The 71,351-nt window shown below is 53.4% G+C and overlaps 1 protein-coding gene across 1 annotated transcript; it reads right to left on the bottom strand.

Annotated features, from left to right (window-relative positions):
- Positions 1–19,334: 19,334 nt before the first annotated feature.
- Positions 19,335–71,151, bottom strand: Tfeb (transcription factor EB). Its single transcript, XM_052745559.1, is given in 11 exon segments — positions 19,335–20,211; positions 20,213–20,404; positions 20,755–20,902; positions 21,371–21,446; positions 22,592–22,648; positions 22,745–22,865; positions 24,366–24,446; positions 24,854–25,087; positions 25,089–25,109; positions 25,188–25,425; positions 70,518–71,151. Coding segments are annotated over 10 exon segments (1,434 nt in total). The 5' UTR covers positions 25,404–25,425; positions 70,518–71,151; the 3' UTR covers positions 19,335–19,923.
- Between the last annotated feature and the right edge of the window lie 200 nt (positions 71,152–71,351).

The following is a 71,351-nucleotide window of genomic DNA, read 5'->3' as shown; positions in this document are numbered from 1 at the left end:
CTCACAAACCAAATGTCATACTATTCACCAAAGTCCCCAAATGGGAAACCCGACTGTCTCCTGCTGGCAGAGCAGACATACGGACCCGTGTACTGAATTCTATCCAGCAGGGAGAAGACAGGACTCGAACTGCCTACAACAACATGGAGAAACCTCTCGAACACAGAGCTGAGCTAAAGGGGCCAGAGCGCGCTGTGTGCCTCTGCTCACACAAGCTGAGGCCAAGGGACTCCCACCCCCAGTGTCAAAGTCAGAATCACTGTCACCCACTGCTGCCCTGAGGGTGGGGCTGGAAGGGAAGTGCAGTGCTCCCGGGAAGCTGGCAAACGTTTGGATTCTTTCTCTTAGATACCTCCCTGTTGCTATGGTAAAACACCATGGTCGAGGCAGATTGTTGAAAAAAAGAGTTGATTTGGGCTTATGGCTCCAGAGACGTGAGGTCCGTCCTGTCAAGGAAGTCTGGAAGCACGGGGCAGGCATGGTGGCTGCAGCAGGATGCTGACAGCCCACATCTTGAACCACAAGCATAGAGCAGAGAGCAAACTGGAAATGGCATGGGTCTCTCAACTCTCAACGCCACCGCCAGAGACATGCTTTCCCACAACGGTGCACTTCCTGGACCTCCAAACAGCGCCACCAACTGGGGACGAGATGTTCAAATGCCCAAGACTATGAGGGACGTTCTCTCTAACCAGGTCCTCATTTCCTTCCCTTCCCTTTCTTTTACCTGCCCTCCTTCTCCTCTATCCCCTGAACTGCATCCTCAACCCCTGTCTCATCTTCTTCTACACGGTACCCTATGACAGCTGGGACAGGATGGGGATGCTCCTGGGAGAAGCCTCATCTCTGGGTTCTCACTGCTTCTGCAGTAGCAGTGTGAGCAGGCAGCCGCCTCCTGTACCTCACAGCTGCATTCCTGGGACACGGGATCACAGGGCAGGGGCGGGAGAAGGCACTGCAGAGGGAAACGTCTTGCCAGAAAGAAGATGGAACTCATAGCTAACGAACATGTGTTGCCTCTTACCACTGCTGCGTAACAAATAAACCCAACAGTTTGTACCACAAGGAACAGCCGTGGCTTCACGCGGGAACGCGATGCTGGAATTTGCATACAGTAGAGCGGTGTGGGTCTGGCTCAGGGTCTCTCAGGAAGATTCAGTCAAGATGGCAACCAGGGGTTCTGGGGATGTAGCTAAGTTGATGGAATACTTGCCTAGCATTCATGAAGTGATTGGTTTGTTCCACAGCACTGCCTAATCTGAGCACAGTATCATACATCTATCATATCACCACTTGGGAGTTAGTGATCAGAAGTTCAAGGTCATCCTGGACTACAAAGTAAGCTCAGACCAGCCTGAGCTATCTGAGACCCTGTCTCAAATGATAATGATCAGTTACTTATGTATTGCTATAATAAGATACCATGATCAAGGCAACTTATAAAAGAAAGCATTTAATTTGGAGCTCATGGTCCCAGGTTAGTCCATGACTGTCACGTGGGGAGCACGGCAGGACAGAGGCAGGCGTGGTGCTGGAGCTTACATCTTGACCAACACCCACAAGGCACAGGGAGCTAACTGGGAATGGCTTGGACTTCTGAAACTTCAAAGTCCTCCCTAGTGACACACCTCCTCACACGGCCACACCTCCTAATCCTTCCCAAACAGTGTTTGGGGTGTTTGTTTTGTTGTTGCTGTTTGGTTTTGAGACAAGATTTTTCTGTGTAGCCCTGGCTGTCCTGTGCTGTGGGATGGTCTGTATGTCAAATTGCTCTGATTGGTCAATAAATAAAATACTGATTGGCCAGTGGCTAGGCAGGAAGTGTAGGCGGGACTAACAGAGAGGAGAAAAGAAAGAACAGGAAGGCAGAAAGAGACACTGCCAGCCGTCACGATGACAAACAGCATGTGAAGATGCCAGTAAGCCACGAGCCACGTGGCAAGGTATAGATTTATAGAAATGGATTAATTTAAGCTGTAAGAACAGTTAGCAAGAAGCCTGCCACAGCCATACAGTTTGTAACCAATATAAGTCTCTGTGTTTACTTGGTTGGGTCTGAGTGGGACTGGCAGGCGACAAAGATTTGTCCTGACTGTGGGCAAGGCAGGAAAACTCTAGCTACAGTCCTGGAACTCACTTTGTAAGCCAGACTGGCCTCCAACTCAGGGATCCACCAGCCTCTGCCCCCCGAGTGCTGGGATTAAAGGCGTGTGCCACCATGCATGGCATGCCACAGGGATGTTTAACTCCAAAATAAAATAATAATGATTCTTTCTCTCTAAGCCTTTTCTATGTCAACAGTATCTTGTCAAACAGAAGGTTCCCAGCCACAGCACGGATGGACAGCCGCAGAACGAGGGGACGGCAGAACTTCATTCCAGGACCTGCCCACCACCATCCCAGGACTTCACAAGATACCCTCTCATCCCCCTGCTCCCCAAGAGCCAACCAACGCCCACTATTCAGCTGGAAGCAGTCTTTGAGAGAAACGTCGCCCCCATACCCAGTCAACCACAATTTTTTCTTTTTTTAAAAAAGAAAGAGTCAGGAATGAAAGATTTACAACAAGCCCCCACGGTCAGGCGTGTCTGCATATGCCTGGTGGACACTTCCGCCTAGCTAGGTCCAGGTCAGGATAGCCATTTCCGGGTCAGGGCATCTCGTGTGACCAAGATCCATGACGTCCCACTAGCCACGTAAGCACGCAACGTGGCCATGTGATCTACACGCTTGCGTGTAGTAGTGACGCTTATCTGTCCACGCCCAGCCTTTAAAATCAGGCGCCATGTTCCCGGTTCTTTTCTTCTCCACACACGTGTTTCCCGCAGGCCTGTTCACTCTCTGTCCCTTTAATAAAACTCTTGTTAGCGGATTCTGTCGTGTTTCGTGGCATTTCCTTGCAGGGTAAGCACACAACACAGCCGAATGATCCATTTCAGCCAAACTGGAGCCCAAATGACCTGGGTGTCTGAGTCAGCCCTACTCAAGACGGAAGACATCAAAAGGGTGTGAATACATGAACCTGGAAAGCTAGAAGCAGTGGGGGTCATCCTGGAAGCTGACCACTGCATTTACTGGAGATCAGGCTGCACATGTCATCTTCACATGTTTGGTGGTGTACTGAGTCCCTAGAACATGCTACATGCTACATGCATCAGGGCTCAGCACAACAGGAATTACTGTCCCCTTTTTACAGACGAGGAAATCAACCTGGAGAGCCAGCCAACCTTTGGTAATTTTCTCTTTATCAAACCCAGGACATTACAACTGCTAGGCAGATGCTCTGCCACTTAGCCATGTCCCTAGCCCCCTTTACATCTTTTATTTTGAGGCAAAACTCTCTCAATTGTCTAGGCTAACCTTGAACTTGCTTTGCAGGCTTTGAAGTTGCCGTTCTCTTGTATCAGCCTCCCAAGCAGCTGGAACCACTCACTGGCCAGGGCCACCTGGCCCAGCAACCTTCTCTAAATAACATCTCCAATGGGTACCCCGGTGAGCCTGGTCCCCAGATCTCCTGAGTATATCTCACTCTGTTATATTGTTTCATAGAGAACAGAGTATGCCCTGTGCTTGGGGGAGTCCAAGCCCCTGGGTGCTGACATGGGCTTTCTGTTAACTCCAACTCTTGCTATCTGTAACTGATGATGCTTCGTTCATGGAGACAGTGTCTGCTCTGGTTCGTTTCTGCTCATGTTAGTCCGTTTGGAGACTCCAGGGCAGAAACTGGACTCTGTTCCTGAGGCTCCTTCCAACTCATTCCCGCCACGATTCTCGTTCTTGCGGTTCAGTACAGTGACACCCACATTCCAGACAGCAAATGGAGAGAAGACAGAACTGAGAGCCAAGGCTTATGCCAAAGTTCCCTTAAAGAAGATTCCGGAGAGCTACTGGAACATCTGCTGCTTCCCATTGGCCGGAACGTTGCCACTAGTCACAGTCAACTGCCTAAGAGGCTGGGAGTGTAATCTTCCTTCTGGGTGGCCATGCCCTCCGCCAAAATTTCTATAACGGAAAAAATGAGCTGAGAGCCTGGCTCGGGGTAGAGTGCTTGCCTAGTGTGCATGAGGCCTCAAGTTCAATCCCTAGAACAGAGAAACTTGGAAGAAGAGGGGGACAGAGGGAGGGAAAGGGGAGGGGGAGCGGGCAGAAGGAAGAGGAGAAAGGGATGAAGAGGAGGGAGCAGGGAGAGAATGGAAAGAAAAAGAAATGGAGAGTGGCAGCATCAGGCCCATTCTCTATCCATCTATCCATCTATCTATCTATCTATCTATCTATCTATCTATCTATCTATCTATCTATCTATCTATCTATGTGTGTGTGTGATATGTGTGTGTGTGTGTGTGTGTGTGTGTGTGTGTGTGTGTGTGTGTGTGTGTGTGTGGGTGTTTTGCCTAAATGTATGTTTGTGCACCACATGCATGCTTAATGGCCTCAGAGACCAGAAGAGGATGTTATATCCCCTGGAACTGGTGCTGGGAACTGAACCCAGGTCCTTCACGACAGCAGAAAGAGCTCTTAACTGATGAGCCATTTTTCCAGCCCCACCCATTTTGTTTTGTGAATAGACCTCTGGTTTATTTGACTCTGCCAGGCAGCCACGAGCTTCTAAGAGAGCAGGCCCCAGCTCCAGGGCAGGAACCATGATTGATCTAAGCCAGCCATGGTGCTCTCCTGGCCGGTGCCGGTGATTGCTTTAGGAACGGGTATGTGACACCATCCTGGACAACAAAGCATGAGGGCCGTCTGCAGAGGCTCCACGGGTGTGTGCCAGGGACAGTCTCGTCTCTGCCCTCAGTACTTGTGTGCTGTCTGTGTGTGACCTGCACACTAACCTTTGCTTTGCTCTGGTCATCAGACCCAGAGCCTTGCACTCGCTAGGCAAGCGCTCCTGTCCCATGAAGGAGCCTGTCTAGGAAGTCAAGACAACTCCCCGAGGAGGCCAGGGTGGAAAGAAGGGACATCTGCAGCTGGATGTGGTGGGGCACCCCTGCAATCCCAGCTCCTGGGAGACGAGACAGAGGCACAGGGTCACTGAGAATTTGAAGGTCAGCCTATTGCGCTCATCAATTTTGAGCAAGGCTATATAACCAGGCCGTGCCTCAGTAGCAGAGAAAGTCTCCCAATGTCCTATCTGCCTGGAAACCACACTACCTCTGAACTTTCTGGTGTGTGGTTGCGAGTGTGTGTGCATGTGCACGTGGAGGTAAAGGGACAATTTCAGGTACCACCCACCTTGTTAGTGTTAGTGTTGTTTCTTTCTTTTCTTTTTTTTTTTTTTTTTTTTTTTGGTTTTTTGAGACAGGGTTTCTCTGTGTAGCTTTGGCGCCTTTCCTGGAACTCACTCTGTAGCCCAGGCTGGCCTCGAACTCACAGAGATCCACCTGCCTCTGCCTCCCAAGTGCTGGGATTAAAGGCATGTGCGCCGCTGCTGCCGCCACTGCCGCCACCACCACCTCCTGGCTTGTTTTGTCTTTCTTTCTCAGCATTTAGAGCCGAACCTGGGACCCTGTGCTTGCTCTCCAAGCACACTCCATTGAGCTAAATCCCCAACACCATTCCTCACATTGTTCATTGAGACAGTGTCCTGGAGCTCACCAAGTAGGTTATATTGGAGAGCCAGAGGACCCCAGCTTGGTCTTTCTCCAAAAATCCTCAAAGGCTGAGGTGGTGGAGTGGTTGCATACCAGCGATAAGGCCCTGGGTTCTAATCCTGAGAGAGAGGGGTAACACAAGGGTAGTATAAAACAGCTGCAAATCACATATGTGATAAAATATTTGCATAGTGAATATATAAACGTATTAATCATTTTTTCCTGCTGCTGGGACCACACACCTAACAAGATGAACACAAGGGAAGAAGGTTTATTTTGACCCACAGTCCGAGGGATGGGGCCATCATGGGAGGAGGGCATGGCAGCCCGAGGCTTGTCGGGATAGGAGTTCACATCGGCCATTTGCTCAGCTCTCCACAAAGCAGGAAACAGGAAACACTCACACATGAAATGAAAATAAGTAAATCTTTTTTAAAGTCTATGAGCACATTTTTTAGTAATTACTTTTATTCTGTTTGTGTTTTGTCTGCTCTTGTATGTGTACACCACAGGCTGCAGTACCCAAAGAGGTCAGCAGAGGGAGTCAGATCTGGAACTTTAGTTACAGATGGTTGTGGGTGCTGGGAACTGAACCCTGGTCTTCTGCAAAAGCAGCAAGTGCTCTTAACCACGGAGCCATCTCTCCAGCCTCTTCAATTACAATCCTGGTAAACTCTTAGATTTCACATCACTTGGCATCTCAGTTTTCTTACCTATAAAGTAGAGATAATGATACCCTTATCATTAAACATCTCTCTGCCACTATGCACACACATGTGCCCAAGTGTGCAAGTGCACTTCCTAGAAGAGTTTTCAAATTGGAAGTGACTGTTACTGAAAGCTGAGTGGGCATGTGGGTGCTAAAGAAACAATCCCAGATGTCCCCACACCCTCAGGGTGTTGGTTATGGCTACAGAGAAATGACCAGCTCCCGGCTCGGGGCTCGGGGACAGGGAGAAAATAGAACTGCCTGGGTATTACCAGAGTGCCTGTCTGCTCTTTGGATAAAGTCCTCCACCCTCAGAACAAACCAAAATGTTGTGGCAACACACTTCCCCCCACTTCCCACCGCCGGGATTACTGGCCAGTAATTAGCTAGCAAACTAGAGAATCTTCCAGGACCCCAGTTAGGTACCAGATATAATTGGTCCCTAATTAGAAAAAGTTGTCAAACGGGAACAATTATATCTGTTCTCCACTTCATCTCCTCCCCTCTCAGCCAGATCTCTCTGCTTCCCCTCGCTCAGTGAACCTTCCTGCTGTGAGACTGGGGGAAGGGGGGCTGGCAGAGGCCCTTGGTAGTCAGGATCACTGGACCCAGCCCTCAGGAGTGGACCTCTGCTCCCAGGAACACTGTTTACTCTGGGGCCATTTAGGAAACAGAAACAGGACATGGGCTTGTCACTCACTTCCGAGGCCCCAGGGCAGAGGCCCAGGCCTGTGTCCACAAAGTGACAGAAGTGATTGGGAGCTGCGGGGGCCTACTAGGTCTGAGACAGCTGACGTCTGGCTCAGGAAATGCGAAGTTAGGAGGAAAAACCACAGGGCTGGGGATGTAGCTCAGCTGGTTGAGTGTTTGTCCAGCATTCAGGAAGCTGTGGGGTCAATCTCCAGAAACTTCAGAAACCGGGGTGTTGTGGCGCACATCTGCAATTCCAGCACTTGGGAGAGGGGATCAGCAGGATCAGGAGCTCCAGGGCATCTTCCACTACATATTGAAGGTCAAACTGGGCTACATGAGACTGTGGGGTGGGGGCAGAGAGAAGGACAGAAACAGTGGCTGGTGAAGGAGTCCGGTCAGGCTGAACTACTGGGAGTGCTTGGAGAAGCCGTCAGTGGTCAGGCTTTGAGAGACTGAAAAGTCTGCCCACCCCCAACTTGAGGGTGTGTGGGCTTCACCTGGTGAGCACAGGGCAGTCAGCTAGCTAAGGAAAGTGTCGCTGCCAGCCACACTCAGAACTGAGGGGCTGCAGGGTCAAGCCAGGCCTCCAGGACCTGGGTGATCCCAAATGGCTCCTAGTAGACAGAGGAGGCAAAGGGGTGTGGGAGCAGATGAAGCTTGGTCTTTGTTACATCCAGCAGATACCATCCTCAACGGACTCAAAACTCTTTGGTTGGATAGTATCTGCCACAGAGTAGGGAGGATCGAAGAGAGGGAAGCCCAGAGTCCTGTGAACTGCACAGATCACACACCACTCCTGAGACACCGGACACGGACAGTGTCTGCCCAAGGGCATGCAGGGAAGGGAGGTGATGGCTGTGATTGCTGGTGGTTAATAGGTTTTGTATTAGTGAGATAAAATGTTCTACTCCTGCCTGGAAACTGAGCAAGGAGAGGAAAAGCCTCACCGTGTGACACATACCTCCTAAGTGCCTTCTTTGTACAAGTTGGAGACCTCACGGTCCAGCAGGGCACATGCTGCTCCACCTCCTGCCAGCCAGAGGGCAATGGGGTTCACTCTGTACCCAACCACTGGGTCTGGGTTGAGTAACAGGGGAAGGTGTGGTGGATGTCCTGATAAAAAGTGTCATTAAGCTGGGCAGTGGGCACTTAGGAGGCAGAGGCAGGCGGATCTTTGTGAGTTCAAGGCCAGCCTGGTCTACAGAGAAAGTTCCAGGACAGCCAGGGCTGCACAAAGAAACCCTGTCTCAAAGGAGGAGGAGGAGGAGGAGGAGGAGGAGGAGGAGGAGGAGGAGGAGGAGGAGGAGGAGGAGGAGGAGGAAAAAGAAAAAGAAGGAGGAGGAGGAGGAGAAGCCGCCTCATTAAAGCTGGGGCCAGAAGGAAGAGACAGGAGGGGGGGCTGGGGGTGTAGCACAGTTAGAAAATGCTTGCCCAGCCTATAGACAACTCCTTACATGCCAGCACCACAAGCAGCAGGTGTGGTGGCCCATACCTGTGATCTCAGCACTTAGAGATGTGACTGAAGAGATGATTCACTGGATAAAGGCTTGTCAAACAAGCCTCAGGACCAGAGTTTAGAACCCAAGAGTGTACGTAAAAGCTGGGCAGGTGTGGCAGAGGGGCAGCGGGGGTCCCCAGGTCAAGCTGGTCGTCTAGCAGGTCTTGTCCTCTGGCTTCAACGGAGAGGCGTCAGGAGAGTGAAGAATAATCCAGCCACCTGCCTCCCGCTTCAGGTCTCCACAGGTGCACACACGCAACCCACACATTTGCATGCACACACGCCCATACCACATACATGGGAGTACAATACCACACACAGGCACACATGCACACACACACGCACACACAGAGAGAAAGTTGAGATCATCCTTGCCTGCCTAGCCAGTTTGAGGTAGCCTAGAATAGATGAGATCCTGTCTCAAAACAGCTAGAAATTAATTCTATCTGTTCTCTTCTTCGTACCCAACACCAGAGGTGCCCAATTTTTAAATATTGTTTTGTATATATTGTATTTTATACATATAGATACACATACACACACATTTATGAGTATTTTGCCTGCTTGTGTGTCTACGTATCACGGTGTTCATGCCTGGTGCATAAGGAGGCCAGAAGAGGGAGTCTGACCCCGAAACTGGAGTCACAGCTGGTTGTGAGCTGCCATGTGGCAATGGAACCCAGGTCCTCTAGAAGAGCAGCCAGTGTACCCAGCCATCTTGCCAGGGCTCTAGATGCCCACGGTGTGCCTGTTTTTCCATTTTGAAGATATCTTCAGAACAGATACCAGGTGCGGGGCCCTGGGACCCAAGCAGGAAAGTGCCCGCCATCTGGAGTTTCCACCTCAGGTGGAGGCAGGCACAGTGGTAAGCCAGCGGAGATACACCACGAGCATGGGCTGCCCTCCACAGGGCCCAGAGGCTTCTGCGACAGAGGAGATGTTTATCCAAGAGAGCTGCATGACAGAAGGCCATGGTCATCACAGAGAGCAGCCAGAGCTGAGTGCTGAGATGCATCTGGCTCCTTGTGAGAGCCGAGCCTTACATCCACTGTCACAGCAGGACCTGGGGTCACTTAACTGGATGTGTGACCTTGAGGGAGTTACTCAAGCTCTCTGGGTACAACTGTTTCCATAAAGCAAGCTTAGAGAATGGGGTGTGAATTGTAGGTTCCATGGGGAATCCAGAGAACGGGGTGTAGTAACTTAAATTTTGTTTTCCCATAGGTGCTTAGCACAGCATCATCACAAATGCTATTGGCGGCGGCGGCGGGGAGGGAGCCTCAGATGACCACAGTGTCTCCATGGCCAAGGTCACCGAGGGGAGGTACAAAGGAGGCACTGGTCCCAGGACTGGAAGGGTCACAAGAGAAAGTGGGGCTCCCCCTGTACCTGTTGTCTTCCTTGCACCCACCTTGCTACCTCCACATTTTTCATTCCAGAAGCTTCTAGCATGAGGGTCTTCTAGGCTTCTCTGAAGAGGGGACTAATTAAACCTGAATTGACACAGCACTAATTAACTTCTTAATTACACGGAACCACATGATTAGAGGCACAGCAGACACTAATTGTTCATTAGAAAGCAGCCCTCCCCTCCCCTTTCCCAGACCCTCTGCCCACTGATGGCAGCAGCCCACCCCAGCCTAGCCCCACCCCAGGGGATCTCTGGGAATGGTCACATTGTCCCAGTCTGGATTCAGGTGCCCTTCTAAAAATAATGTCAATATACATGCTTCCCAGCTGAAGGTAGAGGTGGACACTCAGGAGGGGTTTTGTTTGTTTGTTTGTTTTTTATTTTGTTTTGTTTTGCTTATGAGACAGATTCTCGTGTAGCCCAGGCTGGTCTTAAGGCCTCCTGTAGCCAAGGATAACCTTGAATTCCTGATACTCCTCTGTCCACCTCCTGAGTACCAGCATCACAGATGTGGTCCACCATTCCTAGTTTATTTGGTGCTGGGGGTCGAACCTAGGACATCATGACCTCGTGTGTGTGTGTGTGTGTGTGTGTGTGTGTGTGTGTGTGTGTGTGTGTGTGTAACTGAGCCACATCCCCAGCCCCTCTTTTGACTTTTTTTTTATTTTTTTTGAGACAAGATTTCATGTATGGCAGGCTGGTCTTGAAATCCACATATAGGCAAGAATGAGCTTGGATTTCTGCTCTTCTCACCTTTATCTCCCAGGTCCGGGATTACAGACGTGTGCCACCATCGCCGGTCCCTCTCATAGTTCTTACGTTTTGTTGTGTTTTGTCTTTCAACTTCAAGGTGACTCAAAAGGAGTCAAACCAGACCTACACTTTTGAGTTTTGACCTCTCTCTGAATTAGCAACTCAAGACGCAAAGATTTGTACTCATAGCTGAGCATGGTGGCATACACCTTTAATCCCAGCACTCGGGAGGCAAGGGCAGGGGGATCTCTGTGAGTTTGAGGCCAGCCTGGTCTACAGAGTGAGTTCCAGGACAGCCAAGGCTACACAGAGAAACCCTGTCTTGAAGGAAAAAAAAAATGTAGCTGGAAGTTTTCCTGTGTCCCACCCAATCCCACAGTCACTCAGACCCAAATAAACATATAAACACACAGAGGCTTATATTAATTACAAACTGTATGGCCATGGCCTGTGGCTCAAGCTTCTTGCTAGCTAGCTCTCATAACTGAACTCAGCCCATTTCTATTAATCTGTATGTCTCCATGTTCCGTGGCTTTACCTGTGTGCCATTACATGCTGCTCCCTGGACAGCCGGATGGCGCCTCCCCTGCCTCTCCTTTCTCCTTCCACTGTCTCCCTTGGATTTTCCCGCCTGGCTCCATCCTGCCCTGCCATAGGCCAGACGGTTTTATTTATCAACCAATCAGAGCAACACATATTCACAGCGTACAGAAAGACATCCCACAGCAAAAGAACAGAACAGAAAAGAAAAAGAAAAAGACTGGGGCATACCTATGCTGGCTACGTCAACAAGCTTCATCTGGGAAGAGGGAGCCTCACTTGAGAAAATTCCTCCATCCCTTCAGCCTGTATGCAAGTCTGTGGGGACACTCTCTTCACTAATGAATGATGGGGAGGGTCCACCCCACTGTGGGTGGTGCCACCCCTGGGCAGGTAGTTCTGGGTTATACAAGAATTCAGCTGGGTGTGCTGGTGCATCTCTTTAATCCTAGCACTTGGGAGGCATAGTCATATGGCTCTCTATAAGTTCAAGGCCAGCCTGGTCTATGTAGTGAGTTCCAAGCAAGCCAGTCAGCCAGGACAACACAGTGAGACCCTATCTAAAAAAAAAAAGAAGAAGAAGAAGAAGAAAAGAAAGGAAGGAAGGAAGGAAGGAAGGAAGGAAGGAAGGAAGGAAGGAAGGAAGGAAGGAAGGAGGGAGGGAGGGAGGGAGGGAGGGAGGGAGGGAGGGACAAAGGAAGGAAGGAAAGGGACAGTAGCCGAGCAATGGGTGCAGAACAAACAAGTGTGATACAGCGCTCCTCCACGGCCCCTGCATCAGCTCTTGCCTCAGGTTCCTGCCCTGCTTGGGTTCCTGTCCTGACTCCCTTCAATGAACTGTGAGTATTATCTGGGATACTTCTCCAAGATGTCACCTCCTCCTTCGCAGACTCAGCCACCAGGTACGTGACCCTCTCTAGGCCCGTTTAGATTCTCGGGTGTACCAACAGGGCTCGGGGTTGCCCTGCTCATACTACGAGAGGTAGGAGCTATCGGCCCTGCCCCTAGAGCGGGCCCTACGTCTTCCCTCTCCCAGACGCTCTCAGATGTCACCTGCTGCTCTGGTGTGACCGTCCACCTGGGCAGGTCACAGCCGAGTAGCAGATGAGGCTGCTAGTGCAAAGATGAGCTGCCAATAGTCCAAAGCCGTCTTCTTCCCTGACCACTCCAGTCTCAGGTGGGTACCCTGCTCCTTCCTCCTTGAGGCCCTCCCTGACCACTCCAGCCTCAGGTAGGTACCCCTGCTCTGCTTTCCACTGCCTGTTCCTCGGTGCCTGTCCCATTCTGAAGAACATTCTTTGCCAGGACATAACCTCCCCAGACACTTATTAGGGTTATGGCAGACACCATGTGCTTTGCACCTATAAACTCATCCAGCCGTGTCCACGTCCAGATACCCTTATCATTCCCATCTTACAAATACGGAAATAGAGATAGCACATTTTGATGGACCTAGATGGAGACCCCATGCAGTCAGACCAAGTCCACACTTTTAATCCCGACTATAATCGCGTGACTGACAGATGCTGGGAGAGGCAGGATACCCACAGGACAAGAGCCTGTGGACTTTGTAGTTTCCCATTTTATTGGCAGGTGCTCTTCTCTTTCTTACGTAAAAGAAATCTCTTTATTTTATGTTATGTGTATGGGTGTTTTGCCTGAATATATGTAAGTGCATTACATATGGACCTGGTGCCAACCCAGGTCAGAAGAGGACATCTGATCCCCTGGAAATGGAGTTACACCTGGGTCCTCTGCAAGAGCAACCTGTGCTTTTAACTGTGAGCCGTCTCGCCAGCTGCCAACTGGCAGGCACTCGTGGGGTTTATGCCAGCACTGTGGGCATGCTCACAGCTGTGCATGGTGTGTGCATGTAAAGGCTGCATGCTGCAGTTGTGGGGAGCTCATATCCCACATGGGCAAGTGTTCAATGTGTGCATATGTCTGTGCACCTGGTGTGGGTCCTGCAGGGGCTGGGGGAGGGCACATCTCTGTCCTCTGTGTACTGATGGCATTCTGCCCTTCAAAGATGAGGGCTAGAGTGGAGCTGTGGCAGTGTGCTTGTGTGGCATGTGCAGGGTCCCGCATCATGTCCCTGGCATCAAGAGAAGGTGTGGCTGGGAAGGGGAGTGGGTAAGAATTTATCCCTTCCCACAGGTCTTCTGTTTGGTTGGTTTTGTTTTGAAACAGTGTCTCATGTAGCCCAGGATGATCTCCAACTTTCTATGTAGTCAAGGATGGCCTTGAACTTCTGGTCTTCCTGCCTCTACCTCCAGTGTGCTGGGATTACAGACAGTACACCCAGCTTATGTGTGCTGGATGGAGCCCAAGGGGAGCTCTACCTACAGAACTCCATTCTGAGCCCTTTTCTCTCTCCCAGCAGAGGTGGTGCAGAAGCCCAGGCAAGCTCTCTGGCCATCCCCAGAGGCTCGGGGTGGCTTTCTCAAGACACGACACACATTGCGCATATGAAGACCATCACATGACCTGAGCATGTACAGGCAGATCCTTATCTCTGTATGCTTGCTGGACCCCTTACATATACATGTTGATAGCATGTAGGCACATATTTATACAGCATGCCAATATGGGTCGTTGGATGCACAGAAGACACATGTGACTTGTGTGATAAGTACATATGCACGTGTGTGCATGCCTGTCTGTTTGGAGAGTGGCATCCAGGCCAATGTAAGAAGGAAGGTAGAGGTAGGAAAGGTTGCAACATGAAAGACCTGCCCTGCAGATCTGTTTCTGTCAGCACCTAGCACAGTGATCTAAGCCTTCTTCCTCATTTCTGCATTATAGATGAGGATAATGACATAGTCAGGCAAGGCCGTGCATACCTGTCATCCAGAACTCAAGAGGAGGGCCAGGAGGGCCAGGAGTTCAAAGTTATTTTTGGCTACATAGTGAATATAAGGCCAGCCTGGGCTACATTACACAGCATCAGGGCTGAAGAGATGGTTCAGTTGTTAAGAGTATAGACTATTTGCTAGGGGCAGGGGGTGGGGGGAGGTGGCTCACACCTTTGATCCCAGCACTCAGGAGGCAGAGGCAGGCAGATCTCTGTGAGTTCGAGGCCAGCCTGGTCTACAGAGCAAGATCCAGGACAGCCAGAGCTACACAGAGAGAAACAAAAGCAACAACAATAACAAAAAAAAAGAGTATGTACTATTCTTGCAGAGGACCTGAGTTCATTCCCAGTACCACATCTGTAACTGTAACCACATCTGTAACTGTAACCACATCTGGCCACTCACCACTACCTGTAGCTCCAGCTCCAGGGGATCCAACACCTTCTCCTGGACTCTGTAGATACCCACTCACATATGGACAGGTAAACACACACACATATGCACAAAATAAAAAATTGAATGTAGTCCTTGAGGAACTGGAGATATGATTCAGTGGTTAATAAAGGCTGCTCTTCCACAGAACAGGGGGGTCAGTTCCCAACACCCACATGGCAGCTCACAACCATCTGTAACTCCAGTCCCAGGGGATCCAATGCCCTCTTCTGGCCTCCTCGTGCACAAGACACACGTAGAGCAGATATACATGCAGGCAAAACACTTAGGCACAGAAAATAAAATAAATTAATCGATAAATAAATAAAGTGACTGTGTAAAAGAGAGGCGGGGGAAAGATGTGGGGCAAGGCAGTAGGTGCTCAGTGCATGCTCACTGAGAAGGCGATTGTGTGTGGGTTTACATGTGCCTATACACAGAACTTTCTGTGTTCACAGGGAGTATACTGGGCAAGCCATGCATGTGCATGGTGCCAGGTGCAGGGACACATGGGAAACATGCCCAGGCCCTGGGGATGGATGTGCAAGGCTGAGGGGTGTCCGGTGGTGTGACCGTGGGTTGTATAGCGTGTGTTGAAGGCTGCAGCCAAGACCCTTATTCTAGGTGGGGCTGGCGTTAAGGGGGCCTGGCTGGGCCCAGGGGGTATCCCTGGCTGTCAGTCCCATGGTGGGTGGGGGTGTCCCCTCCAGCGGTGATTGAGCCTCTGCTCTCCCACCAGGCCTGCCAAAATACAGCAAGACAGGGTGTAATTACCAGCACTTACCGCGGCCATTACCCCCCTAGCTGCTGCCTGTGACACACGACCCGTCAGCTCAGCATTTGCACCATTAAGGGGCCTCATTAGCATCCCGGCTCCGAAGCAAAATTACCCTCACTGCTCATTTCAAGATGTCATCAATTTTAATTTAGGGCCCAAAGATAGTACAATGGGAAGGCCCTCCCTGGCCTGCCGCACACGGAGTGAGCCGGTGGGGGAGGGGCTGGGGGAGCCAGGCCAAGGAGGGCATTGAGGGAGAGGGACGGGGCGGGCAGAAGGAAAAGCAGAGCCAAGGGAAAAGTCTATCCCCCAACAAAGGCCATCCCTAACCCGGAGCTTCCAATGCTGCCCCCTCAAAAAGAAAGAAGGGTGGGGTGGGGCAGTGACCATCCACCCCCAGGATGTCGGGAGAGCTGAAAGCAGCGTTTAACTCCTCCTCGGTCCCTTACAGCAGCCTGAGTGGTTATAGATCTCCATCACAGACGGGGAAACTGAGGCACAGACTCTGCCACGCAGCAAGCTGTGTCAGAGTCCACCATGAAATGTAGGTCTGTTTGGCTTTGCTGCTTCCTGCTGCTTCCAGCCTCCCGCCCAGACGCTGTGGCCTTGTGGAACAGCCTCAGTCAACACATCTGGGATGTGAGCGGGATGTGAGCAGGCCGTGCCCGGCCTCAGACTGCCAGGCCCATCGGCAGGGACCCTCACTCGTTTGGCTTCTGCACCTTCAGGCCTTACTGCACATCAGCGTCCCACACCTAGAGTGTTCCCTCCTCCTCCTGCAGGGGGAGCGCTCCTGTCAGCCTGGCCCCCAGAGACTCAGCTCATTGCAACTCTGCCCCTTTCATTGCTCCCAACCGTCACATCCGTGTCCCCAGCTCACATGTCTGTAGCTCACTGAAACAGTCTAGTCCTTTATCCCGCTAAGGATATCCAGCTAGGGTCAGCTCTCAGTGAGTGCTTAGCAGTTACTCAGTGACGCCCCGCTAGCCGCAGGGGGCCCCCACTCTCCATTACTCCAAGAATGGCTGAGACTCCAGAGTGACAATTTCAGCCTGTCTGCCATGGAACAAAGTGGTGCGCCATGAAGGCTTGTCAGATGACTAGAGATTGAAGACAGGAACAAATGTGTCCGTGGGCAGGTCTCCCCAGGACAGACACCTCAGCTCCTCACCAGCCCCGCAGCCTCACGGGCACACTCCACGCCCTGTAATAGTTTCGTGACAGGAAGAGCAGACGCCACATTTGAACCTTGCCAGTGGAAGGTTGGTTGTCCAGACTGCCTGGCTTAGGGGACGGATGGAGAATAGTGTTTCCAGCCAGCTCTGCCTGGCAGTCGTCAGTCAACATGCTCAGGCAAGATCTGGTAGTCTATGAGCCTCAGTTTCCCCAAGCGTAAAGGACATTCCTCTAGTCACTGTGGGATGAGGCTTGAGGCAGCAGGAAGCAGGCTGGGCATGCATATTGAGGAGCAGGGCACAGTGCATTTTCCCACCTGCTGCAGCCCTTCGGAGCCTTCTGCCTCCTCCCCAACCCCCACCTGCCTGGTGAGAGCAGTGAAGGGCCCATTCGCCAAGCCCGTGACAGGGTCCTCATGGCAGCCAGCTCACAGAAGACAGATCGCTGCCTTAATCACTCTGGAAAAGAACCCCAAGCCGATATAATATTATAATTAATTAATTCACTAAAAAGGTATTAAATTTCTCTCCCCCCTGTGGATATTATCTGAATTCATTGACCTTTAGAAAAATCACCCTCTAATTGTAACCAGGTCCAAAAGCATTTGCGGCCTATCCCTTTTACATTAATAATATCTTCCAGGACCTGGCTCTGGCTGCTTAAATATTGTATAAATTCCACTGTCCCCTCAGAAAAGAGAGAGCAAAGAAGAGAAGAGTCTGGAAGACAGCGGGAGGGGTGGGGGCAGGACCACAGGGGTGGGGATCTGGGAGGTGGAGCAGGAAGGGCACTAAAGGCTCTTTCCAGCGGCTCCGATGACCAGCCAGGGCGCTCAGAGGGCCGGGGAGGGGTTAGGCCTCAAGGTGGGCAGGGGCAGGTGTTGCTGAAGTGGGAAGGTGTCTCTGGGTGTGCAGCAGTGTGTCTCACATCCTCAGCGTGGTAAAGGCCACAAGATAGTAAATGAAGAATCAGACTGGAAAGAATGGTGGGGATGGAAATGACAAGCAGGACCTTCTGGGCTCCCATGTCCCTGTAGATGACAGGCAATGCAGAACTGGCAACCAGGGAAGAGGGAGCAGCTGGTGTGGACAGACAGACATAGGAACTGGAGCTGAGGGGCCAGGGGATAGGATGCTATGGATATGCCCCATCTCTGCTCCCCCAGCTCCTTCCGGACGCTCCCACATGGGACCCAAGGAAGCTATGGCTGCTGGGAACTCGTCCCACCATACTTTGTCCCCAAGGCCTTAAAGGGGTCTCCCTCGCTGGAAGGAAAGGGTCAGCGGGGCCATCTTTGTGTCAAAGCACTCTGCACTCAGCCTCAACAAGACTTCCCCTTGCAGATGTCCCAAAGGTTACCCACCCTCTAAGGACAAAGAACAGAGTCCCCTGTTTAACTGGGGGAAAGTCATAACCCGCAGCCTGACTCCTTTCCAGCCACAGGTGAGGGTCTTGCCAGCCAGTCTCTGATACATTTTCCGGTGGCTTGAAGTGCTGGAGGCAGCGACTGGTTTGGAGTTAGCCACAGAGGTGGACAGCAGCAGCCCCAGGTAGGAGGGAAGCCTTCCAGGCAGTGTGGACCGCTCAGTCCTGAGACTGACTCCCCACACTGCTGCCTGAGCCCGCGCGCCCTCGTGTGGACAGAACCCCACTCACACCCCGGTCCCTCCGATGTGCCATGCTGACCCGCTGCCCACACAGCAGGCGGTGAACAAAGGAACCCTGAGACCAGGAAGCTGCAGGTCTCGGTGACAGGGGTAGCTTAGTGTGGTTTTGAGGGGTTACATGAGGACATAGTAGGCAGCTCCCCACGTCACTCCCCAAGGTGATGGAAGACCAGATCCACTAACCACCGGAAGTGCTGGCCCCTGAGTCTGTAGACCCCACATCCTAGGCTCCAATAGACCTCAGCCAGAGTTCAGGGTTCACCAGGAGTCTCAGAGGGAGGGTCTGGGGGGGGGGGGTAGGTCCCAGACAAAGAGAAGGACCCTGAACTGGAAGGAGATGTGCCCAGGCCGACTGAGGCTCTACAAGGCCATCCACAGCTCCATCTAACCTTGAGATCAATCAGTCCTTCAGCTCACACCGCTGGGCGCTTTCTTTCTCCGCATGTTAATTCTCCAATGTTGACTGGATCTCGTTCTTCGAAGAGGAAATTGCCCTTTGGACATTTCATCCTGGGATTTTTAAAAATTCTTTTAAATTAGGCTTCTTTGGCCTGTTAGGGCCCTTTGAAGAGAAAGCTATTTTGGTCCCTTGGCAGAAGAGCCTTGAAAATCGAGGAACCAAGTAAAACCTGCAAAGGCCCTACCGGGCACCAGGTTCGCTTCCCCATCCAGGGAAAGGGACTAACATCCCAGAACCTGGAGCAAACGGTGTCCTGGAACCCCACTACCGGACAGTGCTGGAGCAGAAAGGAGGTGAGCCCACACCTTGGACTCCTAGCCAGGGTCCTCTGTTCTCATCTATTCCAAATCAAGTTCAAGCTGGTCCCTTTCCCCATAGCCATAAGGATACAGCCTGGGGGTCACCTCCAAGCGGAAGGAAGGGGACGAATGTTGGGGGCCCCACTAGAACACCGACCAGCCAGAGCAACACCTAGGGAAGGCTCTGAGAGCACACCTGTCCACACTCAGCAGCACTGTTGTTCAGACCACAGCTGGAGCTGTGGGACCAGCGTGGCTGCAGCGCCACCTCGTGGCACCAGTGAGACACAATGCCCCCAGTCGCACACCGTAAAGGTTTCTCTCTTCCCTTGGAGTCAGGGCTGAATTCAGGAGAACCTCCTCTAGACCCTCAGGGAGCACTTGAATTCTGGATCCAGGAAGGGGCCCACTGGGCTGGTTCCCGCCTGTTGTGAGCGGAGGCCGCATGCACCGCAGAGCCAGGACGACGTGATACAAAGCACAGTGTTTACTAAAGGCACAAAGTGGGAGGTCCGGGGGCGGGGGTGCTCTCCACCCTGAGCCCAGACTCCTCTTCTGGCCACCCCACCCTCATACCACCAGGGGAGAGCTGTTAGCACCAAAGGGGGGTGGGTGCCCCACCTGTGGGGGAAGTATCAGGCTGGGCGACAGGCTGGGCACCATCTAGTCCCAGGAAGGCAGGCCCGGGCACCCCCAGACCAGCTGCTGCCTCAGAGGTACTTCTTATACCTCCTTCTCCAAAATGTCCTTCATGGAGGGGCCCAGGCTCAGAAGAGAGGGCTCCCCTACCAGGGTTTCTTCTTATCCCTCATTCACCCCACCCATGGTCTTCCCCATCACAATTCTGCCCCCAGAGGAGGGGCCCTAAGCCGAAGGGGAGGGCTTCTCCAGCCCATCGGCTGCCAGGCAGGCACTAAGTCCAAACGGGCCAACCACAGGGAAGGAGAGGCAGGGTAGAGGCGGCTACTTCACACCAAGTGCAGCCTGAAGGATGGGAGGGCTCTGCCCTGTCCTCCCAGCCCCCAGGCAGCCCCTGCTCCTTGGCACAGGGGCAGCCAGCGTCACAGAACATCGCCCTCCTCCATGCTGAAGCTGCTCCGCCGGCTGCTGGCCTTGGAGGCCTCAGGGGACATGGTGGAAAAGAGGGGGTCGGAGGCCAGGGGCAGCAGGGAGTCATCTAGGAGCATCAAGTCCAGATCCTTCTTGGACAGGTTGGGGAACGGGGAGCCATGCTCTGTCCCCAGGGGATCATGGTAGCCTGTGGGCCCCTCATCACCCCCACCCCCAAAGCTCAGGCTGTGGCTGAAGTCCAGGTGATGAAAAGGAGACTGAGGCTGGGCGGCCGGGGGGCAGCGGGGCCTGGGGAGGTAGAGCCGGCATCGGCTCAGGGTCAGGGACCTCAGGCCCCAGCATCAGAACCTCCCCAGGGCAATCTTCACCGGGCAGCTCCTGCTTCACCACCTGCTGGGCCAGCTCAGCCATGTTCACACCGGACGGCGAGGTGGTGGGCAGGCCGTGGACTCGCGCCTGCATCTCCAGCTCCTGTTGGGGACAGATGGGGTGGTGAGGTAAACGATACCAGCACCAGGCTGGCCCTCCCTCTGCCCTGCTGCACCACCTGCCCCCTTCCCCTGTGACACTCAAGAACAGCATGTCTTGGCTGGAGAGGAAAGCGGGGTGGGGGGGGGGGTGGGGGGGCAGCTTGAATCTAGACCAGGATCTCTCTCTAAGTCACAGCTTTAAGCAGCAAATATCCTGACAGATACAGCTTCCTTCCCTAATGGGCATTCTCTCCAGATCTCCAGCCTCAGATGTTCACAGCCTGACCCAGGGCTTTGGAGCCAGAGGAGACCAGTGGGAGCCACCCAAGGAGCCCAAAGTCAGGGCCAGACCTGGATGCGAAGCCAGAGCTGCTTGTTGGTCATCTCCAGGCGCCGGGAGTGGTTCTCCAGCTCCCGGGATTTCTGCAGATCCTTCTGCATCCTCCGGATGTAATCCACAGAGGCCTTGAGGATGGTCCCCTTGTTCCAGCGCACGTCCCTGCAGCCACAGCCATGCGGAGTCAGAGGTGTGCACAGAGGCCTGGCCAGGTTCCTCTGACACCAGACTTGGTTCAAAGCCCCGGCTGCCTCCACCCCTGCCCATGCTGAGCCTTGAGAAAAGGGGGTTTGTCCACAGAAATGACCAGCTCCTCTCTAATCCCTGGGCTCAAGCAATCTGCCTGACCCATACCCATCTCCCTGTCCTCACTCCTGCCCTGCATCTCTCTCCTCTCCATCAGCCCAGGGCCCTTCAGACACTTCCCCATGACTCCTTCTCCAGGAAGTCCCCCCTGTACCCCAAAGCCTCCCTTCCCAACAGAAGCTGTCTTGACCCAGCAGAGGCAGGAACCCTCTTTTCTCAAACATGCTACCTCCATCACTGCCCTTAGCAACCGAGAACTGGTAACATTCGCAGCCGCTGCCCAGCCCAGCCCAGCCCCTCCCCTCCCTCCAGAAACCTGCTCACAGGTCATTGGCCTTGGGGATCAGCATTCCCAGCTCCTTGATGCGGTCATTGATGTTGAACCTGCGTCTCCTCTCAACTACAGATTAAGATTTCAGGGGCATGGTTAGAAAGGTGGGGCCCCACCTAAGAGAAGCCCCCAACCTGGAGTGGGCACCCCATAGAAAATCTTAGTTTAAAATAAAAGGGACCCAAGGCCTGGCATGATGGTTTAATCCCAGCACTCAGGAAGCAGAGGCAGGTGGATCTCTGTGAGTTTGAGGGCAGCCTGGTCTACAGAGTGAGTTCCAGGACAGCCAAGGCTACACAGAGAAACCTTGTCTCAAAAGAAAAAAAAAAAAAAACAAGCCGGGCGGTGGTGGCACACGCCTTTAATCCCAGCAGAGGCAGGTGGATCTCTGTGAGTGAGATCCAGGACAGGCACCAAAACTACACAGAGAAACCCTGTCTCCAAAACAAAACAAAAAAAGACAAAAGAAAAAGAAAGGAAGCAGAGTCCCGAGGCTGGGACTGCAGGCTGCGGAGGGTCAGGGTAGTTTAGACAGTTAGGGGTGGGGTCAGGAGACCTAGCCAGCTTCAGCCAGAGAGTTCCCTGGGGCAATCACCTCCACTCCTATTGCCCCAGGCCCTGAAGACTGAAATCTAATGAACTGGAAAATTCAAGAAAATGCCTCCCAGCAGCCCCTCCCAGTTTCCTAAAAAGACTTAGAGCAGTGGGTTCTCAAGCTTCCTCATGCCGCAACCTTCCAATACAGTTTCTCATGTTGAAGTAAAAGGAAAATAAAATTCTTTCTTTTTTGGTTTTTCAAGACAGGGTTTCTCTATGTTGTTTTGGTGCCTGTCCTGGATCTCACTCTGTAGACCAGGCTGGCCTTGAACTCAGAGATCCGCCTGCCTCTGCCTTCCAAGTGCTGGGATTAAAGGCGTGCGCCACCACCACCCGGCTAAAATTATTTTCATCGCTACTTCATACCTGTAATTTTGCTACTGCTATGAATCATAATATACATATCTGATAAGTAGGATATCTGGTATGTGGCCCTTATGAAAGGGATGGTTGACTCCCAAAGGTTGAGAACCATTGGCCTAGTTGAAAGGTGGGGGTTTCAGCGGCCCTGGAGCATGTGGTGACTAGGACAATGGCTGCTGGTACAGGGCTAGGGTGGGGAGCGAGGCTGTGCCAGCTTCTCAGCCCTGGTCAGATGAGGGAGGGGCGGGACTCACTTAGGTTATGGTTGTCTTTCTTCTGCCGTTCCTTGGCCAGGGCCCGGCTCTCAGCATCTGGAGGTCAGAGAAGGGGAGAGGTGGTGGGAAGAAGGGAGGGAGAAAAGAGGAGAAGGGGGAACCCCAAGGGTATGGGAGAGAGGACGGCAGTACCTGTGAGCTCTCGCTTCTGGGTCAGGTCAGCAGGGCAGGAGCTGCTGGTGACACCTACCAGGGAGGCTGTGACCTGGGGGTCGCCGCTGTACACATTCAGGTGGCTGCTGGACAAGGGTAGCTGTAGAGGAAGGAGTGGAGAGGGGTTTGGTGAGTCCTCACCGGGACCCATGGTGCCAAGAGCGGCGGTTCGAAGGAGTGGTAAAATTACCCGAGCAAGCCCCTCTCCAGGATTCGCTGTGCAATCTGAGAAAGTGTGGCCTAGCACAGCCCTGCCCTCAGGAGCCCTGGGCCGGGGCGGAGGGGTGGCCTGGGCGGAGGGGTGGAGGAGGAACCTAACCAGTGATGGGATTAAGTCCTGTTGGAGACGGCCTGGGAGGAGCTCAATCGATCTGGGAGTTTCTGAGAGTATGGAACAGAGCAGGAGCATGGATAATAAATGCTACAGGCAGGTCTCAGAAAGACTGGCTGGTTCCCACCACAGCCAGCCACGGGCCTGGAGACTGTGTGGATGGGAGCCACTGAGGGAGGTGACTGGATAATTAACTGCAGAACCTTGCTCCTGACCTCAGTGCCTACTAGCAATAGGTCTGAACTCGGCTCTGCCTCCTGCTCAGGCCCCTAGCAATGTCACCAGGGCAGTAGGAACAGAAGACTGACGACCTCCTCCCTCTGGGGACTTTCTCGCTTGACACGGCAATACTCGGTAGTCTGCTCCAGCCAAAGGACCCAGAGCCAACAGGTGAGCCCCAAGAAAAAAGGGTCTGCTGCTGGGAATTAACTCCTGTCACAGTGCTCTATTCTTAACTTTGGTTTTATGTTTACATTTTGTGTGTACGTCTGTGTCCACGTGCGGGGTTGTGCAGGTGCCCACAGAGTCCAGAAGAGGGCGTTGGATCCCTGGAGCTGGAGTTACAGGTCATGGACATGGGTCTGAGTTCCCAAACTCGGGTCCTCTGCAAGAGCTGTCCCACCTGTCAGCCATGGAGCCATCTCTCCAGCCCCACCCCCACCCCCCACTTGGTCCCTCCTGATCCCCCCACAACCCAAGCCAAGAGTCAGAATGATCCTGCAGACAAGACTGTCAGAAGGGTCCTGTGGCTGGGGACAAGGCCAGCCCTACCGAGCGAGTAACACAAACCTTTGGCCCTGGGCACAACAGAGGAGGGGATCCACAGATCCTCATAGGAACAATCAGTTCAGGGCTGACTGATTTGGACACACTGCTGCTCTGGAAGGTTCTTCCAGCCTCCCCTCTACCCCACTCAGGGAACTCCCTGAGACTGCCCTATCACACACACTGGCCAAGGTTGGGGCGTGTCTGTCTTTTCTCCTTCTTAGGCAAGGTCTCACTTATATAGCTCCAATTGCCCTAGAACTCACTCTGTAGACCAGGCTGGCCTTGAACTCCCAGATTCACCTGCCTCTGCCTCCCAAGAGCTGGAATTAACCATATCCAGCTTGTGTTTCTTGATTCAGTTCTACTCAGGGTCCCTGAGTCCATGTCACAGTACTTGATGGAGGTGACTCTTGCCTCCACAGAGACACCAGCTCTGCTTTGACATCTCTCCAGCCCTGGAACCACTGTGTGTGCCAGCCCCCTCCCCCACCCCAAGAGTACCGTGTTTGGCATCTGCATCTCAGGGTTGATGTAGCCCAGCACATTGTCCAGGCGCATAATGTTGTCGATGACATCGTCAAACTAGAAGACAGAAAAGTCCATTTGGGGGACGGCCCACCTAAAGAGGGGCAGCCGTTCACCTCCCACACCACCACCTCACCCAACCTCCCCATCTAGAGGAGGAAATGGACCGACCGGAGAAGGGCCCTAGAGCTGAGCCTAAGGCTGGTTTAGGCTTGTCCCCAGGAACCCCTGGCCAGGGAGCTCTTGAGAGCTGTGAGAGCGCTCGGCTTTTCTCTGAGTCTGCCTTATCTCCGGCCGAGCTTGTAAGAAGATGGTAGCTCAACTCAGACCAGGGCTCCCTCCCTGAGGCAGGACCGTGTCTCCCTCAGACTGGAGCTCCCTGAAGACACAGCTCCACCTCAGCCATCGAAACTAGACTTTTCCAGACTGCTACAAGGGACCCCAAACCGACATCCCTCACTCACCTCCTTCTCAGGGTTGGAGCTGATGTGCAGCATGGCCATGGGACTGTTGGGGGCACTGTTGCTGGCTGAGGTGGACAGTACATGTCCAGCCCGCACCCCAGGGGATGCTGCTGGTGGGGGTTTCGGGGAGCCTTGGGCTGGGCTGATGTGGGCCGCAAACTTGTTCCCGTAGGTCTCAGATAGGTACTCGCGAACCTTCTGGTGCTGGGACTGCTGCAGGTGGTAGGAGGTGGGGGTTCTCCAGGTAGGACTGCACCTGGGGAAGGGGAAGGCACAGCTGTGGAGGAGGCTGGGACTCCTGGAGCAGGGACGGAAGTCGAGGCAGAGGCCCTACCTTCAACACTTCCCCAGGCACAGGTGGTGGCGACTGGAAGTGAACTGGGGTGTTGATGGCTGGGGTAGGTGGTCCTCCCAGCTGCGGCTGCGGCTGCTGCTGCTGTTGCTGCTGCATGTAATGCATGACGGCTTGCTGCTGCATGCGCTCTCGCTGCTCCTCCTGCTGCGCCTGCTCCCGCATGAGCTGCATGCGCAGCCCGATGCGTGACGCCATGGCGGTTGCTGGCTCGGGCTCCCTGTAGTCGAGGGGAGACAGGTCCCTGAAGTATTCATCATCCTCGTAGTCTTTAAACGTGGGCTGGCACAAGTATGGTTGCTCCCATTGTACGTAAGAAGAAACTGAGTCCTGACAGAAGGGATTTGCCCAAGGCCACTGAGCAAGCTGAGCCATGAGCCCAAGTTCCCTGACGCCTAGACCAGAACGAGCACTCTGTCCTTCAACGACTGCAGGAGCTCACCTGACCCCTCACTGTCACAGCCACATCCTGAGCATTTCATACCTGGCCTCAGCTCCATCCTCCTCTCCTGCCCCTCCCCTGTCCAGCCCGCACCACGCCTCCTCTGAGGGCCTGAGGAGCCTCCAGATGCTCAGCGCTCCTCCCCCACCATCTGCTCAAAGCTCCATCATCCTGTTAGTTCCTGCCTGCTCTCGGCTCAGAACTCTCCATGGCTCCCAGTTCACTCAGAGCAAAAGCCTACGTCCTTAGACATGGCCTCAATGGCCCTCTGTAATCTGCTGCCTTCATGGTCCCCCTCAGACCCCCACCCCACCCCACATGCTTCTCTCCCTTGTTCTACCTACTCCGGCCACACCTCCAGCCTTAAACACCCCAGGCACGCTTCCGCCCCGGGGCCTTTGCACTTGCTGCCCCTCCACCTGGAACGTTCTTTCTACAAATACCACAGAGGCTCACTTCTCCTCCTCCAAGACTTGAGCGCCCCCTTATAGTGCCGTTTCAGGACCGCTGTGTTAAAATGGCATTATCCCCCACTCCTTGCTTCTCTGGATCAGATGCCACCATCTAGGACAGGGCATTTTTGTTTCTTATTACATTTGTTATTGCGTTCACTGTCTATCCCTTACTAGGAATGCAAGGCCCCTGAAGGGACGCATTTCATCTGTTGGTTTACTGTGCTACCTTCGGCCTCTAGCCTCTGGGGCATGCGAGACAGACACCAATGGGTGAGGAGAATGGAGAGAATGAATAGTATCCATGAACCAGACACTGGAGATGTAGTCCCCCCAGCTCCTGGATCCCACAGTCTCAAAGAGAAAGGGGGGCCCACAGGCAGGTATAGTCCTGTGCAGAAGGGCCCCTTCAGGGCTCCTCACTGCTTGGAGCTTGACCCATTGTGGGGAGGGGTGGCTGAGGCCCCCAAACCCTAGGCTGGGAGGTGGGGGGCCCCGAAACTGGGCAGGCTCCGTCTCTGGGTCACTGGGTGACTGTGGCCAAGCCCCGTCCCCTCACTGGGGCACAAATGAAAAAGCAGAACCCGGCGACTTCCAGGGACAGTCCAAGATTGAGAGGCACAGGGCTTGGGGTACCTGAGTCCATGAGAGTGTAGTTAGGGAGTGGAGGGTTTGTCAAGATGGACTCGCGGTCGAGCAAGGGCTTTTTTCCACAGAGTGGGTGGATGCAGAGCCTGGTTCTCACCTCTGTTGTGTGACCCGGGCCAGCTGTTCAATCTCCTAGAGCCTCAGTTTCCTGCTGTGTGGACAGTGCCTTCCTCCATGTCCAGTAAAAACTGGATGCCAGTGCAGTGCCTGCAGTCTGAGTGCAGGAGACTGGCACAGCACAGCCAGGGTCTTCAAACTGGCATCCACGGCCTCCATTAGCCATGTTGGAAAGCCCTTGCTCAACCCCAAACCATGGTCTTTTCATAAAAAAGGGGAAACAGAGGCACAGGGCAGGTAAGTTTCTTGTGGCAGGTCAGAGCTAGGATCCACCCCAGGTATCTAGTCTACCCCATGCTGTGGAGGAGAGGGTGGTAGCCAGGCCTGGGGGCAGATGCGAAGCCCAGGTCACAGGTCCCCAACCTGGACTCCATCCACTCTCTAAGGAGCTCCCTAAATGAGTGAGGATACCTGCCATCCTGTCTGTCCCGTAGTACATAGCCGCTATCACCTCATCTTTCACTCTCTGCCCAGCGAAGGCCCGAGCAGTCCATGTCTACAGGGCAGCCCCCAGGAACCCAGGCTCTGACTCCCCGCCCTCCCCCATTCCACAGAAGTCACCAGCTGCAGCCTCCACAGCCTCCCACCGCCCCTTCTCCAGCTCTTACAGAGGGGTGTCCCTGTCTTCACACCACAGCCCATTAACCACACTGGCAAACAGACCCCTGCCTCTGACCAGATGCGGCCCCACACATCCACTAGGCAGCCAGCAGCCTCCCCTCCATGGACAATCCGACTTCAGATGGCCAGTGGGGGCCAAGGGGCCTGGCCGTGCCAGCCGGCTCAGGGGAGGGCTAGGGAGAAGGAATCCCTTGTTCCCCTGACAAAGGGTTGGCCTGGTCACCTCAAGGACTGTGCTCGACCCAATAGGCCGTGCTCTGGCTGCATTAGCCTCAGCTCCCTGTCTGTGAAATGGGCGTGGGAATTCAGCCCCTGTGAGGGGGGCTCCTGGCAGATGGTGTGAACAGGAGAGTCTGGCTGAGGGGTGGGTACCAGTGACCTCTGACGGAGGAAGCAGGAAGAAAAGACTTTCCCACCCCCTAGCACCTCCTAGACAGAGCTACTGTACCCCATATTCCTGATGGCAAAACTCTAGCTTTCCCTACTGAGCTTGGGAGAAGAGGTGAGGACCAAGGGCTTGTGGGAATTGGGAAGGAGAGACCCTATATGCTGCTCAGTCTCAGGGTGGGCTACCCAGGATGAACCAAGAAACAGGGAAAGTCCAAATGTCTGTGCCCCTCCCTTTCTGTCCCTCACAGCCTGGAAAGGGCCCACTGTGCAAGCCCAGGAACACGCGACCCACAGGGCCTACCATGTACAGGTCCGGCCACCTCCTAAGGGGAAGGGTCGGAGGTCCCAGAAAGTCCCTGCCTCTCCCATGGCACGGCCAGCCCCATCTGCACACCAGGACCCACGGGGTACTCCCTGCTGCATTTGTCCAGGTCCTCGGCTGGCTGCTCCACCCAAAGCTGAGACAGTTTAGTCACGACCCGTGAGTGTCGCACAGACGGCCTTTCCTGGCTGGGTGACCCAGGGAAATTATCAAGCCTCTCTGTGCCTCGCTTTCTTGATCTCTGTAAAGCAAACCAATGAAAGTGCTTTCCCAGTCGGGCACAGGGACACACACCTTTAATCCCTGTACATAGGAGGCAGAGACAGGCAGATCTCTGAGTTCAAGGCCAGCCTGGTCTACAAAGTGAGTTCCAACAAAGGCTACATAGTAAACTCTGTCTCAAAAAAAAAAAAAAAAAAAAAAAAAGGTGCCTTTCGGGTGGGGCTGCTGTGAGATTCCAGGAGACTTGGTGAGTGTGGAGAACTCAGTCTGCAGGCATTCGGCAGCTAGGAGAGGGTCCCGCCTCCTCTGGCTGCACCTGCCCACCTACTGTGGACTTCCCTAACCAGTCATCTACATCTGAGTGTGAACCAGCTGGGTAGAACTTTTCCTAAGGAGATGGGGGAGTCAGGATGGGAGTCTAGAGAGAGGTCAGGGGAAAGCCTTGTGTCCAGGAAAGGAGACAGCAGGGATCCACCCTGAAGTGGAGGAGGAGGAGGAGGAGGACACTACAGAGGAACGTGGGTAGATGGGTAGAAAGAAGAAGCATCAATGCCCGGTGGGCGCTAGCCTGGGAGAGACTATCCTTGTAGAGATTTCAGGAAGGAGGCACAGAGAAGTCAATCGATTGTCCAAAGCTGCACAGCTACCAAGCAGCAGGAGTGAAGGCAGCCGATGCCCACCTCTACTTGTAACATACTATTCTGGGCTCCCTGACACCTGAAACTCGTCCAAGTGGTCACCTTTGGGGAGGGTAACAAATAGGAACTTATTTATATGGTCCCCCCCCCCCCCCCCCCCCCCCCGCGCCTTAGGAAGCATGCAACTCTCCTGTGTGATTATGTGTGACTTGTATGAGGAAGGCTAGCTTCTAGAGGCCCGTGGGAGCCCGATCTGATCCTGATCATGTCTGAACACATCTCTGAAAAGAAGGGGTCCCCCATCCCCCCAGGTCATCTCGCCAGGCCCAAGCTCTGCCCTACTCAGAGCAACGGTTGTTAAGCCAGGTGGGAACCCTAAGTGGCAGAGGCATTGATGTGTTCCAGGCTGCTCTTAAACTCACTATGTAGCCAAGGATAGACTTAAACTTCTGATACTTCTACTTGTCTTCCCAAGTGCTAGGATTACAGCTGTGCAGCACCACATCTGGTTTCATGTGCTGCTGGACATCCAATTCAGGGCTCTGTGTGACCAAGCAGGCACTCTACCAAATGAACTGCTTCTCCAACACTGTTTTGAGAGACAGGGTCTCATTATGTTGTCCAGGCTGGCCACAGACTCTTGATCCTCCGGCCCCAGTCTCCCACACACCAGGAGGCACTTGTCGCCCACACCCAACTTCTTGGGAATTTGTCTGCCTTGTAGGTAGATCCTTTAAAAATTGGATCGCTGGGGCTGGGATGTAGCTGAGTCGGTGGAGGGCTTGCTTGCCTAGCGCACAAAGCCCTGGGTTCAATCCCCAGCACTGAGTGAACTGGGCACGGCGGGTGGTGCCCACCTGTGACTGCAGCACACAGAGACAGAGGCAAGGGGAACAGACGGTGAAGGTCATCTTTGGCCATGGGGAGAATTTGAGGTTAACACTCGAGACCTTGTCTCAATACATAAATAAATAAATAATAAACAAAGAAAAAACTAAAAGAAAAGCTGTATCTCAAAGTGGAAATCCATGTGGTCACCCAAGGACACTGATGAGGATGTCTCCGTGGCAGCACTGTAATTGGGACCCAAACTAGACACGACCTAATGTTCACCGAAGGAAAAGGGACAAAGAAGCTGTGCACAGGGCCAGACGTGGCGGCCATGACTTTAATCCTAGAACTCTGGAGGCAGAGGCAGGCAGAGCTCCATGAGTTTGAGGCCAGCTTGGTCTACATAGCAAGCCCCAGGCCAGTTCCCCCTCCCCCCTGAAAAAAAGCTGTGCACAGCCATTCCACACCATTTAGCCACTGACCCCACACACCACTGCCTGGGGCCCTCCTAGACTGTGGCAATAGAAGCCAGACTCAGAAATCCCTGGAGCCAGGCTGGGTGTGGTGGCGCATACCTTTGATCCCAGCACTCAGAAGGCAGAGGCAGAGGAGACAGACAGGTGGATGTCTGTGAGTTCAAGGCCAGCCTCGTCTACACAGGGAGTTCCAGGACAGCCAGGGCTACATAGAGAGATCCTACCTCCAAAAACCACCAACAACAACAAACACCAAAAATGCACGAAGTCCCATCTACAAATATAAAGTTCAAAACCAGGCACAAAGCATCTACTGTGTGAGAAGTCAGGATCCAGTTAGCCTTGGGGGACTGCCTGGGAGGGAGAAAGGGCCACTCTGCGGGAGGGGACCAGGAATGGTCTGTGACATGCTGCAGGCAGGTGTTGCTGACACAGGCTGACTTGTTTATGAGCACTGGTCCAGCTGCTCGCTCCTAATTGTTTTCATTTTTGAAGCTCACTGGAGGAGGGAGGCCAACCTTGCACAGCTGAAAAGAAATAGTAAGCGATTTGCCTTCCCCAGCAACCCGGACCTCAGCATGTCCAGGATCCCTCAGCACGACTACCAGTTCACTCCTTGGTACGAGCTCAAGAACAACCTGGGATCCAGCAAGATGGCTGGATGGACAGAGGCACCTGCCACCAAGCCTGAGGACCTGAATTTGATCCCCAGAATCTACAAGGAAGAACTGACTTCCACAAGTTGTCCTCTGAACCTCCATTTATACACTATGGCGCGTGTGTGCGCGCACGCGCGTGCACACACAAACTAAAGAAGTTTTTTTTTTTTTAATTACAGATGTTCATTAGCCCAAGGAAGTAATTCTAAATGCAGAAAACACTTGTATGCAAACATACAGTTAGTATACATCATGTAGGAAAAAAACAAGACAGTCTCAAGATGGGTGTGGTGGCTTATCCCTGTGCTCCCAACACTCCAGATATAGTAAAAGTTTGAGGCCAGCCTGCTCTACACAGCTGAGTTTCAGGCCAGCCTAGACTACATAGCAAGAGCCTGTTTAAACAAATACAGTAGCTGAGCGATGAGTCAGCAACTAAGCACTGGTTCTTCTTCTGGGGAGCCTGGCTCAATCCCAGCACCCATATACGGACCCGCCGCTGTCCACAGCTCCTGTGCCAGGGGATCTGACACTTTCTCTCATCTCCGTGGGCACCAGGCACACATGGGATCTATAGACATACACGAAAGCAAAATACCCAAACACACAGAACAAAAAGAAATGAAGTCTCAATGTCCAGTAACAGGGCTGCTCGATAAATTATGATTCATCCCTCCAATGTGTTTAGGGCAAACGGCATGAGGTTATGTGAAGGGACAAAATGTAAGATGCACAATTTTATATAAAATCTGCTATCATCCCCCATGGTGTGCTGGGTTTGCAGTACACAGTGTGCAACACACGCACAGAGAAACGTCTTGGGATGAAATACACAAAATTATGACGGGCTTCATAATTAAGTGCATGGGTGTTCAGTGGTTGTGTGTGTGTGTTTTAAAGACTTTGTGCGTGCGTGCGTGCGTGCGTGCACTTCTCTGTATGCAAGTGTCGAAGGAAACTAGAAGAAGGTGTTGGATCTGGAGTTACAGGTGCTTGTGAGCTGCCTGAAGTGGGCACTGGGAACTAAACTGGGGTCCCGTAGGAAGAGCAGCAAGTGCCTTTAACTGCTGAGCTATCTCTCCAGCACCCTGATTTTTTTTTGAGACAGGGTCTCTTGTAGCCCAGGTTGGCCTCAAACTTGCTATGTAGCTAAATGTAACCTCAAATTCCTGATCCTCCTGCTTCCACCTCCCAGCTTCCGGGATTACAAGTGAGCAGCGCCACACTGGAGCTGCACCTGGTTTAATTCTGTAGTTCATTCACAACAGTGCATTTGCTGTTCCTGCATCCTGGAGACAGACAGCGAGGCTGGGGCATAAAGTCCTCAGAGCTGCTATCAGGGCTGGGTCCTGGCAGGCCAGCTTTTCCTGGACTGGGAACTATCCCCATCCTGTTTTGGGTTGAGGGTGGCCACCTTTGATTTTAGGAGTCCCCTTGAAGAAGTACCCTACTCATCAAAGGGTCCGGCAGCTGATCTCATTCATATAGCCCAGAGCCAGGAAGGTGTCCAGCAACAGCCTGAAATTGCCAAACATAAGAGCCACAGTTGCCCTTCTTCAAAGGGCAGAGTCAGTTTCCGCATTCCCAGAAAAGCACATGTCTGGCAGCTGAAACCGCAAAGTGTGAGCCCAGAGCTGGGGTGCCTGTTTAAGTCATTTGCTACATGCCTGCCTCTGTGGTGGGAGGATGTCCTTTCTCCTTGATGCTCCTACAACCACCCGCTGTGTGGGAGCTGCAGGGTCAATCCTGAGGAAACCATCACCCTAGACAAAGGCCTCTGGAATGGGTGCCTGGGCAGGGGAATGGTCACCAGCAGGAAAGGAAGGAGTCAGGGCAGAGGGTTCCAGGTTGGGACGGTGTTCTCTGTGCATCCTCTGCCGCAGGAAGACTGAGTGGCAAGAAGAGACAGTGTAGGGGCCAGGAGTGCAGCTCAGTGGGTAGAACTTCCCAGCATGCACGGTCAGGAGGATCAGAAGTTCAAGGCCGGTCTAGGCTACATGAGACCCTGTCTCAAAAGAGCAGGGGAGAGCAGACTAGCTCAGATGTCCACACAATCACCATACCCCAGGGCAAGGCCACTTCTACAACAGAAGTCCTTCTCTTACAAGGACTGTGGGCTTGGAATCGGAACGCAGTGGGTTCAAGTGTCAGTCTGGGCCGGACTCAATGTCTGCCTCAGTTTCCCCACTGGTTTTGTTAGTTGGAGTCAGATTTCCCAGAGTACACGCCGGTTAGGGAAAAACTACTGCAAAAGTGGAAGTGTGTACACAGAGAGGTGTCACCAATTCCTGTCACCGCCATCGTGTCTGAGCTCACGGGTAACGTCCCTGAACAAGAGTGTGTGTGTGTGTGTGTGTGTGTGTGTGTGTGTGTGTGTGTGTGTGTGTGCCTGCATAAGCTTCCCAAAGCTTATGTTCATTATGAAGCTCACTGTGAGGGGCCTTAGAGAGGCAGAAGAGCAGTCCCCAGTTCCCTGGGCCCTCAGGCAGGCCGGGACTAGAACACCGGAGACACCTTCAATGCAGGTTATCATCCCAGCATCCGGTCAGCGGCTCCTAGAGGTCAGGAGGGTAGCAACAACTACTTCCCACCCTGGAGGACAGCAAACTGGAACCACCTAGTATTTGTACACTGGTTGGGTGGAAGGTCCCTGGTACCAAAACAGGATGAGGTCAGGGGTGCACGCTTTTACATTTTTAAACTATATATATGTATATATGTGTGTGTATATATATGTATATGTATATATATATGTGTGTGTGTATATATATATATATATATAAAAAGATTTATTTAATTTAACAAGTGTTTGCCTACATGTATGTCTATGCACCACATGCATGCCTGGTGCCTGCAGAGGTCAGAAGAAGGTGTCAAATCCCCTGGAACTGGAGTCATGGATGGTTGTGAGCCATCACGTGAATGCTGGGAACCGAACCTGGGTCCACTGCAAGAGCAACAAGTGCTCATGACCTCTGAGCCACCTCTCCAGTCCCAACACTTTTTACACCCTTTACATTTTCTTATTTCTATTTGTGTGTGTGTGTGTGTGTGTGTGTGTGTGTGTGTGTGTGTGTGTGTGTGTGTGCCTGCTTGTCCATATGTGCTCCAGTACATGCGCGTGCCTATGAGACCAGAAGGAGGCATCAGATCCTCTGGAACTGGAGTTACAGGCACTTGTGAGCTGCCTCTGAGTCTTTCTCCTGTTCAGTGATGCCTAAGTGACCCGAGCAAAACGTGTAAGTGTGCGGCCACTGAGATGGCCCAGCGAGCAAAGGTGCTTGCCACGGTGACGACGACTCGAGTTCAGTTCCCAGGATGCACACGGTGAAGGAGAGACACGCAAGCTGTCTTCTGACCTCCCACATGTACACTGTGGCACTCTTGAGTCCCTCTAACAAATAATTTTTTTAAATGCACAAATTTGAATCATGCAGCTCATACACTTTTCCATCAGGTCCCTCCTGCCTGCCCTCACCACTCTAAGGTAGACAGAGGGCATCTCCGGGCACCTGAGGGATCCCTGAGGCCACACCTTGAAGGCCTCTCCAGGCTGACAGTCACTGGTCTCCAAGACACTCGGGGTTGTCATGCAGAATGTGGCCCAGGCCTGCCTGACCCTTACAGGTGACAACTGCAGGTCCAGAAATAGAGTGACATGCAGAGGTAAACCCATCCCTGAGTGACGACACGGAGCTCAGCCTGTGGGGTCCACCACTGGGGGCTAGAGGCTGGGGTAGTCAGGGGTCTGCCTTTGTTCTTCTCTTTTAACATGTGTGTGAGTGTGTGGTGTGCATGGGTGTGTGTGTGTGTGTGTATGTGAGCATGTGGTGTGCTGTGTGTGTGTTGTGCATGTGTATGAGTATGGGGTGTGTGAGCGTGTGGTGTGCATGGGTGTGAGTATGTGGTGTGCATGTGTGTATATGCATGTGTGTGGGTGTGTGGTGTGCATGTGTGTGAGTATGTGGTGTGTATGGGGGTATGTGCATGTGTGTGGTGTGTATGTATGCAAGTGTGTGGTGTGTATATGTGTGGGGGTGTGCATGTGTATGTGTTGCACATGTGTGCAAGTGTGTGGTGTGTATGTGTGTGGGGTTGTGCATGTGTGTGTGAGTGTGAGGTGTGCATGTGTATGCAGTCCAGAGGTTGACATCAGGGGTCTTCCTCAGTCTCTCTTCACCTTAATCATTGAGACAAGGTCTCTCAGTTACACTCAGAGCTCACTGATATGAGCTAGTCTAGCTAGCCAGCTTGCTCCAGGGACCCTGTCTCTGCCTGTTCCAGGCGCTGGAATTTCAGACAGGCCACTGCACCAACCTGGCATTTCCAGGAGTTCAGGAAATCCAAACTCTGGTTCTCGGGGTTTGATTGTGGGAAAGCCATCTCTCCAGCCCTCGTTTGTTTTATTTTTGAGGTACAGGGAATTGAACCCAGGGTCTCCTACACTCCCAGCAAAGGCTTTACCACTGAGCTATAGCCTCAGCCTCCTGAGTAGCTGGGATTTTAGAGAGCAGTGCTTTCAGGTCTGGCCAGAGGCTTGTTTTCCAACCCCTGAGCAGAGGCACAGGGGGAGGAGGGAAGGAAAGGGAGGGGAGGGAAGAGCACAGCATGGACTTCTGATGGCCTGGGGTAGCCTCCAGCCCTCACACTTCATCAACCCCAGGCCCCAGCTCACATCCCACAGGAAAGGGTGGGAGCTGCCACCTCCTGCCTGACCAGCCTGTGAGTCTGGGGCAACCTGAGCAACTGGGCACACAGGGACAGCTTCAAAGGCAACCCAGCCCAGAGACGCCGCCGTCCTGACCCTCAGGGACCAGCTGCACTCCTCCTGTGTAGGGGGAGTCACTGAAGTGGGAGGATGGGGAGACAGGAAGAGGATGTGTAGCCAAGGCAAGTGTTGGGAGGGGACATCAGAAAAGTCCTTGGGCCGTGCTGGGTTCTGACTCCACACAGACCCTGTCTCTGATGATGCTCTCTCCTCTTCTGTCTCTCTTCCCCCAGCCTCTCTCCCTCTCTCCTATCCCTCTGCAGCCCAAGCTTTACCTTAGCTGGCATGCCACCTGTTCCCTTGGCTGGAGTGGGACCAAGGGACTGAGCCCCTCTGCACCCCAGACTCTCATCCACTCGGAGTCTTGCCTGTGTCCACTTTTTTTGTTCTTTGGTTTCTTGGTCACCCACCAGGGTCCCCAGCTTTCCTACAGGAAAGCTCCCAGCAAAACCACCTTTCACGTTCTTCAGAACCTTTCTACCCCGTCTATCCAGCAGACTTCCCAGGACAGGCGCAGAGCTTTTGGGGTGTTCGTCGGTCACGGTCACCCCACACGCTCACAGATCTCCTCTCCTCTTGCTCTGCAGGCACTTCTGAGTCCCTACTGTACGTCAGGATCACACTTGACACAGGCCCACATCGGCCCTTGTGTGCCCCACAAACACCTCAGGAGACAAACAGGAACACTAGCAAAAGAGGGAACCAAAGCTCAAGGGGGGTGTGGCCTGTCCGGTGTCACACTGCAGAGGAGTTACAGCTCAGGCCTCCCCAGAGCGTCCGCCACCACTACCTCCAACAGGAGAACAGGGGCACAGGAGCGCTCCCCACTGCTGCCCCTTGTACCCCAAGTCCTGCCCACCTATCCACACATGAACCCCACAGAGAACTATAAAGGCCTGTGTACCACCCCTCTGGCTCTCCTAGAGGCCATCAGACTCAAGCCCACCCAAGGCTTCAGGTCAAGAAGTCACAGCCAGGAGCCTTGGGGACCATGTATCCGCATCTCACTCTGGCCATTAGTGCCTGGGAAGCACAACCAACTGTCAGCAGAATGTGATTACACAAATCAGGGATGTGACACCCAACTAGCACAGGGGTCTGATGGGAGAGCGGAGGGAGGTCTAGCTCTCAGATGGCTTTTCAACAATCTGAGGGCAGATGAGGGGGACTCCAGACCAGGACCACAAGTACCAACGCCCTGTCTGTGCCCACTCAGCAACCTGTGCCTCCCCTGCAGCGAATCACAGCCATGTTCACAATGGCAGGTTACAAAGGCTCCAGCAATGCTTGCCCAAGGCCAGAGCAGGGGTAAAGACACACAAAGGGCAAGACTTCGAGCTGTGTGACTGGACAAATCCTGCTCTCTCTGGGCCTCGGCTCCCTGTGTGAGGCTAACGGGCTCCTCACAGACTCCTTCCGGCCTGGTCTGGCGTAGAGAAGATTCTGGCAGCATGGATGTACACAAGGCTGGGCTTGTACACACAGTGGGTAGGACTGCAGGGCTTAGATGGAAGAGCCAGGGCTGTTTCCACCACCACTTCCTGATGGTCTAGGAGCCCTTCTCCAGAACTCTAAGGGCCTTAGGAACCAAGCTGCCCGCCCCACCACAGCCTCTTAGGACCCTTTCTTGGGGCTGGAAAAGCTCCTTGTCAATTTCATAGCAACTTCTGGCTCTGGGCCCAAGGCCTAACTCTGTAATCAACTCCAGCTCTATACCCAGGCCTCTATCTTCCTGAGCTACTAACAGCCCTCAGGGGCACTGTCACCCTGTCATACTCCCTGAGTTTGGTGGAAGGGTTTCCTTTCCTTTGGGGTCTACAAAACCTCATCCGCGTCCCTGCTGTCCCCCACCCCCGCCCCTACCCCTCCTGTGGCTATGAGGAGCTACTTCCTCTAGACTGTATGAGTGTTTCAGAAGCAGCCTCGTAACTGCATATCCAAGTTCTGCCAAGTAATAACAAACAGATAAACAAGGCATGGGGCGGGGAGGAGAAAACGCCCCTGAACAGACACGGCTCTGCAGCTCCAAGGCATAAACTGCCCATGTCAATCATTTCCCTTACCGAGAGCTAATGATACACAAAGCATCTGTCAGATGCTGCTGATTTAATCCTCCAAACAACCCTACCAACCTGTGACAGAGGTACTAATGTATCCCATTTTACACAAGGGGCAACAGGGAGGGTCAGATGACATTCCTAAGGTCACACAGCAGGTAGGCAATGGAGCACTCCCTCTCTGAACCCACATACCCAAGCGCACATGGCCAGCCCAGATGTCTTTTTGGGAAGTGCCCAAGGAAGTGGGTGGGAACAAGACACAGGCCCTCCCCCAGAACTGTACTCCATTCTGTCCTTCCTTCCCATCAGAAGCTTCTGTCCCACTAAGAGCCAGCAAGGACCACCCCTTGAACAGCAGTCCCGGACCGCTGCCTAAGGCCCGGGCCTCGGGTGTAACGAGGTCTACTTGAGCTCTGAGGTTCAGCAGAGTGCACGTGTGTTCTGAACCCCGCAAAGCTGAAGTCAAATCTGGCTTTGCCTCTTAGCAGCTGTGTGATAGCAGGCAGGCACACAGCCTCTGGGAGCCTCAGTCTCTCTGTCTGTAAACAGATGGTAGCAATGCCGTCCATCTTCCTTGGAGCAGGTGAGGGGGTGATGTGATGGAGATGGTCAGCTCCCTGCCTGTCCACCAACTGGAGTTTAGATCTAGGTAGAGGCCTTTTATGTCCTTATCCGTCAACACATGACCTGATGTGGGTGATGGTGTATGCCTGTGATCCCCGCACTTGGGAGGTGGAGGGAGAAGGATCGGGAACTTAAGGTCATCCTCAAGTACATGCTAAGTTTGAGGGCAGCCTGGGCTCCATGAAATCCTCTCTCAAAACACACACACACACACACACACACACACACACACACACACACACACACACACACGATCCACAGGTGTCACACTCATGAGTGCAGGTTAGAAGGGCGGAGCCTCAGGGCTTGGCCCCGACTGCCAGACTGAGGATGTATCCTGACAAGTCCCGGATCTGTGCGGCAGTAAACAAAGAGACTTTACACACTGACCTCTGAGGATTTGGTCACCTGATTCCAAGATTGAAAACTGGTGACAAGAAGGAGGAGAACAGGGTGGTCCAGGCCCTAGAAGGGTACAGGACAGGAATAATCTCCACTATGAACTTGAGCAAACAGCCCAGGAGCCCAAGTGCAGGCTAGAGGGTGGGTGGCTAGGCCCAGTGCATGAGGCACCCCACCCAGGGTTTATGGGATAGCAGAAGGGAAGCTGAGGGGGTACTGAGTCGGTCAGGACAAACTGCATGTGGAACACCCACTCACACAAAGACCATGGCACCCACAGACACTCCCTGTCACAGGCACACCAACCTGGGGCTTTGCTTCCCCCAAAAGACAGGATAATTCTGAGACAGAGGACTCTCAGGTACATGGAGCCTCAGGGCACTAACACACACACACACACACACACACACACACACACACACACACACACACACACACACACACGCACAGCAGGCCAAGGAGTCTCTCTTCCATCCACATTGCCTTTACCCTCTATCATCTACCTTACCCCAACTCCCACTCGCCCAAGATGGACAAGGACCCACATTTTTACTGGTTACCGCTTGATGGACCCTCATTATCAGCAGTTAGTGAGGCAACATGCCAGATTGCTGAAAGATGAACAGCAAAGTGGCACTGTCACCTCAGGGTCCCCTGACAGACAGCCATGCTCAGTACTTATTGTATGGTTTCCCAAGTATACACACACACACACACACGCACACACACACACGCACACACACGCACGGGACAATGGCAATCGTACTTGTCTCCAGCTACACAGACTCAGGAAAGGTCCTTGTCCACTCTGTGCACGGACAGGTGACAGTTCTTACCTCCGGCACCCCCACCATCAGCACCCCAACCCACACCCCACTGACCTCATTCACCACTGCAGGCTGGACTTCTGGGGTGCCCAAGCTCATGTGCGCACCACAGAAACCCCAAAGTATGGGGCCAGAACCCTAAACAGGCCTAGCATTCCTAACAAAGAGATGCTGACTATGGGGACCTGGTAGGACTGTTTCAGAGAGTGATTTCACAGGTCTATGACCCCAAAATATCTTCCCTCTGGGTCTGGAAATCCCCACCCCCACCCCTCTGAGACTGACTTCTGGGATGGGCTCCCACCTGAAGCTCGAGTCAGCTCCCACCCTGGGAGCACAGCTGACAGCTGGCCTGAGAGTTGGTGAAAGATGGGCAGGGCAGGGCAGGGCAGGGCAGGGCGGTGCACAGCAGGGCAGGGCAGGGTCACTAGCGTTTGCCAGCCCCCACCAGGAGGGGGCACTCTGCCCCAACACCCACCTAAGGACTAGTACCCTAGAAGCCAGCCCCTCTAACTTAGCCAGCAAGGAAGTCCAGGCAGGAGAATTTTTAACAGCACCCCCACACAGAGCAGGGAAACCGAGTACCATCCCGACTGTCTCCTGGGGAAGGCAGAGTACTGAAGACCAAGAGAGGACAGGAGCCCTGAGAACAGGAGGTGGCGGCCGGAGGGGGAATTAACCAGGTTCCAAAATAGCTCAGCTGGCTCTGCCTCGCTTCACCCGGCACCGGCACCGTGGCTGGCTGCTTCTGCTTTCGATCTGACTCACGTCTGGTGGGGGCAGGAGGGGGTGGCCAGTATGGACTGAGGCCACTGGACGACCACAAGCAGTGGTCCAGAACCCTCAGCCGAGGGGCCCTTCTCCCTGACTCCATACTCTCTGCTCCTGCCCTACCCAAGAGTGAGTTGGCTCCAGGGGAGAGGCAACAGGGTACCAAGGCCAGGAGGCTCCCTTGCCAGGGTGCTATGCCCAGGTAGCCCACCTGAGTGTCTCCAGGGATGCCAGCTGCCTGACCCAGACTCAGCCTTACACCTGCATTGCCTGGGAACACTCTGACCTCTCCAGCTGGCCAACCAGGAAGCCAGAGGGCACTTGCCCTGAAAGCTACCTTCTCCTCTACTGAGGTGAAAGGACCCTTCCAGATCAGCCTCGCAGTGCTGTCCAGGCCAGTCACCTGTAGCTCCCCCCCGGGGGCCACATGAGGTATGAGAGGAACATGTGAGTCTTTTTCCCTCCAGCTCCTTCTACCTTTTGTTAGTCCTTAAACACCAGCCTTTTGCCCTTCCCAGGCGGCAGAGGAACCCCAACCATGCGCTGGGGTGGGGGGCAGCATCCTGCCCCCAGTAATTATCTTTATCTCCACATCCTTCCGCCTCCTCCAGGACTCTGAGTTGTTCCATTTTCGCTCACAGGAGTGTGACTCCAGCAGCAGATTCCTCACATATGGAAGATGTTTGAGCCCAAACCTGAGAGAGGCCCAGAAAACCACACCTAGCACAAGTCCACCTTACAGTTCCTGAGCAGAAGCGCCCAGTCCTCGGCCAGCTGAGCTGGGCCTGGACCGAGCATGGCCACCTTCTATACCAGTGAGTAAGGGGAAGTGCAATGGACATGGGAAGAGACTAGTAAGTAGGGTGTCAGCGGTGAGGTGGGTGGTGCACAGCGGCAGGCATGGGCCTGACACCACCACCAAGACGTGCAAACTGTGACCAAACACCAGAAGAGAAGAGCCACAAGTGACAGCTAGGAAGAACAGTCAAAGTCGTGGGGTCCACGGGGTGCGCCTGTCCAGCAGGGAAGTGTGGTGAGCCCCCGCCCCGCCCCCATCCCGCCCTGCCCCCGCCCCGCCCCGCCCCAGCCCCGCCCCAGCCCTTCACCAGCTTCATGCTGGGGGCTTTCTTACTCAGTGTCTCATGTAGCCACAGCGGCCTCAAACTCACTACAGATCTGAGGGTGACCTTGATCTTCTGACCTTCAGCCTCCACATCCTGAGTGCTTGGATCACAGGCTTAAGACCCTAGGCATGGGGATCAAACCCAGAGTTTCATGCATGCCAGACAAGCACTCTACCAACTGAAGCCACACTCCCAGCCCACCACTCACTCCCTCTTTTGACTCCCTCCCCCCAGGTAGAAGGCACAGCAGGAGGTTGGCAGGCCTAGGGTAGACAGCGGTAGAACCAGAGACGGTCTCAAAGCCCACTTGGAAGATCCTTCACTAGGAAGGATCGGGGGTGACTTTGCCAAACCAATCCCCCCACACATCATGTTTCACCAACTGCATCTTGTTCGATGGGCACACCAAGGGAGGGGCAGCAGGGCTCCACTCTCTGCTGACTAATGGGCAGTCGAAGGCAGCCGTGGGCCTGGAGAAGAGGCCGGGGCAGGGTGGGCCTGGAGAAGAGGCCAGGGCAGGAAAAGAAATGAAAGGAAGAAGAGCAGCTGCAAACTGTCTCAGGAAGTTGGAAGGGACTGTTAACGGGGTGTGGTGGCACATGCCTAAAATCCCGGCCCTCAGGAGGTGAGTTCGAGGCCAGCCTGAGCTACATTGTGAGTTCCAGGATAGCCAGAGCTACATAGAGAGAACTTATCTTAACAAACAAAATAATAACTGTATCTTTCTTTTAAAGGGGGACTGTGGGCTGCAGGCCATGGTCACACATCTATGACCATGCTAGGTGAAAACGTAGCACCCAGGGGTCTCTCACCTGGTGAGACTAGGAAAGGACTAGCCAGTGTCAGGAATGGAGTAAACACATATCTGTTCACCAAGGGAGCGCCTGACAGCTTCCCCTGTCAGCTAACGGGATCTTGTGGAGTCTCCACATCTGTTAAACACCGACTGTGGCGACTGGCCCGGGGGAAGAGGCTACCTTGGACACAGACCAAAGAGAGCTGTGGAAAGAGGGCTGGACTGACCACCAGACTGGGTTTGGTGAGCCCAGCAGATGCTGCTGAGGGTCCAGCCACATCCTTTGGCCATGCATGGCCCCAAGTAGTCCACCTAAGCACTGCTATATGCAGCCAGAGATGATGGCATTAGCATCCTGCCCAGTGACCCCCACATACCCTAGTCAAAACCCAGGCCCTCCCTGGGTAACCTCAGAGCATGATCTAAGCACGCCCCCCCCCACCCCCTGCCATGAGAAGGAGCCAACAGCACACCTCCATAATCTGTATTTTATCACTTTCCTGCCCTTCCAAGACTCATGGACCCTACTTTTACAGGTAGTCCTTGGAAACCTCCCAAATAGACTATTTCCAGCTACATTCTTTTGTCAGCCAGTAGGAATCTGGACTGAAACTGAGCTGCTAGCTCTCAGGCTTAGAAGGGCCAGCTGCGGATGAGCCAGGGACAGGAGCTGACCTCCCTGTGGGGACCTGAGAAGCAAGAATGTAACAGTCAGAAGCAAGACTGCCAGAGCCAGATGGAGTGGCCAAATGTGCGCCTAGAACTTCCTGACCTGTGGGCAGGTGAGAATGTCCCCAGAAGCAGAGTTGTAAAGGTGGAGGGAAGAAAGAGGGCTTAGCAGAAATGCTAATGTGCAGAGAACACTGCATGTCGGGGTGGTGACGGTAACATTAGGTCCCTGAGAAACCTGGCATTCCCCTCCACCGGCAGGGTGCGTCTAGGGTAGAACTCCAGAACGCCAATGCTCTAGGACCTCAGTGTTCCACTCACTGGCTAACACTGCTGTCGTGTTTAGAACTCTGGAGGGAACACTTGGGACACCAAGGGACACCATGTGATTCAACATCAAGAGCACGTGCTTTGAGGCTAGTTTAGAACAATGGCTGCTCTTGCAGAGGACCCAGGTCTTGTTCCCAGCACCCACATGGCAGTTCACAACCATTTGTAACTCTAGTTCCACAAAATCCGAAGTCCTCTTCTGGTCTGTGAGCACTAGGCACACACATGGTGCACAGATACACATGCACATACATAAAATAAAAATTTAAATCTTTTTTTAGAAAGTGTATGTGTTCTGAAGCAGACAGGGTTGAATCTCAGTTACTGGCTGAGATTGAATCCCACTTATTGGCTGTGAGAGATTCATTAATTTATCTCATTTAATGGAGTTTCGGGCTCCTGGTGTATAAAATTAAAATAACCTCCATCCTGGAGAGTCCCTATATGGAGCGAGTGTAAAGTATATAATCCAGCATCTGGCAGATTGAGAGCTCAATAAACCTAGAGAGATGAATACCGTTCATTCATGGATGGATGGATGGATGGATGGATGGAGCAAGTGGGTAGATGTTGTGGATGATGAATGGATACATAGATAGGCCAATGGATAAATGGATGAATAGATGAATGGATGGATTGAAATAATCTATAAATAGAGAGATACATAGTTATATATGACAGACGGATATAATGGATAGATGGGTGATACAGTATGCTTTTTATTTTACTTGTTGCGTGGGTACACACCCACACATGCATGCCACTGCATGCCACAGCGCTGGTGTGGCAGGCAGAGAACAACTTTCAAGAGTCACTTCTCTCCTTCCATTGCGGGTTCTGGGGAGTCAACTGAGGGTGCTTTTACAGTCTCATGTAGTCCCTGGCCTTGAACTGACGGGCGCTCTGATCGCATGAAACCATTACTCCCGCTCTTCCCTTCAAGCATCACTTCACTACTTGCTGGGGATGCTTTCAAGGACTCTCATGTGCTCCTTCTCGGGACCTTCTCAATAAGACTGGGGAATAAGGAACTCAACGGAGAAACTGAGGCCCTGAGAAGTTCCTGTCCAACTTTTACATTCTCTTTTATTTCATGGGTGTGTCTTTTGCCTATACATATGTATATGTACCACACGTGTGCCCAGAGCTTGTAGGGATCAGAAGAGGGTGTCAGATCCCCTAGAACTGGAATAACAGATATCTGTGAGTTGCCATGTGAGTGTTGGGACTCAAACCCAGGTCCTCTGCAAGAGCAATAAATGCTCTGGAAAAAAAAAAAACCCTGCTGACCCAAATCTCTAGCCCCCTGTCAGTTTTCTAGTTAGTGTGTAAGCTTTCCCCAAGGCCTGTCCTTGGGTTTCTCTTCCTTGGAACTCCCATAATCCTTCAGGTAGGAGGTCCCCGATGCCACCCTCTGCGTCATGCCTGCCATGTTATACATTGAGGACTTGGCATAGCCACTGCTGTGTCCTGGGGGGAGGTCGTGATGGGAAAGGTACAGAGTGAGGAGCCTGAGCAGCATGGAGGGAGGAGCTGCGGGATGGGAGCCAGCCTGCGTGTCCCTTCCAGCACCCACCTCCACCTGTCCCCATGCACCGGCCCTGGCATGTCACAGTCCCATAGTCACTAAGGAATGCCCTGTCCCTTTGCTAAGGAACTGAAGGAGGACACAGGCCTCATGGCCAGGATGGACAGGGTAGCTAGGAAAGTGGGCTGTGGGAAACAAGGCTCTTGGAGTAAGTCCAACTACGGAGGTGAGAAACAAGGTGGCCTCCACAAAGGGCGTGTCTGCGGACTCTTCCCTTGGCCTTTGGTCTTGGGCACAAGGCAGAGGGGGGACCCTTCTTGCCTGGGCAAGGTTGCCCATGGCGGGTTCCATTGCTGCAGAGGCCCCTTCAGGCTAGAAACCTGAGGAGGTAGAGAGACTCAGGCCAGATTCTCAGAATAGAAGCATCTAGGCAGAATGTCCTGTTTCCCAGCGGAACCAAGGTCTGTGAGGGGCTCAGGGCCAGTCTATGGTGCTCAAGAGAAGATTCTAGGCCCAGTCTCAGTCACACCTTATCTCCATATGCCTTTCCCTTATTGGAAGGGAACATATAATACAGCTGGAGTGGGGAGACTGAGGTAGAGCCTGCTCTCCAGCTTTGGAGGTTTGCTCTCCCCACCAACCTTACCATCCTTGACTGTTATTTATCTCTCTTTACACAGCACATGGGGGGTCCGGGTCCTCATGTATCCGGCTCCCCATATAACCCACGAGAAGCTCTTTACCTTGCTTTCCCAGCTTGGCTCTGAAGAGCTGGGGTTATACAATTTCACAAGTTCAGCCTAGAAGCAGGGACCAGTGGGTAAGCAGCTGAGCACTCCTGGCCCCACCCCAGGACTCTCCTGATCACCAGCCCCCCACCCCCTCACCAGAGTTTGAGGGCTCAGGCCCTGTGGGAGCTGCTGAAGAGACTAGGGAGCCTGTCGATAGCGCCGGTGCCAGACCCATGACGCAGGCCTGAGGCCCAGGCACACAATGGGGCTGTGTGTGCACCCAGCATTACCCTGGAGCAGAGCTGGGCAGGCCGGCATCTGGGCTTAAGCCAAGAATTCATTTCCCTGGAGAGAGCCTCCCACCCATCCTGGGCAGCAGGGCTGGAGCAGGGGCTGAAAGGGTGAACAAGCCGAGAGAAGGACAGGCAGGAACAGACACAGGAATAGGGACGCCTGAGTCTACCCGCTGGCTTCCCACTCACTTGGGAGAGATTTGGGACCGCTTACATAATAGGGACAGTGTATTCCTGGGATTTCAGCCTCTTCGGTAGTCAGAGAGACAGTGGAGGAACAAGAGAGAAACTTGGTCCCATATGTAGGGCCTTACTGCTACCTCCACAGCTTGCCCAGGTGTGGACTCCATCTGCACAGGTTTTCTGAGGCACCCACGACTTGTGGCCATCCTGCACAGATACCCTTAGGGTGCTCCAGGAGAGTTGCTGGCACCCTCCCTGGGGGAATGAGTCACCAGCTGGCTGCAGCCAGGGTGTCAGGCAGGCAGTGGGCAGGTCCAGCTGCCCGCTCCCCTCCCTGGCAGGTCTCAAGCTGGAAATCCACTCAGTTGGTATCAGGTGTTGACCACAGTGTCCCAGACTGGACCTCAACAGGTCACTTCCCTCGGGGGCAGGGGTTGCCTGGTGCCTGGATTCTGGGGCTTGATGCCCCCTGCTAGTCCCCATGGTATCTCCTTTGGCTACAGGCGGAAGCGCCACAGACAAGGACATTGGACGGAGGCGGCAGGGAAAGGCAGCCATTTCCCCAGGAACAAGCAGGGTTTGAGCAGGGAGGAGTGAGGACGGAGGACCTGTGGGCACGGGGCAAGGAAGGAAGCCAAGCGACCTATACCTCGGGCTGTGGCCCAAATGGGACGGGCCCCTTGGCTGAAGTCACTTTCCATTCTCCTGCGCCCGGGGAAGCACCTAGTGACAGGAGCTTGCTGCCCTTGCTCCCTCTGGGGCTCTGTAACAGGTTTCACACACTCTTTCACACAAGTGTGGGGCCCCTCAGGCTTCTGCCCACACTCCCCAAAGGTCACACACAGAAGTCACAGTGACAGCCTTTGCCCATCAGACACAGATGGATGACCACTCATCTTCTGATGGCCAAAGACTTCCATCTACCTAGCCAAGTGACAAGAGGTCACAGGTATCCCGTCAACCTTACACAGCACAGTGTCTCAGAGCACACTTAGTCCGTGTGTGTGTGTGTGTGTGTGTGTGTGTGTGTGTGTGTGTGTGTGTATACATTTGTACCACTCCCATCTTCACCCTGAGAGATTGTGCCTGTGCCCTGAGAGCAGAGACCATGAGGCCAGTGGGACCTTGTGGAGATCAGCCCTTTACTCTCACAGATGAGCAGCAGACAGCTGGGGAAGCGTCTACGTTCAAGGTCATGATGGAGTCTGGAATCCATGGCTGCAGTAGCATAAGGCTCGCTCGATAGAGCAGGAGACAGGGAATGGGAAAGGGGGTAGGAAGAGGAAGGTGAAAAAGACCACTGTGCTGGTCCCACTCTTCTGGGCTGTCATGCTGGGGCCATTTCACAGCTTTCTGAGCAGTGGGGGGGGCCTCTGCACGGCACTAGGAGCCTCTCTGTCCAGGATCATCCCCCCACCTGTAAGAGCCAGCTCTAGGAAGACCACGGTCTCCGAGGTTGCCCTGGGTGGAAGAGCAGCTACACCAGGCTCAAAGGTCTACCCCAGAGCAGCTTGTCCCAGGCCCACTGAAGCAGCAGGACCTCATCTCCAGACAAAACACATGGAGCAAGGGGAGGGAGGGAGGGGCACCTCTACCCCAGAGAGTCACAGGGCACCTCCACATTCTCAAGACCATAGCTTTGGGAAATATGGGGGTGGGGGTGACCAAGATACATACTGATTTGTTTATTTCAAAGACCCCAGCTTTCCCTGGCTGCTCATCTAACAGCTGGCCAGAGGAAATGGATGAGGCGTGTGCCACGGAGTCCAGAGAGGACAAGACCCCAGCCCCCCGGCTCCAAATGCCAGCCTCTTCCCCACACCTCCAAAGCAAGAGGGAGGGCCCTTCTAGAGCCATCTCCCCGACAACCGCATGGCTTCAGCCCGTGCACCTGTGTTACGGCGCCATGCACGGATTACAGTCTGCATCTTGCCTGCAGAGCCTTGGACGTGACCCCGCTGTGAGGAATAAGCCCAGATTCCAACCCACCTCGCGGCTGCTGTGCCCAAGTCACCACTGTCACTGTGCCTGGCATAACCGGCTCTTCTGAACCCCATCCCGGGGGGTAGAGGAAAGCCGAGAAGTCTTCCGTCACAGCCCCTCCGCATCGCCCACATCTCCCCGTTATTATCTCATGCCTCCTCCTTTGGCTGCCCCCACTTCACCCTGGCGTGGAGCTTCCGTCCCTTTTCTGAGACCCTAGTCTTCAAGGGGTCAAAGGCCAACTGGACCTGCAGATGACTGCCTGGGGAAGCCTACGTGCTGACCTTTAGCCTCTGCTTTGTAGCTAGTGGCAACGCCCACGGCATCCCCACACTGTCCCCACCCCCAGGGCTGGGGCAGGAGGAGATGGCAGGAGAGAGCAACACAGGAGCACAAACACGACACCTGCTGCACACCCAGCTGCAAGTCGTGACGGGGTGTGACATAAGAGACCACCCCAGCTCTCCTCCAGCCCCCAGAAGCATCCACAGGGGTCGCCCTGCAGCACATGTTGGCAACACTTGGAACCAGAGCTAAAAATAGACTCCATAATGAGTCAGGGCTAAGAATAAGTGGGCAAACAGCCCTCCGGGAAAGGCCACTCTGCCAGGGAAGCACCACCTCCTGCCCTTCCCAGCCCTTCTCTGGGCCCCAGGTCACCCACAGAGGAGCCCTACCTCTGCACCTGCCCAAAGAGGCAAGGTGTGCCTACACACACCCACACCTCAGATCGTCCTCCAGCACCCTGCATGAAAGATTGGAATAACAGGCATCCGAGAGCTTCCGAGATGCCCAGTGCAGAGGCACCAAGACACATTTCTTTCCTTGTCCTAACGCCAATTCTCAGCAGGGCATGAAGAAGAAAGCCATGCCCCTGACTGGTACCTCTGCTCACCTGTGAAATGGGTCTCCAGAGCCAGCCAGACCTGCTCTCTCCAGAGGTCATCAGTGGGCAGAGACCAGAGAGGGGCAGCAGTATACTACCGGACCGATATCACACAGGAGGTGAATCAGGGCTGGGGTCTCCTTCCAGAAATCACAGGCTGGTTTCATTTGTGCACATCTGTAGCTGGAATTTGGGATCTATGCAGCACACTCATTCTACTGAAGGAACTCCTCTCCACATCAATGCAGCAAGATAGGGTGAGGGCTTTATTCCACAGAGGGAGCCCCAGGCCCAGAGGACAGAAGGGCAAGACGTAGCGCCATGCACCAGCCTTTGAAGTGTCTCCCAGGAACCACATGTTAGGCACACAGGACTTTCTCATGCTGGGAGCCAGAGGGTGCGGGCTGGAAAAAGGGGGGCAGAGCTCCTGGTGCACATGCTCCAGTCCAGGAAGAGAGGGAGGAAGAAGAGGAACAGGGTCCCAGGCCAATCCTGGTCATTGAGTCGGTCATTGAGTCCGGCCTCAGTGCTCCAGGTCCATCTAGAAAATGCAGCTTTGACATCAGGATTTCAACACCATGAGGCACATTAGAGAGACATTAAGAGGATTAGTAGGGGTGGGGGGGTGGCTCATGAGGTAAATGTTCTGTGAAAGCATAAGGTTCTGAGTTCAAATCCCTAGGGAAAAACCCATACAAAAAGCCAGGAGTGTATGCCCGTGCATCTGTGTGCATCTGTAACCCAGCACTGTACAGGGCACAGAGGCTTGCTGGCTGTCAGTCTGGGCCCAGGTTCAGGAAGAGGGAATAAGGTAGACCTTGATAGGGCAGGTCACCCAGTGTCCTCCTCTGGCCTCTGCACATGTGCACTGGCAAGTACACTTACACACACACACTTACACACACACACACACACACACACACACACACGCATGCACGCACGCACGCACGCGCACACACACGCACACACACAGGCTCTAACAAGTCCACCAAAGAACTTGCCCCACTCTGGACACTATGTGTAAGCACTCCACCGCCAAGCTACACCCTGGCCCTCATTTTTTGTCTTTTTGGTTTGTTTGTTTTTTTCAAGACAAGGTTCCTCTATGTAACCCTGGCTGTCCTGGAACTCAGAGATCCACCCAACTCTACCTCCCCAGCACTGGGACTAAAGGCGTGCACCACTATGCCCACCTCTGATTTTTCTGTACAGGGGCTGGAGAGATGGCTCAGCAGCTCAGAGCACTGGCTGCTCTTGCGGAGGACCCGGGTTTGATCCCAAGCACCTGCAGGATGGCTCACAACCACTGATGGCTTACGTTCCAGGGGACCTGACGCCCTCTTCTGACTGCTGTGGGCACCATGAATGCCTGTGGTGCACAGGCATATTGCAAGCACTCACACATACATATAAAATAAAGGTAAGGGCTGGAGAGATGGCTCAGAGGTTAAGAGCACTGACTGCTCTTCCAGAGGTCCTGAGTTCAATTCCCAGCACCCACATGAGATCTGGCTCCCTCTTCTGTGTACGTAATAAATTAATAAATAAATCTTAAAAAATAAATAAATAAATAAATAAATAAATAAAATAAAGGTAAATAAATAGCATACATATTTATAGGTACAATTAGGATTATAATATATTCACACAATGTGGAATGATTAATCCAAGTTAATTAACATGTCTGACACCTCAAATATTTATCATTGGTGATGACGATAACATTTAAAATTTGATCTCAGCTATTTTGAAATGTATAAGACATCATAATTCACTGAATTTGCTGTGCTGTCTGGCGTGCCCCGAGGGGAGGGGGTAATATTTTCTTGTCATATTGAGGTTCTGCCCCCTCGACTGGCGCCTCTCATCTTCTGCCACCCATATTGCACTTTTCAAATTCCACCCTCCATACCTGCCTGGCCACCAAAGCCATTGACAGAAACTGCCCTGAGAGAGCCCCTAGGAGATTCGGGTTTATCAATTCGAGGACTTTGTAGAGAGGGCAACAGGAGGCCCGAGAATTTGAAGTGAACCCAAACCAAGGGCAGCTGCCAATACTGGAAAGTTCTAGCAGCCCTGGGCTATAGCAGGCTAGCTCTTCTGCCACAGAGACCTTCTGAGCCCACCTGGGGACTTGGATTCCCTACCTAGAGGGGCAAGGAATGCATCAGTTGTGTGACACTGAGTCCAGGGCCCATAAGAACCAAGTACTTTGCAACTCTTAGGTCACAGCCAAACAGCAGGTAGTCAATATAGGCAGCTTTTTATTAAACACCACACTGTACCACGGAGCTCATGCCTGAGCCTCTGGGCTCGGTGCTCAGCAGACCGGAAGCTGTCCACAGCTTTCTAGAAATTGGAGGTTACATTGGGCACTGACCCTTCCCTGGCAATATAAGCCTCTAGCTGGGGCTCCTTGGAAACTCAATGAAGGTGGTGCTCCAGAGGCGGGGGGTGCCAGACCTGGTCTCGCTCTCTGGGGCCTTAGCAGACCACCTCCACTCAAAGCCAGGGGTATCCCCGGCCTGCCGTGATCACAGGCTTCTCCCCACAGTTCCTCCTACTGCCCTCGGTCACAGGGTGGGGAGGAAAAGGGATTCTCCAGACAGGCAGCTGATGTCCTCATGACCTTCCTCAGCCATCCCTGCCTGAGAGACCACAACAGTAACCCACCCAGAGCTCCCACACTTCCTGCAATCAGTTTACAGTGCTGAGTCACGGGATGGGCACGGGTATTGCCCATCAGGCTGTCAATAGGTTAGGACACCCACTCTACAGACGAGACACTGAGGCCCAGAAGGGGCCAAGTACTTGCCAACTCTAGGCTTTAGGGAACAAAGAGGCTTTGGGCTCCCAGAGCAGGACTCAGAGCTGAGGATCAGGTCACAGACCAGGCCCACCGGAGCCAGCTGGGCCTGCAGAGGGCAGGACAAAGTTCAGGAGGTTACAGAGGCCCAGCAAGAGAAGGGAAGGGCCAACCCCTTGGTTTCACCCCAGTTACTGCAAGCAGGGAGGGGGGCATGGCAACCCTGAATCCTCAACACTACCCCACCATCTGGGAGTGATAGAAATAACCCTCCCCAGTGTCCCCAGACGATGCCCACCCAAGCTTCTACTCTGACACACATGACACCTCCTGCCAGGCCCAGCCGTGCAGCCTCCACCAATAAGGAGCTGCCTCTCTAGAGGCTCTCTAGCCCCTAGACCTCAAGCCAACCGACCATGCCAGGAACTGTCTCCTCCCGCACCCCTCTCCAACACCCCAGAACCTCCATCCTCTGCTTGTACTTGCGAAGAGCTGGGCCCTGAAACCTCACCCCCAAGCCATATCTCTGGGTTTTAGGATGACTACCTCAGCCCCAGCTGGGGTGCTGGGCCTTATAATCAATAGGTACCGAATAAACTCTGTGCAGGAAAGAGAGTCTCCAAGGCAACGGCCCCAAAGTTTTGAACCATGACTCACAGAAAGATGTATTTCATTTGACCTTGGAGGCACACACAAAACAAAGTGCTTTCCAAAACAGAAGTTCCCGATATACTGGCACAGTGCAACACACTCAAATAGTTCTGCTCTATTCCATGTGTGTGTGTGTGTGTGTGTGTGTGTGTGTGTGTGTGTGTGTGTGTGTGTACATGTGTATGTACATGTGTGTGCACACACACACTCCAGAAGAAAACACCAGATTCCTGACCTATCCCTCTCCCTCTCATTCTTCTGAGACAGGGTCTCTCACCAAACCTGAGCTCACTGTTTTAGCTCTTGGAATCCCCCTGTCTCTGACTTCCAACTCTGGGGTCACAGGCATCTGTGGCCATTCCTGGCTTTTATGTGGGTGCTGGGGATTAAAACACAGGTCTTTATGCTTCTCTGTGCAGTCCTGGCTGTCCTGGATCTCGCTCTGTAGACCAGGCTGGCCTCGAACTCACAGAGACCCACCTGCCTCTGCCTCCCGAGTGCTGGGATCAAAGGCGTGCGCCACCTCCACTAGGCTTCCACAGCCCTTTTCGATGATTCCTTTTTGGTTTTTAAAAATGGTCATGGAGGGCTGGAGGGATGGCTCTGTGGTTAAGGGTACTTCCTCCTCTTCCAGAGGACCTGAGTTTGGTTCTCAGCACCTACGTCAGGTGGCTCACAACCATCTGAAACCCTAGTCTCAGGGCAGATTGGACTCCCTCTTCTGGCCACTATGAGGACCTACACTCATATGGCATACATACACTCACACAGAAACACACATATTTTCTTTCTTAACAACAACTGTTCATGGAGACCACAGCACTGATTTCATGAGTTCAATTAGTGGCCTGGGCCACAGTTCAAAAAAGCCCTTCCTGACCACCGCTTCCACATCTATGCAGCTACAATTCTAGACCTAGCAGGTGGCCCGGGAACCATGTTGCTATACTACCTGACCTCACCCTTCCCTTCTCTCTAGCAAGCAGGAACTGTTGGGTCCTCATTTCTAGCAGGAAGAAACTAAGGCTCAGGGTCACACAGTACGTGGCTCAGGTCTTCCAGAATGTACAGCCAGATATTTACCATACCACTCTCCATCAAAGATAACAACCTCGAGGGTTGGGGTGGTACAGCATCAGCAAGGCCTAATTCAGACCCTCAGAACAAAGATGCCATATTTGCTATTGTTATTGTTATTGCTGGGGCAGTGGCTGCCATAGGCACAGATACATTCACTCGTGGGTAAAGCGTGCTAACAGGCACAGAATACTTACTGGTTGCCAGCCTCTGTTTCCAAGCACTTCACAGTACCCATGATGAACACACGGGATGAAGGACCTAGACTTGTCAATTCCATCTTAGAGATGTGGAAACTGAGGCACTCTGAAAGCAAGTTACCTGCCAGGATCACATAGCTGGAAGGCTGAAGGGCCAGGGTTCAAACTCTGACTGATGGCCTGACTCAACAGAAATGGGATTCACTCTCAGCTAAACGCATCATACCTACATGACCTTTTCACTAGGACCTAGAAACAAGTCTTGGGAGGTGAGGAGACTGTGTGGCTCCTAATTTCCCATGATTCCCACCACCCTCTGCTCCTAATTGGATCTGGGCACACTTCCCCTTAACAACTGGACCCTTCCCATTCTCCCCTCTGCCCTCAGTCCAGCCCAGGAGACTGGGGCAGAGGATGGAGAGGCCAGTCCGATATACACGGTGAGACAAAGTCTCAGTGAAAAGACCCCTGAGCCAGAGGGGCTAGGGGGGATTTTCCTTTCTGAAAATATCACACACACACACACACACACACACACACACACACACACACACACACACCTGCATGGACCTGGGAGAGGGTAACCCTTGGAAGGAGGCCCCTGGGGTGCTCAGCTCCACCCCCCACTCAAGCCCCAATCATTTCCTCATTTTCCCCAGCCCTGCTTCTCACCCAGCCCCCTACACCTCAGTGAGAGGAAGTTGCACAATCCCCTGGGAGCTGCAAATGTGGCCAAGGATTACTCACAGCACAGAGGGAAGCTCCAGCCGGAAGCCTCTTTCCCCTCCCTGCAAAAGCCTACCCTACCCAGGCAGGCTGCCTCCAACCTCCCCAACCCCAGGTTCCAGTCCTAGACAGAGGCTTTCTTAATCACCACTTCAGTTTCAAGGCACCCCGAGAGAGACGCAGAGGGACAACACAAACCTCCCAGAGAATATCAGAGCTCTCCATCTCCCCACTAGCCACACACCTGGGGCCTTGGCCTCTAGGCACCCAGGTCACAGTCTTATATAGCCCCTCTCGATAGGAGAGACCCAAATGTCGGAGCCAAAGCACTCTGCCCGGTGGGAAAGAATTCTTATGCACAGGTGATTTCTATGGCTCGTCAGGGTTAGGGTTAGGCTTCTTCTGTAACAGCCTGTCACAGAGGTATGCCAGAGCCTGCACTGGACGGTGAGGGGAGGATGGTGAACCCCGTGCCCATGGGTAGATACTTGTCCTGAAGGGCAGATCATTATTAAGCTGCTTTCAGACACCTCTACCCCAGAATGGAGCAGTTCACTGGACCCTGCTTTCCAGCATATTTCAGAGGTGTAGCATGGAACTGAACCAGCCATGACTCCTGGAAAAGGCAGAGGACAGTGAGATGAGGGGAGCCCAGAACAGAGAGGCCAGAGAAGCCCAGAGACGACAATTATGACTCTGACTTGCCCTGGGCTAGCCAACAGGAAAGAATGTGAAGGGTGAGCAGAAGCCTGGCTGGACGTGCAGAGCCCCAAGGCTGCCCTGGACCTGCAATGGAGCTTCAGATAAAGAACAGCCGTAAGGACCTCTTTATTACCCCCACAACCTTGGACTCCAGCTAAGGACAAAGTCAGAAGTGGTTCTGTCTGGGCCCCAGGACTCCCATGGAGCCCCACATTTCTGCAGCCTTCATCAAAAGCCTGGGGCCCTCAGGGCGGTTCCCTGCAGGAGGAACCACAGCACCAGGCTCATCACGGATGCCTCTAGCTCAGTGGACAGGGACAGGGTGAGCAAGGAAGGGGGAGAGCTAGAAAACCCACCTTGTCTGGGAACCACAGTAGCCCCAGGGCTCCCTACAGAACACCTGTGCCCACATCCTGATGACAGCCCCATTATGGAGACAGGCAGCAACCCTACCACCCCATTTTTCAGATGGAGAAACTGAGGCACAAAGCACCCAAGTAACTTCTCAGAGGCCATACCACTGAGACTTGGGGCCAGGCCATTTTCTGATGTGGGACAACTTGTCCTTTTTAGGATGCTTCGTAGTACCATTAGCCAATGTCATCAGACACTGCCAAATGTCCTCTGGCCAATACATTGCTCCCACCTGAGAACCGCTGCCCTAGGAGTGGCTGAAAGTCAAGGGCTTTCCAATTTCAGCGGAAAGTACGAAGTCCTCCTCCTGTGCCAGATTCACTAGGCTGGAGGTCCAGAAGCTAGGCTGCATGTACCCTCTGGAAAGAGGATACCTCCACAGCAAGCACTGCCACTTGGGGTCCCCTCCCACTCAGACTCACTGGCAGCTTTCCAACACTACACAGTGGCCTGTCCCCATTTTGACCAAAGACCCCTCCCATCATAGAACAGAAAGGAAGAAAGGAAAGAAACTGGTCAATCCTAATGAATATGTCCCCTGGCCTCAGAAACGCTTCCCGTCATTCCCATTCCTCAGTAGTCTTGGGATTCATTCCAGGATCCCTTTGGATGCTAAAATCCAGAAACATTTAGTGTCTCTTAAACACAGGACATCTAACCCATTGCACATTCGCCTATATTCTTTAAATCATGCCTAGGTTACTCCAAAACCTAACATCATTGTACTGTTTAGGGAACAGTAGCAAGGAAAACTGTGTACGTGTTCAATACAGGTACATGAGTATGTGTACGTGTCTGGGTGTGGGTGTATACACCAAAGTGCCATGCCCACAGAATCCAGATGAAGGTGCTGGATCCAGACAGTTTATGAGCCACCCACTGTGGTGCTGGGAACCGAACTTAAATCCCCTGAAAGAGGAGCAAGCCCTCTTAACCACTAAGTCTCCCTTTCAAATATTTCTAATATGAAGTCGGCTCAATTCTTAGATGTAGGACTCATAGACAGTGGGCCCACTGTATACACCAATTATTTAACATATGCATGCTAGCAAACATATGAAAAAAATAGATTTATTTTAAAAATGAGGGGTTGAGTCGGGCAGCGGTGGTGCCCACCTTTAATCCCAGCACTCGGGAGGGAGAGCCAAGCAGATCACTGTGAGTTCAAGGCCATCCTGATCCAGGACAGGCACCAAAATTACACAGAGAAACCCTGTCTCAAAAAGAAAAAAAATAGATAGTGGCAAGTTCTGGAAGGGAAGAAAGTTGTTTCTTCTTGTTGTTTTCTTGTTTTAAGGTTCTCTATGTAGACCAGGCTGGCTTTGAACACACAGAGATCCACCCACCTCTGCCTGCTGAGAGCTGGGATCAAAGGGGTAAGCCATCAAACCCAGCTCACAAGAGCTGATTTTAGAGTTCAGTCTGCTCCTCCATCCAGGTGCTTGTTAACTGGGGCGTCCCTTTTATTTGAATTTATGTGATTTATTTATTTGAATTTATTTTATTTTTATTTATGTGTGCATGCTTGTATGTGCAACTGTGTCAGGCACCCTTGGAAGCCAGAAGAGGGTGCCAGATCTCCTGGAGCTGGAGTCACAGGTGGTTGTGGGCCACCCCATGTGGGTGCTGGGAGTCCAACCAGTCCTCTGCAAGAGCAGTGTGCCATCTCTCCAGCCCTCAAGCTCCCTCCTTATTTACTTGTCCTGTGTACGCACATGATCACTTATGGACACCGCTGAGACAGAAGTCCGTTCTCTTCTCCCTCCGTGTGGGTTTGGGGATCAAACTCAGGTCACTGAGCTCAACAGCAAGTGCCTGTGCTGCCGGGCAATCCTGCTGACCCAGTCACTTTTGTACTTGTATATTTATGCTGTCTTTGGCAACTGTGCTACATTTCACAATAAAACAGGGCAGGAAAGGACAAGATATAGGTAAATAGTAATAGAAATTCTAATATTTTCTTCCCACACCTGGCTTTGAAAACACTATAATTAGGCTCAAAACACTTGGATAATAACCTATAATTAGTCACAGTTCTAGAGTGTGTGATGATGCCTGGGGCCCTCTCTATGGAGACCCCCCAATGTGCCCAGCGTGGCCCAGGCTGCAGGCTGCCCCTCAGCCAACCAGAGCTGGCTACCTCTTTCTCGCCCTGCCCAGGATGCCCCTTCCTGGATGAGGGCAGAGTGAGCACCTCAGGCCAGGTGCCCGTGCTCCCACCTCACTCTATCCTGGGTCATTCCTTCGAGGGCCCAGCGGCAGGCCCTGGAGGCCACTCTGGGTCATCCCCTGAGCACGAGGAAAGGAGGAAGACAAAAAGAACCAAAGTGGATGGAGAGAGTGGGATTGAGAGAGAGAGAGAGAGAGAGAGAGAGAGAGAGAGAGAGAGAGAGAGAGAGAGAGGATACGCACTAGTAGGCACTAGAGATAGATATTGGGGCTGTTCCAGGTTCTGTGGAAGTGGGGAGAGGGAGAAGGGTGGGAAGTGAGTGGAGGAGGGGGAGAAGGTGCTGGGACGAGGGAGGAGTAAACACACTGTCCTCAGGCCTCCAAGTATACAGACCTCACAGCCCCAAGGCTTCTACACAGCAGGTGAATGGCCCAGGGGCCTCCCCTCTCCTCCAGAATGCCTAGAAGGAAGGACTCTGTCCAGGAAGAAATCCTCCTGGGCCTGCAGCAGTGACCCCTAACTAAATAACCCAGAGTGTGGCAGAGCAGCCCTTTCTGGGGTTCAGAAGGCAGGAAGGGCTAAGGGCCCACCCGAGAGCCAAGAGGCCTCATCCGCCTGTCTTATTCTATCTGCTGTCTGTTTGCCTGTTTCTGTTCTGAGACTTCCAGAAGCTTCTGTCCCTAACCACCTATTTGGACAGTACAGACTTGGGTGCCAACTCCACATCTGACGACCGCCGTGGTGCTGAAGGCCATGGTCTGCTAGCTGCTGGGTCTCTAAGTCTCCTCCTTCATCCTCTCAATAACAGGGCTAGACAGGCAGCTGCTAAGACTCCAGTCAGCCCGTGGCAGAGCCAGCCAGCACTGCCCTGCCGGGACAGCTGAGCACACCTGGCTAGAGCTGGGAGGAGATGAGTGATGGGGGGTGGACAGTATAGTGTGTCCTCTCCTGGCCACTCCACACCCCTCGGGGACTCTGGGGGGCTGAACAGGTGCTGTCCCCAAACGGATTATAAACAAACCAGAGGACAGGCTGTGACTTCCCTAGCAAACAAGCAGAAGCTCCGCCCCACAGACCCACTAGAAGAACTGGGATAAGCTGGGCGTGCTGGCAAGTTTTCTATAGGGAGAAGGAGGCCGAGAACCCCCAAGTCAGAGGGGCTAGGGCTGGATCACTGCAGAAGAGGGCAAGGAGGGATCAGAGCGGAAGCAGAGGACCCAGGTCTTTGGTGAACTGTGTATGAGGTCCTGGGAATCCGGTAATGAAGTACCCACACAGCAGGGATCGTGGAGAAGCCATCTTTTAGGTCCTCGGTTCTGGGCATATGATGAGATTTGATTTGTGTTTACTCATTCATCCTGAAAGCTTTACTGGGCATCCACCATATTGGAGGCTCTCCTTTAGGCAGGGGGAATGGACCAAAATAGACCAAATCCCTGTCTTGAGAGAGTATCTATTGTGGAATATTAGAGATGTGTTACATTCATTTATGCTGTGGAATATTTGTTTAATGATGCAAAGATGTGTTACATTCTTTTACGTTGTATAACATATTTGTTTAACTCTGGGAAGCTGTGTTACTATGCTTGCCTAAAACACCTGATTGGTCTAATAAAGAGCTGAGGCCATTAGCGAGGCAGGAGAGGGAAACAGGTGGGGCTGCTGGGCAGAGAGAATAAATAGGGGAGAAATCTAGGCTAAGATTTCCCCCCTAGGAAAGAGAGGGGGGAGCAAGAAAAGGAGGTGAGGAGGACACCAGGAGCCAGCCACCCAGCCACCCAGCCACCCAGCCACCCAGCCACCCAGCCACCCAGCCACCCAGCCAGTCGTGGAGTAAGAAGGAAAGAAAGACATGTAGAATAAAGAAAGGTAAAAAAAAAAAAAAAACCCAGAGGCAAAATATAGTTAAAGAGAAAGAGGATGATTTAAGTTAAGAAAAGCTGGCAAGGAACAAACCAAGCTAAGGCTGGGCATTCATAAGTTCCATGTATTTGGGAGCTGGGTGGCCGGCCCCCTAAGGGTCAAAAACAAAACAAAACAAACTAACAACAACAACACAACCCAACTACAGGCAGCTGAGGTCCAGTACTATCAATCATCTGTTTTCTGGGACTCTAGGCTCCTCCTCACCAGCTTTGGTCCAGCTCCTCCAACCCTGAGCCCCCGGCACTCCTGATAATGTAACACCCTCAAGAGGGAGATGAGACTAAGACAGGAAGATCCCGAGTTCAAGGCCAGCCTGAGTGACACACTGGGATATACGGTGAGTCTCAACATTTTAAAACAACAAACAAGCCAGACATGGTGATGCGTGCTTGTCGTCCCAGCACTCGGGAGAGGGAAGCAGGAGGGTCAGAAGTTTCCAGTCATCCTTGACTACACAGAGAGTCTAAGGACAGCCTGACTACGGAAGGCCAGCTCTCAAAAGCAACAACAATAAAACCCACACAGGGGCCAACAAGATGGCTGCCAAACCCGATGACCAGAGTTTGACCTTGGGTCCCACATGGCAGGAGAGAAACAGTTTCCGAAAACTGTCCTCTGACCCCCACATAAGAACCATGTCTACACACACACACACACACACACACACACACACACACACAGTAAGTAAATATAAACTTTAAAATAACGTAAGTAAGTAGGAGCCCAGAACCTTCTAGATGAAACGTCCTCTCCCAGGGGTCCTCCTGACACCTATCTAAGCTTCTGCTTACTCTTAGTGAGGAACGTGACTTAGGGCGGGGGAAATGACTCCACAGATAAAGGCGGCGGCGGCGGCGGCGGCTGTGCAGGCCTGATTCCTAGACGCCTCATAAAGGTAGGAGGAGAGAACTGACTCCACAAAGTTGTCCCCTACCAGGCGGTGGTGTCGCACGCCTCTAATCCTGCACTCAGGAGGCAGAGGCGGGAGGATCTCTGTGAGTTTGAGGCCAGCCTGGTCTACAGAGTGAATTCTAGGACAGCCAGGGCTGTGTAGAGACCCTGTCTAAAACAAAACAATGTTGTCTTCCGACCCGACGCATGTGCCCTCCCCCATTATACACAATAATGATTCAAAAAATAAATATGAGTCAGTGATCAAATACGTGCCGTGTGGCCCTGTGTGGAGAGAGTTAAGGAGGCAGGTGTTTCACAGCCTCACTTGGGAGGATGGCTCCCCTCTTCCGACCGTGTCCCAGGACACCACCAATCACACTCAACGGTTTCAACCTCTACCTCAAGTTCGATGACACTGTGCTCAGAGCGGTAACTCATCCACCTCACTCTGCCTTAAGCAGACAGCACGGATTTCTTAGGCACTTGTCCCAAAGTGAGACCAAAAGCAGATGGCCAAATAGCTCGGAGTTTCCTGGGATGCTCAAGTTTGGGTGTGGCTGGAGTGTCCCCTACGGGTTGAGATTTAATCCACACTACTCCTGGTAGGGATTAAGATGCTGGAAATACAATCCTGATGCTCAGAGGGAGGGCCTTTGGGAAGTGATCAGAGTTAGGTAAAACCATCAGGATGGAGTCCCTGTGGTCGAGTGCTGGTAGCTTCTTAGGCGAGCCCAAAGACCCTGGCTTGTATACCCAGGACCCACATAAAAGCCAGGCATGGCAGCACGTGCTTCTAACCTCAGCACTAAGTGAGAGGAGACAGGCAGACCAACAAGCTTCCGGTTCAAGGAGAGACTCTGCCTCAAAAATAATAAATAATAAATAAATAAGCAGACAAATAAATACATTGTGTGATGAAGGAGGGGACACATGATGCTGACCTCTGGTCTACACACACACACACACACACACACACACACACACACACACACACATACACACACACACACACACACACACACAAACACACACACACATACACACACACACACACACACACACACACACACACCACATCCATACTTAAAAGCTCATGCAACACAACACACTGCAGTCTCCCTTCACCCTCCTCCCAACACAGGACCGGAAGGGTCAGATCAGGTGAGGTCTCTTGCCTTCAACACCAACCGTGAGCTTACTGATTCTCTGGTGTTCTGTTGTAGTAACTCCACACAGACCAATAAATGGGAGTTTGGGGCAGAAATGTTGGCACAGGACTCAGAAGTAGGCCCTGCCCTGGAGATCTCCCCTGAAAGACAACATCAGCCAGACAAATCCACAACAGCCGAAGACATCACTACTGGGCCCCTGCACAGCTGTAAGTCAGAAGTGTGTTCTGGGGACCATAACTTGGCTTCATGTGAAAACTTGCCAGAAATTCCGTTCACACCAGATGTGGAGTGGTAGTGTGTAGTGGCATACACCTGTGAACCCAGAATTCAGGAGCCAGAGGCAAGAGGATCACAACTTTGAGACCAGCCTGAGATATACATAGTAAGACCTTGTCTCAAAAAGAAATAAAATAGCCGGGCGGTGGTGGCGCACGCCTTTAATCCCAGCACGTGGGAGGCAGAGCCAGGTGGATCTCTGTAAGTTCGAGGCCAGCCTGGGCTACAGAGTGAGTTCCAGGAAAGGTGCAGAGCTACACAGAGAAACCCTGTCTCAAAAAAAACCAAAAAAGAAAAAAGAAAAGAAATAAGATAGGGCTGGAGAGATGACTCACTGGTTAAGGGCACTGGCTGCTCTCGCAGAAGACCAGAGTTCAGTTCCCACCACCCACATGGCAGCTCACCACCATCTGTAACTCCAGTTCCAGGGTATCCAACACCCTCTTCTGGCCTCCACAGGTGCTGCATGGACGTGATAGGCAGAAATGCCAGGCAAAACACCCATACACATAAAAATAAAAAGATAAACAAGCAAACACAATAGGGATGGAGAGATGGCTCTGTGATTAGAGAGCCTGCTGCCTTGCCAGAGGCCCCGAATTTGGTTCCTAGAACCCACCACAACTGTAACTCCAGCTCTAGGGGATCTGATGCCCTCTTCTGGCCTCAGTGGGCAACTGCACACATGAGCACACATACCCATACAGACACATATAACTTAAAAAACAAATCTTTACAAAAGTAATAAAATAAAATAGTGGCTGTGAGGAGGGTTCAATGAATAATGCACAAGCACCTATGTTCTGTGGTGACATATGTGTCCCCCAATATATTGTGCACCCTAATAAACTTATCTGGGGATCAGAGGACAAAGCCAGCCACTATATTAAATGTAGAGGTCAGGCAGTGGTAGCACATGCCTTTAATCCTAGCGTTCAGGAGGCAGAGATCCATCCGGATCTCTGTGAGTTCAAGGCCACACTGGAAACAGAGCCAGGCAGTGGTGGTACACAACTTTAATCCCAGTACCGGGAAGCACACACATCTTTAATTCCAGGAAGTGACGGCAGGAAGCAGAAAGGTATATAAGGCGTGAGGACCAGGAACTAGAGGCTTTTAAGCAGTTCAGCTGAGATCCCTTTCGGGTGAGGACTCAGGGGCTTTCAGTCAGAGTATTCGTGCAGTTAGCAAGGTGAGGTTGGCTGTGGCTTGTTCTGTTTCTCTGATCTTTCAGCTTTCACCCCAATCCCTGGCTCCCAGGTTTGTTTTTTATAAGACCTTTTAAGATTTGTGTTACAACGTTCAATCCCTAGAACCGTGTAAAAATGTGTGATGGCACATGCTTATAATTCCAAAGCAAGAGAGACAGAGACATGGGGATCACTGAGATCTCCCAATCTCCCCTCAGTGGTGAGCTCCAGACCAATGAAAGGCCCTGTCTGAAAGAAGGTAGACAGTGTTCCTGAGTATGACGCCCAAGGTTGCCCCTGGGCTCTGCACACACAAGTACACCTGCACACACACACAAATGAATACATGCACACACACTGAAAAAAAGAAAAATAAATAAATAAAAATCCTTGTTTTTAAAGAAGTAAAACTCCAGACCTCAGAAACTTGTGGAACTACTGAGCACGAGATGTGAAGCAGGGCAGAGAAAGTGGAGAGGAAGAGTCCCGCTGGGGACTTCTCAGGCCTGCTTGGTGCAAAAGCTGTAGCCCTGGACTCTGCGGCCTAGAGAAAGGGCGTGGGAACCACCTGGGCTTTGTTTCCTTTCTGATTCCCAGGCCCCACCCCCAGAGACAGGGAGGCAGGGGCATTTTGTAAGAGCACCCAGATGATTAGAATACTCAGCCAGGCCTCCTTGAGAACTATGACTTCATTGAGAGAAAACTTCGGTTGGAGGGTGAGAACACGGAAGATGTGACAGGAGAAAGCCCTTGAAGGAAGGAGGGCGGAAACAAGGGCATATGAATCTCAGCTTTCTAGACACGGAGTCCGCTCGAGTTCTGGATTATTCTCCATAGCATCAAATCCTACCGTATGCATAACTGCCAACAAGGTGGAATGTCCGCTAGCAGAACCGGGCAGGGCACGGCACCCGCCAGGCTCCTGTCTCCCGTTCTTTATGCTCGTGTAAGAGCGGGAACACGGTGGGGAGGAGCTCTGGGGTCCCCCGGGAGCACGGTGGGGGAGGAGCTCTGGGGTCCCCCGGGAGCACGGTGGGGGAGGAGCTCTGGGGTCCCCCGGGAGCACGGTGGGGGAGGAGCTCTGGGGTCCCCCCGGGAGCACGGTGGGGAGGAGCTCTGGGGTCCCCCGGGAACACGCTGGGGGAGGAGCTCTGGGGTCCCCCCGGGAGCACGGTGGGGGAGGAGCTCTGGGGTCCCCCGGGAACACGCTGGGGGAGGAGCTCTGCGGTCCCCCGGGAACACGCTGGGGGAGGAGCTCTGGGGTCCCCCGGGAGCACGGTGGGGGAGGAGCTCTGGGGTCCCCCGGGAACACGCTGGGGGAGGAGCTCAGGGGTCCCCCGGGAGCACGGTGGGGGAGGAGCTCTGGGGTCCCCCGGGAACACGCTGGGGGAGGAGCTCTGGGGTCCCCTGGGAACACGGTGGGGGAGGAGCTCTGGGGTCCCCCGGGAGCACGGTGGGGGAGGAGCTCTGGGGTCCCCCGGGAACACGCTGGGGGAGGAGCTCAGGGGTCCCCCGGGAAGACGATGGGGTCCAGCATTTACTTGTCCAGCATCACAAGGCTCTAGGTTTGATACCCAGCACCAGGAGGAAAACAATACACAAACCAGGAAGCAACAATGATCCTGCCTGATGCTTCTGCCTCCCTGGCTGTCCTCTGATCTCACCCCCTGGCAGCCCACTCCACAGCAAAGCACTTCCTGTGGGCGCGATAAGGTCTCAGGTCCTCCCCTATCACTGGGACTTTATCTCTGCCCGCAGCAGAACACAGCAGCCAAGAGGACCAGTGTCTGTGGTGCGGAGTGAAGAGGAAGGCAGGCGGAGAGGGAATGGGCCGGGAAGGTGGCGCACACCTTTGATCCCAGCGCTCGGGAGGCAGAGGCAGGCGGATCTCTGTGAGTTCATAGGCCACAGAGCCTGTCCTAGAACTTGCTCTGTAGACCAGACTGGCCTCAAACTCACAGAAATCTGCCTGCCTCTGCCTCCTGAGCGATGGGATTAAAGGTGTGCGCCACCACCGCCGACTATATACATATAATATAATATATAGTCTTTATTTTATGTGTGAGTGTTTTGCCTGCATGTATGTCTCTGCACCATGTGCATGCAGGCCAGAAGAGGGCGATGGCTCCCTGGAACTCGAGTTACAAATGGTTGTGAACCACTATGTGCGTGCTGGGAATTGTAACTGGGTGCACTAAAGAGCAGCCAGTATTCTTAAGGGCCAAGCCATTTCTCCAGGAAGGTGGTATATTTGAGGGTACTAGACACATCGGGTGAACTGTGTGAACCCTCAGCTTTTTTGTTTGTTTTGTTTAAGATGTTTTTAAAAATGTATGTGCTGTGTATGTCCATGAAGACTAAAAGAAGGTATCGGATCCCCTGGAGCTGGACTTACAGGAGGCTGGGAGCTGCCCAACACGGGTGCTGGAAATCCAGTTCTCTGGAAGAGTAGCAAGTGCTCTTAACCATGAAACCATCTTTCCAACCCCACTTACTGATTTTTTTTTTTTAAAGCAGGGTCCAATGTTTCTCAAGCCAACCCCAAACTCATTATTATAGCAGAGGACGACCTTGAACATCTGAATCTCCCGCCTCCGCTTCTCAAGTGCTGGGATGACAGGTGTGTGCCACCGTGCCCAGCACATCTGGAAGCAGGGATCAAACCCAGGACCTCCTGCATGCTAGGCAAGCACTCTATCAGCTGAGCTACACAGGCACCCCCCGCCCTTCCATGGTTCTTTTTTCCCTCTCCTGGAGCACTTAGGCCCCTGAAAAATGAGAACCAAAAGAGCCGCAGAGCTGAGCGTGTGCTCGTTACTCTAGGTCCGCTGTGCGTTCTGGGCACCAACACACTCGGCCCTTGCTCTTAGGCAGGGCAAGCAGAGTGAACACTTCTCAGTCATGGAAACGGGCACACTGGGTGGCTAAACAGCTTGCCCAGGGTCCCATAGTGGTAAGCGACAGAGCTGGGACTCCAAGCCCCAGATCCCACGGTGCCAACACTCATCCAGATGAAGTTACTCTCAGTACAGTGCTGAGTACATGGTGGCATGTCCTGACAAAACGGAGCACATGAGCCAGCCTTGATTCCAGGGACTCCATCCATCCCCAGATCTGCCGCCCACACCCTCCCATTCTAAAGCCTGGTGTCCTGGTGCCTGAGATAGAGACCTGCAGCCGGCCTTCACTGGAGGGGACCCCACCGATGATTAGTGTTGTTCATAGGCAGGCACAAGGAGGCTGAGCAGAGCCACACCGGTAGCCGCGGATGGTGTGGGGTCTCTGGGCTCCCAGTCCCGTGACCTTGTGACTTTCTCAACCAAAGGTGCCACTGCCTTTCCTCCACATCTGATGAAACACGTTCTTACCGAGGCATACCGGGGCTTAAAGGGCATGCCGCCCATGGCCAAAGCCACACACCCAGAAGGATGTCCTGTAAGAAGCCTCCTCCCCTGCCTGGGTCAAGTGAGCTTTCCAGAGAGGCCATACAAGGCCCTATCGACCATCTCCTCACAGGACAGGGTCTCCCAGAGGACCTTTGGGCACCTGGTTCAGCAGTTCAGAAAGGAGGCTAGGAGACAAGTGGGGTCCCAGGTCAGAAGACCCTGGGCAGCAAAAAGGTCCCCAAACTACCATACCTCTACTTTTGAAAAAAAATTCATTTGTATTTCTTTTTTCATATAATTTGTTTTTTAATTTTTATTTTATGTCTGTTAGTATGTCTGTGCACTGCATGTGTGCAGCTCCCAAGGAGGCCAGAAGAGGGATTGACCCCATAGGACTGGAGTTGTGACAGTTGTGTGGCACCATGTGGGTGCTGGGAACTGACCTTCAGTCCCTCTGGAAGAGCAGCCAGTGTGCTTACCTGCTGACTGCGGAGCCAGCTCTCCAGCGCGCACACACCTTTGAAAGGAGAATGGATGGCCCAGTGGGTAGATCTCTTGCTGTAAGTTTCCAGCACCCTGGCAGCTCACAACTGCCTGGAACTCCAGCTCCAGGGGATCTGATGCCCTCTTCTGGACCCTGTGGACACTGCACTCTGTGCACACAGCCTCATCCAAACACACATAAATTTAAAAAAAAAAAAAATTTAAAAGAACTTTTGGCCAGGTGGTGGTGGCACTCTCCTTTAATCCCAGCACTCAGGAGGCAGAGGCAGGCAGATCTCTGAATATGAGGCCAGCCTGGTCTAGAGAGTGAGTTCTACGACAGCCAGGGCTACACAGAAACCCTGTCTTAAAAAAAAAATAAATAAATAAACAAACAAATAAGAAACATAAAAAAGAACTTCTGACTAACACTGAAGTGCTCTTCTTCGGGAATTCAGGATGTGAGTCTTGGAATCGGGTGAGCCTGGGTTCGAACCCCATCCCTCTTCTTCCAGGCTGTGTGGTTTTCAACAACTTACTTAACTTCTCTGAATCGGTGTAGCAGGAACAATAATTCCTGCCCTGGTGCAGAGAGATGCATTCAATGCTGGCTGCTATTGCTTGCAGCTAGGTTTTATTACGGTCCGGCTCTGGTACAGCACTTGAATATTCTAACAAATACAGTGTGTGTTCTCATCACTCCGTCAGAGACACTCATCCACACAACTCATCCACAACACTGCCTAGAGTCCACAACTCCACACCCGTTACACAAACCCCACCACGCACTCACCAGGTACCCGACCCTTCGCTGCCCTTAACCCTCACAGCAACTAACGGATGACTCTGTTTCGATTCTCTTTTCACAGCGCATGCACAGAGGCTGGCTGTACCCTGAGACAGGGATACTTCTGGAAGCTCTGAGAAGCTGAACACACCCCTCCCCCACCCCACCCCCACACACACTAGAGGAGGCCAACTCAATTTCCACTGTCATTTCTATGGCAGCCCCGAGCTGGGCCCCAAGTGTCCCCTGTCCTCCATCCCCAGGACAAAGGCTCTCAACCTGGCTTTCATGCCAGCTGTGGTTGGGGAAACCCCTGCTGCCTGCAAAAACCAACTTGACTTTGAAAAGGAAGAGACGGAAGCCAGAGGGAAGGGTGGCTGGGCCACTCCCTGTGGGGGCAGGTGCTAAGTAACTCTATAAACCCTAACTAACGATGCAATTACAGCCATAAACAGAGCCCAGGAGGGATCAGGGCCAGAAGCCAGACCCTCAAAGGGCAGCCAGGCAAGAGGGTAGGTCCCCTCCCACCTACTTCCCAGCATTCAGGAAATGGGGTGGGGGCAGGTGGCGGCTCACTGGTGATGGGATGGGCGGGCACTGGACACCCCCAGGGGTGCCTGAATGAACGCTTGCCTTCCCTGGCCCACTCCCTGCCCACCTCTGACTGAGTCACCAGGCCATCAACCCTAAATGCATAGTTGTTGCCTCTCTGTGGATTCAATGTTCACCTCATTCCATGGGGCCTGGAACCAAGAGACCTCCATCTAGATGGAACCATAGGTCTCCATCTAGCTCCACCTCCTAGGTGGACAGGGAATTTGTATTCAGCTGCAACAGGCCCTGTAAAGTGTAAGCAGTATCGGCTCCTCTCACACAGGAGAACCCCAAAACAGACCTGCCTTCATCACATGCTCTGTTTCTCAACTGTCCTATAACTAGGAGGCAAGCCAAAAGAAGGGAACCAAAAGAGCCGAGGGAAACTGAGGCACAGTAAAAGCTCCAGAGGCAGCAACCCTTCCCCTTCTACGGCCTCTCCTGGCTGGACGGTTACTATGGCTGGCTCTCTTTGCGGGAGGGCAGAGCCTGGGGAATGGCGACTAGCTCCCCGGCGAGGCACCAAGCAGCTACGAAGGGATTCGGCCACCGAGCCCAGCCTCCGCGTTCGGATCTGCCAGCATCTGCACCTGGCCGCCCTAGAGGAAACTGGAGATCCGTCCCCGCCCCAACATCACCCCCCAACAGTGCCTGGTCTGGGCCAGCAGAATCCGGGCCAGGGAGGGTGTAGGGGCCTCAGGCCCGGTCCTAGAGGCTCCCCTTCCCTGTGCAGCCCCTCACTCCGGGTCGGGGAAGGTGGAAGCCACACTTCCCCGGTGGACGGAGCCCTCAAGTTTAGTCCTGCGACTGTCACACTGAATAGTCCTCTGCAGGACCAGCGAAAGCTGACGCAGGTTGGGGAAGGGCGCCGTGGTGAGGGGCAGGCGCAGGATGGAGGGCGGGGGCCGGGGGAGCGCTGGCGCAGACCAGCCCCACCCGGGCGGGCGCCCTCCCTTCCTCCCCAGGGCGCGGGGCTGGGGCGCGCCAGGCGGCTGCGGCGCGAACCTGCTCGCGCAGCCCGGAGCAGCTCCGGGCAGCGGTGCGTGAAGCCAGAACCCAGAGCGCGGCGGGGGCCGAGGGGCGGAGACCCAGGTGGCATCCGCCAGCTCCCTTCCAGGAGGCGCTGGGCGGAAGAGGCGACGGGGTCCGGAGTTGGGGGGCGGGGGAGACGAAGGCACTGACCTGGCGGGGCGGGCTAGTCTGGGGTTGGACGGGGCAGAGTGAAGGGGGTAGACAGGGACAAGGGGGCGTATTTCCCGGAATTGGGGACCAAGAGGGTGGCTCAGGGAGGAGGGCAGACGACTGGAAGCTCAAGGAAGCAGAAAGCGAGACGCACAGAAGGTGCGACCCGAGTTGGGGTTCCCTAGGGTGGTGGGATAATGCAGGAGGACAAGTTTGCCGAGGACACCAGGGGCTGAAATCAGGGGTGTCTTTCTGCAAGAGACCCAGGAGGGAGACAGGCACCGAGGGAGGGAGGGATGGGACGTCCACACCACCCCCGGACACAGCAGCCCAGCCCACGGGGCGTGGCGCCTCTCCGGCCCTCCCACTCCCCCGCGACCATCCCGGCTGGGCCTGGCCCCGCTGGCCTTGATACTTGCACACCTCCCGGGGCCTCGGACTCCCTCCCCCGAGCCCCCCGCCCCCGCCGTATCGGGGGAGGGGGAGCGAGCTCAGGGCCCGAGCGTTCCTCCAAACTTCTGGCAAGTTCACTCCTGCGCCTCCCGCCCTAGCTCCGCTTAGCTTCCCCGGGCCAGGAAGGCCCGTGCCCGCCCCGGCCACTCCCGCCCCGGTTACATAAGGTCGCGGGGAGGCGGCCCCCTGCCCGGCCTGAAGGGAGGGGCCCGAGGGGCTCCCCGGCTGACGAGCTGCACCGCCGGGGCCACGCGCCCGGTACCCAGGGCTGCACCGGCTGCGGATGGGTGGCGGGGCGGTGCACCCTGTCCTGCTCAAGTCTGTACCCCCGTCCACCCACCCCACCTGTCTCGGGCACCCACAGGATGGGAAGTGCGGAGCTGGCATTCCCCAGTGCCCCGTGCACCCCTTGCCCCCTAGTCCCGCTCACCTCGCTTTGAAGGTCAATCTGTCCGCCGCCGGCGCCCTGTGGTTCCGGTAACTTGTCCCAAGTTCGGGTGCCGGGCCCCCGATCTTCGCCCGCCGCCCGCTCTCGGGCTCCTCGGGCTACGCGCAACCAGCCAGGCCCGCCCCGTCCGTCCTTCCCGCCGCCGTCGGCGCCGTCGCCGTTCTCTGCGTCCCGCCCGCAGCTGCCGCCTCCGCTGTCACCTAGCCCCGCGCCCGGCGCTCGGGCTCCGGCTGTCACTCCGCGCCCACTTCCCGCTGCGCCCGGCAGAGGGCAGCACCCGCCCCCTGCGGACCGCCCCCGGAGGCCTACCGCGGCGCCCGCTGGGAAACGTAGTCCCTGCCTCAGCCGCGCGGGGCTCGCCGGGACTTGCAGTTCTACTCTGCTGGCCGAAGTTCAAAGGAATCAAGTTTTGACTGTAAACGTTTGACCCCTTTTCCCTTTCCAGATTTTCTTTCTCTTCTCTATCAGTGATGTCCAGAGCTAGGACTTACTACATTATGACATCTTGTGAAAGGACTAAGCTACTTTTCCAAGAATGTGAGAAAGATACAGGGTCCCAGGCGGTCCCTCCTGGTTTGTGCAACAGGAGACACTCAGAATTGCCAGAGTCAGACTGAGGAGTTACCTTGTCCTTTCATAACGTCCACTTGGAGAGACTTTTGACTTCTTTGTTTAATAATAATAATAATAATAATAATAGTTGTTGTTCTATTAATTATTATTATTTTAGGATAAGCCAGTATGAAGCAGAACTGTAGTTTATTTTAAAATACATGTGTAAATAATATATATAAATAACACATATACTATATATAT

This window comes from Peromyscus californicus, unplaced genomic scaffold (genome assembly GCF_007827085.1).
Source record: "Peromyscus californicus insignis strain IS unplaced genomic scaffold, ASM782708v3 Scaffold_19__1_contigs__length_69161282, whole genome shotgun sequence".
Lineage (NCBI taxonomy): Eukaryota > Metazoa > Chordata > Mammalia > Rodentia > Cricetidae > Peromyscus > Peromyscus californicus.
Note: the sequence above shows the minus strand (reverse complement) of the source record. Positions and strands in the feature narration are given on the sequence as shown.